General features: G+C 32.1%; 1 protein-coding gene across 1 annotated transcript; it reads left to right on the forward strand.

The window, feature by feature from the left end:
• The first annotated feature begins 18,678 nt into the window (after positions 1–18,678).
• LOC119632824 (mucin-17) lies at positions 18,679–54,990 on the forward strand. The gene is made up of 5 exons (XM_038025941.1): positions 18,679–18,941; positions 51,278–51,593; positions 51,657–51,894; positions 51,956–52,118; positions 52,177–54,990. Exons 1-5 carry the CDS (start codon positions 18,846–18,848, stop codon positions 54,988–54,990), a joined length of 3,627 nt encoding a protein of 1,208 aa, XP_037881869.1. The 5' UTR covers positions 18,679–18,845.
• Positions 54,991–72,089: the final 17,099 nt, after the last annotated feature.

The raw sequence follows: 72,089 nt of genomic DNA on the forward strand, positions 1-72,089 counted from the left end.
ATTGAAGACGATTTTTCATTATGGATAAATATATATAATTCGATAATTTTAATCTCACAGCACTCTTACGAATTGTTCTTTGTCGGTTTGCATCACCTAATACTTTTATTTTGTCATCATGAGCTTCAATTGGCCTCTAGAACGTAGACCATCGTCAATATCAAAACTAATGGAACGAAAAGCAAGCCTTGCTATATTAACTATTTAAAATACATAATTAAAATATGTCTTAAGTGCCAACTTGGACGTGAATAATGTAATTAAATTAACTGTTGGCAAAAAAACGATGTGACTTTCCGAACAACCTAACTTGTAACATTTGGCTACAATAAAATAAAAACCTCATTAAGGAGACTCTTAACAATAAATCTTATCCTAACATTGCTATATAAAATACAACAAATATAAAAAGAATGTAAACAACAAAACCCATAAATAAATTAACAAGTAAGAGAAAAAACAGAGAAAGCATGTGTGCATCTCGCATAGAGGCACTGCTGGTATAGAAAGCGTAAACCGATGTAAGGAAACAAAAGCTTGGCAATTGATAATAGCGAACATATTTAGCTTAATTAGTGTGTCATGGAGATTAAAACTTAGTTTAGGCGCGACACCCGTATTAAGTGGCCCCAAATTCCTAAGAGCGAAAAGCACAAATTGTCTCTGAACTTTTATAATCAACAGGGAGGCGGCAGACTATATGACAGAGTGATCTTGTCAAACTCACGTATAACTTTTTATACGGATCGCTGAGCTGTCTACGTCGCCGTTTAATGAAACCTAGTGCTGACAAACTTTATTTGTGGCGTGTGTGCAGATTAAAATGTCTTTGTTCGAATAACTCTCTAAATCAGTTTAGGTGAAAGAATTTACATTCTCCGATTCAATGACACCTTCAGTAATAAATGCTTTCCTTCTTGCATCTTTGTAGGTTTAATGTTGTAAAATTATATGAGTATAGACTAACAAAATTCTCCAAATCAGATTGAAAGACGTAGAAGTGTGGTTCCAAGTTAAAGAAAGACAGTAGTTTAATATCATCTGTGTACAGCTTCACTTAATCAGCAAAAAGAGAAATATAAAGGATCCTAAGTCACGAAATTATTATAAAAACAATTATGTTGAAATTTGTTTAATATAATTTTTTATTACAAAAAAATCCTTTCACGCTTGTTGAAGTGGGGTTCAGGTTTTATTCAGACAATTTTGAATTATGTGCCCTTTAAAGACTGCCAAACGGTCTCTCCTTTACTTGTTTGTCATATGCACCACATTTAGTTAAGCACTTTGAGGGCTGAGGTTCGCGGGTATCGCGACTAAGGGGATTCAATGAAAAAGAGAGGAAGTAATGCTGGACTTGCGCGTTCCCTAGTTTTAAGTAAGCACTTCGGGCATTAAAAAAGTTAGGTTGATTTTCTTTACTCTATGTATATATTTTATGAAATCATTTATTTTATCCCTTTTACGACATAAGTCTTACTAGTTAGTATGTCCTAGAAAATATATGAACATTTTGGCAGAAAACCAACTGCACATTTACTCTATTTCGATTTGTCCTTTATTGCCTCGTAAATTGCACAAATGTTTTTATTGGCATCATAGCAAAAGATATTGGTGACGTAGACATGATATAGATGTTTCTCTTGAGAAATAGACAAAATGTTACGCAATTTCGATTAAAATTTCCTCAACACACAATGAGTGGATTATAACTTAATAATAAGAATGCAATTTATTTAAACAAATATTTTTCATCTTTTAGCAGATGTGAGAAGATATTAGGACAGTTTACGTTGTTTCAAAAGATTTCATGATGACAAGTTAACAATGACATTTGAGACACGACTTAAACAATTATTCCAAATAAATCGAGTGAATTTCAAACGCGACATATTTGCCGCTTTTTGTAGATATGATAATTGATTAGTCAGTTTTGAGGTTTTTGCTCGATTTTATGATCATCAGATAAATGCAGGACATACAATCAAAGCGAGGAAGATCTTCAAGATCAAAACTTATCAAAACCTAAAAACTTTATGTCAATGCTGCGCCCAACTATCGAAAGTTGTTAGTAATATTAGCGATAGTTATGTTCCCTTTTAAAAGTTCGTATTGGAATACAGTCTCAGGAAATCCAAACCATGAAATATTTCGTATGAACCCATAGACTTATAATTTCGACGTTACTATTTTGAGTAGGTCAACCTTGATTTGATTTGAGTTATCAATGTCTATTCATATTTCATCATCAGTCACAACATGATTAATTTCGGAGCAACTATTTGAACGTGAGATATGTTTCTTTTCTTTAAATGTTTCCCGCTTTCAATATATTTTTTCTTCTCATTGAATATGAAACACATTGCTTCCCCATCAAGTAAGATCTTCAATCCGTCATTCTTGAATCGTCTTAATAGCCGTTTTTCCTTGTCAAATTTATTATAGTCAAAATATAGGAACCAGATATTGTCATATACTTTTATGTAGGGTTTGCCATACCGGTTATTTTTCGAGACCAATTGATTGAACTGACTTTCAGCAGTACTTTCTTTCAATTTAAGGGAGAATAGAAATGCTTCGTGCAAATGGCGTTTTGGGGTAAAAACTCAACGCTTAAAAGGGTTATATTGCTTACAAATCGTCGAGATCACATAAGTGATATATGAAGCTGTATTTTCTAGAGAACGCATTTGTTTTTTTTTTTCGAACTTGCAATAAAGTAAAGCGAAATTTAGAAATATATAATGCCTTTTTTGCATTCAATCATTTTTACATAAGATTCATTGATGAATTGAAAGCATACGCTCGCAGTATAGAGACTGTGACGAATCGAAAAAAATATAAGGACCTCCCTGATAATAGTAAAAATACAACATTTGTTGAACAAATACAAAAAAATCATTCGAAGTCCGCCGGGTCTATTGCGATAGATTCTGCTGAATACATTATAATATAAAGAGAATGCTTTAGGTTAGAGAAGAATTTAATACGAAGTAGAATTAATTGCGCCTTATCTTGAATATTCGTCAAATTTAAAATTATTTGAAGAAAGCATGACGAAATCATTTTTTGAGGACAAATTTTCTTTCCTACGTAAATAAGTGTTATTAGGTGGAAGATTTCTCTTTGACGATCGAAAGACTATTTCATATGTATGATATTTTTGGCCATTACGTTATGTTTGGATTTTTTATTACGCTTTAATCATTTTGCTAATGCTATTGTTTCTTTAGGTTATTAAACTTCGTTAATGGTGATGAGTTCTGTTATATTGTTTATGTCTTTTATAGCTCATGTTTAAGTATTCGATAATTATTAATTCCATGAGGTATGCGTATGCATGCGTCTTTACTGTCACCTTTTCATGTTGGCAAATGATGGCTAATTTGTTAATTTGACATCCGCGCAAAGCCAAAGAAGGAAGTCGAGAATGTACGGAAAGTATGTCATACCAAAAATATTTTATATCGCATAAAATTCATTTAAAGTTAAATGTTAAAAAGAGAAATTTTTCATTGCTATAGGTTTCATAAGAATACAATTTACTTTTACTATAAATTTTAGAATTTATGCAGCTACGCGCAGAAATTTACTAACTTAAGCAATTATTGGCAATGCTTAAGCAATGGTTAGAAAATGATGATAATTTATTTTGAAAACAAGCAAAAATTTATCCTAAATAATATTATTAAAGAAGAGGTGGTTGCACAAAAATGATCAAAGAACCAAAGCATATTTGAAAATGAATCAATTGTCTAAATATTTAGATAAATATACTGATGGTTTCTTTTGTTCATCATTAAAGCAAAACAAAAAAAAAAAAAAAAAAATACTTGTGTGCTATGTAATTTTTAGAAAAGCAAAGCAAATGGTTGTTATATTTTTATAAACATCACCGAAGAATGGAAGGTATATTCAGCTTGTCAAAACGTTTGTAATGTCACGAAAGTAGTTTCAGAGACCTTACAAAGTATATACATTCTTGATCAGCATCAAATTCTGAATTAATTTAAGCATGTCCGTCTGTCCGTCTCTGTAACGTCTATTGTAAACAATCTGCTGGCCGAAAAAATGAAGCTATCGACTTCAGGTTTGGCAGGAACATTGAAAGTTCTTGAACGCTAATCGCCCAAATTTGCCGGAGGACATACCTACAGTACCACGCAAATTGAGAATACCTCTGCTTTTCAAAAGCAGTAAAAAATCAGCTTTTCGTTCATTACATGTAAACACTGTACCTGCAAGATCTACAAAACCTACCCGTGTAAATCTACAAACATTTGGAACTATATTCTATCATCGATGCTGTAGTATCTGTACAAAAATTGAAAAAATTTGCCACGCCTATCCAATATTATACTGTATCGAAATTTAATTTTCCTTTTACAACACGCAGAAGTAAGCTTCAAAACCCCGCAAAGTATGTAAATTCTTGGCCGTTTCAAATTTGGAGTGCACCTGAGTATGTTTGTCTGTTCGTCGGTTCGTCTGTCGCACTGCCCAATTGTGTAGTATATATGGTAAGAATTCTCTCGTTCGCAAAAATGAAGATAACGCGTACAAATTTGCAAAAAAAATTTGAAAATCACCTAAGCCGCTCAAAGGACACGTCCAAAACGCCGACGCGGCTATGCAGAAAAACGGCGAATATCTTTGCTTTCTATGTTTGTTTGCTTGTTACGCATACAACACATCCGCAAAACAAATTTGTATATATAAATAATATCAGATTCACCAACCAAATGAAAATTTAGTTCTTTTCCTTTTGTCTAGTCGGCGATGGGTATAAAAAATTCGATCATAACCGAATATAATTTTCTTACTTGTTTGGTTTAGTGCTGATATCTTTACGCTCATAAAACACATAGAAATGTGGGTCGACGTGCTCTCAGTTTTTGTACGCAGCTCTGGAAGGGAAATAGGTTAAGAAATGCATTATTTCACTTACAATACTAAAACTTTTGATAGCATTTTCGAGTTGTGATATTAAAGTTTATTAGTAGTAAATTAAATAAAAGAATATTCGTATAGTTTTTACTTATTTGTTTTTTTATAAAAAAATTCATTTCGTGTTAGTATAAAAAAACGCAAATTTGTTTTGATCTAAGTAACGGAAATATGAAAAAATTCTCTGAAAGCGAGAAATATTTATATAATTAATAGTTACCGTCTTTAAACATTTCGCCTCAGTTTCCATTTAGTATAGTTGTTTATAGTTGTTTCAGCTAACCCATTTTACGCCTTTATGCATATTCGAAAAGTAAAATAAAAAAGATTCTAAAAATTGAAAATAAAGAAACAGACTACAAATCAAAGAATCACAATGTGAGCTGTTGTTCATATTTAAGACATTATATACAAGTTTAAGTACAAATCAAATAGAAAATGTAATGAGTTCATCGCACTTCCAAGCAAGAATTCTAGATATTATCTTTTGAAATCTGTTGTGATATTAATACCGTCATTGCATTCTTAATAAACCCAAGAGACTCCAAATACCTAAAGATGCTGGATTTGATGCCGGTTTCTCAAGGTCTTAAAAAATGCAAAGAGAAAACTACAGATTGCTACACATATGCTTATATCGATTACAAATAGATTGCAAATAGGAGTCCATCAATTTTCTCGCATTATTGTCAGGTCGCTACGTCGGCGGTCGTTCAACTGAAATTTTATTTATAACGGTAATAATTATTCTAACCTATCCATTGACTTGACTACAATTATTTTTCGTCCTAAAGCTATGCACATAACAAGAACATGTTATATAATGAAAACATTACAGTAGGATACGGCCCAGAATTGTATACTCTACGCGACTGGGCTTAATACAGTTATTCACATAGGAACTTTTCAAAATAAAGTGTGATATGGGAAACGATCAGAAAAGTGGTCCAACCCGAACCATTTTCAATAGCGTGCATCTCTAGGCCAAAAGTTGTCGGTGTACCAAATCTGAAAATATTTCGAAGAATTTGAAAAATTGCGACCTGCAGATTGAGTACAAGAAAACTAGTCACAAGAAAAGAAGAAAAAAGGCAGATAAGCTTAGATCGGTTCTGAAAGTGATTTTTAATCTAAATTATAAAGTATAACAAGATGTGGAGTTAACTCAAGTCCTTCTAGGTGTTGCATATACTCACACAAACTTAATTTGCTTATGATTTTTTAATCTTTACAAGTGGTGTGGGGTATGAAAATGAATGTGGCTTGTACATGTGTGATTTTAAAGCAACGGCGTCATTCATTCCGTACTTTTATAATGGCTTTAGTTTCTATTCAATCGTAGCCAAACATCAATGAAAAGCGATGAAATTTTCACGAAAAGAACTGGGTACCCTTTTTATAAACACACAAACAAATATAAAACTGCAAAACGCCTTTGGGAAAGGTATTTTGAAAGATGAAAAGCTGCTCTTACCTCTGTCTTATATGCACACCCTTTGAAGAATATTTATGGGCATTACACTCTAACATATGCCTTACGATAAATGCAACAAATAAGTACTGGTTGTCAAAAGACGCTATCCTAGTCGAATATAAGCTTATTTTTGCTTTTTAATTTGGACTTGAAAAAAATTTCACATACAAACCTAATTACACACCAGCACATCTTTCAAGGGTTTGCTTTTACGCTTTGCAAAATTGTTGCTCTTTCTAAAGGCAGCTGAAAGAAAAGAAACAACAAAAAAAAAAAAGTAAAGAAAATTATCTGTCTAACTAACCACAAAGCTGTTGTTACTATTGCCCGTTCGAGTTTAACGGGTACTGGCACTATGATGACAATTGAGGTTGTTTAAAACCGTTATATTAATTTACATGCGATAGGCAAAAACGGCAAACATGCAGGGTAAGGTGGAGCCACAGACAGCCAATTGTTTACGATTTTGACAAGCAACCCATAAAAAAGTTTTGGTTTTTTTTTTTTTTTATGAAGAAAAAAAGCATACAATAAAAAGGTAGAAGAAAGAGAAAAAGTTGAAAAATTGTCAACTGCAGCTATATTAATTGAGGTCACCGTAATGTTTATGAAAGAAATTTCTATTTGAAAAAGTTTGCGTATTATAAAATGTCAGAATATTTTCATTACTATTTAGCGTAACTTAATTAACTAACTTCTTAATTTAGTAAATTGTTTTATGAAAAACTATGCATATTGCAAAGCTTGATTTTAATTGATTCCTCTAAATATGTTAATAAAGTTTTCAAATGCATTTTTAGTTGTGATTTTATTTGATTTATGCAAAGGAGCAAACGAAAATGGACAATCCTTACCGAAGATCATATTATTTCTCGAAAAATTTTTCGAAAGAAAAAATTAAATAGTGAAAATCATTCACACGCACAACATGGCATATAATTAACTTTCAACTATTTTTTTTTTTTTTTTTTTTTTTTTTTCGAAATATTCGCATATACAGGCGTCCGCCGTGTCATACGAAACTTTTTTTATTTATTTATTTAAACTATAGATATAATATAGAATAATGTAATTTAAGTTTAGACAGAATATAAATGAAGGCAATCTGCGCCGTGTTGTGTCGAAATCAAGTCTTTTAAGGTGTTAAGTTTTACGATAGCGTAAAACTCGTTTCAAACATACATATAAAGGAAAAAGTGTATTAATATATGAAATTTAACATTGCGTAGAAATGGAAATATTAAAAATATATTCACACATAAACGCACTATAGTGAGTCACGGTCGAACATTAAATACCCAACACCAACAATACAGTTACTTCTACAATGAGTTCTCAAAATAAAACATACTAGGCGAAGACCAATAGTTTAGGTTTCCTGAGCCAAATCACGCCCATAAACCAAATTTGATCGAAATATATCATTAATTACGCCCGGCAGGTTGAACACAAGAATACATGCACAGACATTAGCCTGGCAGGGAAACGGAGAAGTTTAAAGCGATTCAGAAAATGATTCTGAATCGATCGGCATAATAACAAAAGTCGCATCTATTTCAAGTCCTTCTGGGTACCACCTACGTTCGTATAAAATTAATATGATCCTGTGCTACAACTGGAGTAGGGTACAAAAATTAATTAGAGAAAAATTAAAATGGAAAAAATATATAAGAAAAATTCAATTTAAAAAAAAACATTTGATTTTTTGAAACCGTGTGATATCAAAACAAACTTTGTAGCTTTTTGTATCGGAACGGTATTCGAAAAGTGAAGCATGACAAGAAAAACGGATGTAACACTGAAAGCAATCGATTGTAATAAACCAACGTAGATATAGATTATCAAATAAGGAGAACGTAACGCCAGTTACGCAGAACTGCAATTCATAAGACAATGGTAGTTCGAGCTCTACATCAAATTTAAACCACATGGCTATACTTTTTGGACCCCATTCCATGTAAGATTTCTTATTACTAATGAGCCGTCCAAAAAAAGATTAAATTCTTAATACTAAAGTAAAAGAACAACAACAAATATAACAAAGTAGGAAGTTTGGATTATATAGATCTACTTTTTAGACAGTAACATATACACGAGTTATTATGAAAAGCAATCAAGAGAAAGTCTAATTTCTAATGTTTTTGTGAGGAAAACTGAAAAACAACAAAATTTTTCGCAAGTTTGCCAAGCCATGTGATACTTCGAACACCCTGCTTTATGCGGGATTTCATGAAAAGTACACTCTTGTATGAAAATAATGTGTAACTGCTGGTGTAGTATCACAAAAGCGAGTGAATAACCGTACTAGGCGAAGTTGTATAAGGGATCTTACCCGTTATTGTATTTCTACTCGTTTTTAGTTTATCTGTTTATATTATTTATGATATTCGGTATGGTTTCGCATTGTGGAGACACCATCAACAAGAATTCTATGCAGTTTGCTATTCAGAAGAGAAAGTCTTTAAATTTGAAATTTGAATTTTTTTTATGTCTGCTATGAACGCAAATCTACCTTTTTCATACAATGCTTAGAAAAGTTTATCAAATTTTATGAGTGTGCATACAATAATAACTCTGAAGCGACGGCTTTTAAAAAAGTTTATTGATTTTCCTTTTGACAACAATGAAAACTATTATAAAATATTATATTCGCCTATGATCGAAACTTTTGTATTCATCATCTCTTTATCTTTAAAAAAAGGGCGCAGAAAATGGAGTCTCTGTAATACTGAGTGGACGGCGCCTGCATTCCCACTTTATTTTATCCTGTTCAATAAGTTGTGTATTGTTGCGCTTGCCGAAGTTTATAAGTAAGTAAGTAAGAAATCCAATCTGATTGTTTTCGGAAATAGGGGTTTGTTCTCAGTTATGCAATACTTTCAATGGAATTGCCAAATTGAAAGCCTCGTTCTGTTTTGTGATTGATAAGAGGATTGGTCCTGAACAATCTGGATCTGAACAAACCGAAGAATAATATTCAAATCGACAAGACTTCGTAATTTACAGGAGTATGTCAAAAACAAGAACCAACGCAGGACAAATTTAGCAAAACTAATTTTCTTTTAATATGTAATATTTAATAGTAGCAAAAATTTGTATTTACAGTTATGAAGAAAATATTCGAATTTGATTTATTATAATGGCTTGCCTTCTTGCGGCAAAAAAATAAAAAAAATGAATTGAAAGTACAAATTACTTACCGATTGTTTGAAAGACATTGAAATTTCTATTTTTTCTTCATACGATGATTTTTTCAAACAAAGGCGTTACATGAGAAGTGAGCGTAAAACTGAATATCAGAATATCAGTGTAGTGTATCTTAAAAATTTTTGACATGTAGATTGAAAACGAAAATCTGTGGAGAGATATTAGATGGATAGGCAGACAAATGAACGGGTAGACGGATAGACGGATAGACACGCTAAAGGACAAACAGACAAACATATAAGCTTAAAACGCTTCAAGAATTGGTTCTGTTTTTAAGGATTTTTTTTTAGCCGATAGCAATGGCTGTATTGCTTACCCATAATGTCGATATGGCTGGTTAAACTCAATTTCATCTCTTATTTAATTTCAATGCTTTTATTTACTCCTCTACTACAGGTTAATCCTCTATTATGAAACTTGTTATAAGTTGGTTGCTATAAATGTGTTAATATATCGTAAATTATCAACTGTGTCGCCGGGTATTTTTTCACTAAATTGTCAGATTAGTTTGTTATGATGTTATAAGAGATCGTTATACATCTTTGTCTTTATTGCTGTACTCTCGGCATGCATATAAGAACGTATGGTCTCGGCAGCATCTTTCATCAGAAGCAGAAGACATGACATTGCAACATCAATTTCATCAATTTTGCCGTTAAACAGTCTCGCAACCGCGCACCCACAGCATACATTATGCAATCAATTTTGAGCAAACGTGAAATTGCGTCAGGTATAAGCTTTATATGCGACGGTTATTTTTTGCCAGCAATTCCTTATCATAAGATATAAAGTTTCATTGTTTAGATGCAAGAAGGAAAAGTCTCTCTTATAAAAAAAAGAAAAGTTTTTCTCCCTTTTCACCAATTTTATTATTGATTATCACCTGAAGGATTTCCTAAGAAAAGAAAAAAAAAAAAAAAAAAATAAGAAACTGTGAAAAAAATTTTGACTCTCAAGTGTACGTTTAGATGCTTTCTAAAGTAGTTAGAATGTAGTGACAGGTTACTACATAGCCCTTTACGTGCCAAGTCATATAATGCCTGTAAATGTGAGCGTTTTGTGTTCAGTATAAAATTAATGTTCTTTTTTCAAAATTTTAAATTCAAATAATTTGTCAAATTCGTGGTTATTTCATTTTTTATTTAATTTTTTTTTTTTTTTTTTTTTATTCAGCTCGATGCACAATTTTTCATTATTTGCCAGAGGAATTTTGCTTTCTATAAAAGTCTATTGATATGAAATCGAATGCAATCGAAACCAAATGGAAATCAATTAATTTTCCATATGGTTGAATGCAAACTGCTTATGTTGTTCTTGTACGGCTTAACATCAGCAATAAAATGTAGAGAATGAAGATGAAAAACAAAAAATGCTATAAAAAAAAAAAAAAAAAAAAAAAAATTTATAAAAAAAAAAAAAAAAAAAAAATGTTATACACACAGTTGAACATAGAATTCAATATATATCAAATTAAATATCCTGTCAAGTCATTCTATTGTTAAACTGTCATTCACTTTAAAATAAATTTCAAAAGCGTCAAACTCTTTTTTCTTTTATGTCGACTATTTTCACTTTAACCGCAGAAAGTGAATTTTCTTATTTTTTTTTTTGTTTTTTGAATTTTCGGGGTTAAATAAACATTATTATTATTATTGTTGCTCTACTTTCCGCATTTTGTATATTTGCGTATTCAAGAAATTGAATAAAAATTTCCGGTCTTGATTTTACTTAGAATGCGATTTGTTGTTTCTTTTTGCTCTTTGTTTAAATAAAAATGCGGTCAACGTCACGATCTTTCGTTAAAAGGAAATATATAAAATTTTTCTGTACATTTATTCAATTTTTTTTTCTTTTATTTTTTTTATTTACTTTATTTTTTTTATTTTTTTTTTTTTTGCAATTTGGTTAAAAACAAAACAAACTGCTCTTAACGCCTTCACTAACCAGACCGGATTGAAATGAGAGTGAAATGGTCTTTTGTTTGTGTAAAAGAAAAATATTTTGTATTAAGCTGAGATTTTTAATTGTAGGTCAATGAAGAAAATATAGCTATCGGTTAAGAGATAAAACTTTTACTTTTCTGCAATAAAGAAAATCCATTTGATTTTTTTTTTTTTTCGCTATTTTTGTATCTGAAAATATACATTATAGAGGTCGACCAAGTAGATGCATTTTATGCAAAAAGTAACGAAAGTTTATAGGGAAAAAAAAATGTACAAGTTAGTGTTAAGTTAGATCTCATCGGTTGCAATACAAATAAGTCAAAGCTTGGCTTAGTTATTTATGCAGTTCCCTTCACCGCTTGAAATAATATATAATTGCTTTTACAATGGACAAGAACGATATTAGCTTGTTCAGTCACATTAGTTGAAGTTTTGAGTTAAAATCAATCAATTTCCCGGCCTGATGATGATACAAGTCATTTCTAAGAAAAAGATCCATCATATAGTCCTAGTCATAAAGTCTCAGCCCTCGCACAATGACTATCTAAATTTCATATCATTTTGGCCGCCTGTTTAAGAGTTACACATGAGTATTTTATTGATGCTATTTTAGATACTTTTACAAGAAGGCAAAAGTCCGCATGGCCGGTGTTGATTAAACACAGTCTTTTGCTGGAAACATCGTTCAAACTTAGCACGAGTAAGAAAAGTGTTACGTCAACTCCTCTCTACCGAAAATAAGAATTTGTCGATGGTTTGCTGATTTTAGACGACGTCATAGGCGCATCGTCTATCCTGACTTTTAATAGTCGCCCGAAAACATCTGAAACAAAACATCTTAAAAGTTGCTCACCTTAATTGAAAAGGATAATCATATAACAACTGAGTACGATCATAAATGTCGCAGCGGAACACATGTATTTTAAAATAAGGTGACGGTTACAGGTAGCAAAATTGCATTAATTGAAGATGCAATTTTTAGCCCACTTTCAATATTCCCCTTATTGGAATTCAGCAACTACTATCTACGAGCAAAGCACAAGGGAGTGTTCCAACGCAATAAACTAGTGTCCAATGTTGAAGTGATTGGCAAAATTGTAGAGTATTTTAACGGTCTTGATAAATCGTTCTATGAAGGACTAGAAGTTGAGTTTTATTGTATTTGAATGAATGAATGAATGATGATAAACAAATCTGAATTTTGCAATCACTTCTTTTTCTTATGTCGTCCCGAAAGTTGTTGATCGAAGTATTCATTAAAATATTTCGCAGGTTTGACAATAAGTCAGTATGGAACGCAAACAGTATCCTTGTGTGCTATGATGAGTGTTGACTACACCTTTTTGCGCTCGCAGATAAAAGAAAAATGTTAACCGAATTTTTCACAAGTTCTTAAATTGCTAGCGGGCCGATTGCTTTCGAAAGTATTCATGTATGTGTTTTTTTTATAGATTAAATTTGTAAAATTATATTCTATTGCTATCCTAATCTGAAAAATTCCACTTTTTTATTATTTATTGCCTATACTGTGTTTATGTGTGTGTGTGTGTGAGAGAAACAGAGAGAGAGAGAGAGAGAGAGAGAGAGAGAGAGAGAGAGAGAGGGAGGGAATACTTCATGTACTTCATGTTGGCTAAATGGGAGATAAATTTAAGTTCTTTAGAATTTCGCTCGCAAGTGACGACCTTGATATTTTGAATCTCTTGATTGCTCGTAGGAAATACGACGCATTATTTCGATTCTAAATTGCGTCATTTCGAAAGAATAAGATACTGCAAGTTTAAGATAAGGTGCTAATGGCATTTGGGCATATATGCTTAAATTTTGTGCTGATGGGCTCTGCACTGTTTCTTGGATATCTTTAATTTCTCCGTTTTTTCCGGGTTTTCCGTTATGTTGGGAAAGTAGTCTTCCTATTTAACTCGGTGGAAATGATAAGAGAACCTTAACAGAAGATTATGAAGAACTTGAACCTGTTCGGAAGCACTATCCGACATATAGCTTTCTTTGTCTATATTTCCGAAACAAGAAGCACTTCAGCAAGGCAGATGAAACATTATAAAGCTTTTAGAATTACCATATCAGGAATTCAAGTTGTTTTTCAGCTGTTCCCGGATGTCATAAACATTTCGTTCGGATAAACAACCGGTTGTTGATGTTTCAACAGCAATCGTATAGCTTCGCTTTAAGTGCTTCTTAGCTCTCATTTCTCTGAGTTTTCAATTACATAAGGTATGTTTTTATTCCGTCCATTAACAGTCTTTTGTCCATGATTAAGGAACGAATTGGAACACTGAGCGATCTTGTCTGCGCCTTACGGTAATATCGCTGGGACAGCTGTGGCAAAAGCAGAACAAAATATCAGTTTATTATGGACGTCTCGTTTGTACGATACCATTCTGATTTTAGATTTAATTTGTTTTTGGGTTTCCTAGTAAACAAATAGCCGAAAAGACGTAGTCTGTAAGACACTTTATTTACGACTGCTGCACTCTACTTGTTTATAAAAATATGTGCTGGACGATATACAATCTTATTCTGTGCGCTATCACTCACAGATCACAAACCGTATGCATTTGCCAAAGAGCTAAACAACTATTTTTGTCATCTTTTTATGCTTTTTTGGTATTCTGGCATGTAAGTATAAGCGAGGAGATTACAAAAACATGGCATTGTTTGCGATCCACTTTTTAGCAGATCCTAATATGTAAAGATAAAATATTTAAGAATTTAAAGAAATTATAAAAGAAAAGTGAGAGAAAATATAATCACAACATATTTGCGTGATTTTGTGGAAAAAAGGTAAAGGTGGGAGTACAAAAAAATACTTTCGTTTTATTAATTTATTTATGAATCAATTTTATTAGATTGCTGAAATAACTAACGATTAGATTGCTGCAAGAACGATCGGTTACTTCGTCGGCGTTCTCAGGTGCTTATTCAAAGGAAGACTGTTGCATTATAACTGTGAAAATGCATCATATATAATTTACACGTGCTGCATAATGCACAATATTTTCGCATTTTGGTTCACTATGATAAGCAAACACAAGCGTAACATGTTATGATAACAGAGCCGGAAGGCGGTTGATAATTGAATAGAAAGTTAGATTCTATACTAAACAGATTAAATCTTAAGCAAAACGTTTGGCTTTCGGGCGAAGAGAGAATTTTTTAAAACCGAATAAATGTCTTTAGCCTTAGGGTAATTAACTGTAAAATGGAAATGGCGATGGTTGCTATGCTGAAACTTTTTATATTATCCTTTACTTTATTGGAATTTTACGGCCATTTACTTAAATCACCTCAATTTATTCAAATTATTAATAAACATAATTATGCAAGAGAAAAATTAGAGAAATTAAAATCATATTTTCGTGTGTATATATTATACTTTTTTTAATATGTCATTATTATTAATTATTGCATAGTTAAGTCAATAAGGTTTTGCTAATTAATACATACATACGCACATGTATATATGTACATATATTAAACGAAATACTTGCGAACAGACAACTAGATAAAAATCGATTATTATGTTTATCTATACGAAATTTTAATAAAATGGTTAACTAAAACTGATTTTGACTTTTATTTATTTATTTATTAATTTTTTCTTTTCTTGTTTTTTTTGTCATCATTGTGCGTATACATAATTAATTCTTTTATTATTTGATTTTTATAATATTATTTTTAGCTAATTTTCATAAAAATTGACAAAAAATGTATTTAATTTAGTTGAGTGTAATTAAACACTCGGGCAATTTATTTTGCAAATTTTCAATATTATGATAAAATGAAAACAAAAAGAATAACGACTTATTAAATAGCTGTTAAAACTGAATGGCAATACTCTGAAAGGAAAAGCAAAAAAAAAAGAAAACAATTTCATTTGGCATGAGCCGAAATTATTAACACTCACCGTATAGGCTCTTAGTTGGCATGCGATTGCAAGGTAGAGTGAAAACTTATTTAATCGATATATATAATATGAACCTATATAATCGATATATATATATATCCTAAACCATATTTACAAACTTCTTCTTTTTCATATTTAGTTTTCTTTAGCCGATGGGGTGGATCAATCGAACTGCTCCTTGAAATTAATAGAACGGATCGGAAAATGTTAGGGAGATATCTGCTATCAAGTCGGTTGGAAATGTTTTGGACACATAATCATAGCAGGGAGATAGAGATATCGTAATCAATTCTACTGATGAAAAATATAGATTTCTCATGATTTACAAGCATTTGTACAAATCTAACATATTTGCTGCGTTGGGTAGAAAAAAAAAAAAAACATTTTCATATAATTATTTGAATTTTCAATAAACAATTTTTAATGCTTTTTGTTTCCTAAAATCTGCGCAATACAGTATTTTGTGTTTTGCTAATATTTTGATTGAAAATGTTTTAAAAACAAACCTTTAAAAAAGTCAGAAGTTGGTTGCGACCGACTGCGCGTACATATTTTGAAGCTTAATATTTATCTACGAAACGTAGATTCAAGTCCCTTAACTTCTTATACTTGAGTTTATTTACATTGGATTGCAACAATCATCATTGATCCAAGAATTTGAAGACAACTAAGCAAATAAAAGGTCTCAAGGCAAACCTTGAATAGAGAAGTCTGAATCCTTTCCTTACTAGATATGGACATGTCAACAAAATCCTTGTGGTATCCGTCATAAATTATTAAGATATATCGGATATATTAGATATTTAGTAATAGAGCCGATAGCCTGTGCTGCTAGTGCTCAATGTCTTTTTTTTAGTCTAAGATTTTATTTCATTATTCTAAAATTATAATAATAATAATAATAATAGGTTTAGTATTAGAAGTTGACTTAGTGTTCTATTTATTTAGAGCATCTTTCTGTCCCACTTTACAATCTTATACATTCTTAGTCTAGAACTAATGCCAAACGTTGGCTCTATAAGAGAATTGTAATTACTATAAACAGGTGGACTGATAGGTATTCATAGGTCCTGTCAAAATTTTAGATTGATGGAAATGTTTATATTTATTAAATTCTTTGCAAGAAGCCAACCAATCTGACTAAATTGGCTTAAAGTATCCAAGTAATTGAGGATCGAAGAAGAACAGAAAAAGATTGTCAATCATTCACCCTAAATAGACAATAAAATTTGAGATGAGTATTCAAATTTCATCCTGGGAGAAATATGTATACATATATTAATAAATGAATAGGAATATGAAAGCACAATATTATTATTTTTGTTTTTGAAGTCCATCGACTTGGGTTTCAGCTTAGGACGTTGCATATATCTTTGAGTTCGGAAAACAAGATGAAGTACAACTAACATGGATACGTGATTATTTGGGTATCGAAGGCAACGAGACGATTGACTGTTTAGCCGAGAGAAAAGACTGAAGAAAAATGACAGATTAAGGACATTTGTGTAGCGTACCAAGCCAGCATATCGAAATGCTGGGAAAATCAGGCAACTATTGGAAGAAAAATGCAGGTAAATGTCAAGCAGAAAAATCTGCAAAGTCTGTGCACACAAGTTGTTGAAGTTATGCAAATCCGTTCACCACTTTGTTATTACCTCGTACACGGGAGACAACTCCTTTAGGTATCATTTGAAAAATAGCAGTAACTCAGTTAATCATTTGGGCGGATTTTTGATAGGGGTTGGCTGATGTGTCCCCTAAAATACGACCTTTTACAAAATCAGATAATAGATAGTTAGCGAACAACTTGTAATTCCAGACAAATTGTAATGCTCCGACGCATAGAAAGTGTAATAATTCTCAAGAATGCTTCAGCCGTAAGAAACGCTCCCGAAGTAACATCATTAATAAATATATCTTTGAATTATTTGTAGTGTATTCATGTGTGTTATGTTCAACGCATTCAAACTAATATGATGATTGATCATAACAATCCTAAACTGTTAGGTTTAAATTTGGTTTGTGTATGTTATCATTATAAGTTGGCATTAATTTGCGTGTGTTTGCATAGATGTGTATTCGCTAGGGAAAATCTTTATCTTTAGTGATATCACGACCAGTTTTAATTTAATTTCATTTTCCGCAGAATTTTCCAGTTAACGTTTTTTATATGGTTTTGTACAAAAAGAGCTTAGAAAAAACGGGTTTTTCTTAATGAGACAAACAAAAAAAGAAAAAAAAAAAAAAAAAACATAAAGCATAAATGAAGAGCCAAAAGAGTAGCATTATAAGACAGGTTTTTTAATCAATGAAAAGTGAGATTTTTTCATATAGTTTTAAATTTTATCTGACTATTGCTACTAGAAGTGACACCGAAATATAAAGGTAGATTAAATTTTTTCCTCCTTTGGCAGAAGTTGAAAATGTCTATCAGAGATGGGTTAAAGCATTTAGTTTTATGACCATCATGAGATTCTAATTGATCTCGTGGTCTGTCTTGGCACTTGGATTGGCTAAGAATTGCGCGTTGTTAGGGCACTAAAAAGTTTTTGCAAAAATTGCCTCCAGTTGTATCGTAAGCATCAGCAGCTATGAACCGAACACGTTTCTTTATACAATTTGTAGGAATTTTAAAAATCGGATATTTCTGGGCGTTAAGTGTAAGTTTAAAAACGGTTGTAATGGGTCAACTATTGTACTGTACTGTACTAAAAATTTAACATTGATTACCTTCTTTGTATGTTGGCTTGATGTAGTGGGTATTAAATATTCACCATAAACCGAATACAATTTTTTTAATCATTCTTAGGATAGTCATTATGATTGTCAGATTTGGGTTTAGACAAATATGTAAAATAATTATTTTTTATTAATTTTTTGTTTTTTTTGTTTTTATACATTTCTCTTTACAGCTTTGTTTTTACATCTGCAGAGGAGAGAATTAATAAATTTTTTTAAAATAATCATGAAAAATGAGTGAACATTTAATAAACATTCTTTAACGATAATATAAAATAGTTAATTTTATATTTTAAAGCTTTTAGTTAATTAAATTTTTTTTATTATATAAAAAGAAAGTTGCTGCCAGTGAAGTGTTAAATAAAAGTTGATAACAAAAATGTTACATATCTTCATGAAAAGGTAAAACTAGAAAATTGATTGTTCTGCGGTCCCACAACTCTACCTCTCTAGTGTATATTTATGGACTGGAAAAAAGTTTCATTAAATAACATTTACCAGCAAAGCAGCTATCATTTCCTTACATTTAACTAAATATCAGAAACAGAAAAAAAAAAAAAAAAAGGGAAAACGGAACTGCCAAAAACAAACTGCAATACAACACATCGAAATGGATACTGTGTACGGTACTAAAAAATACTTTCAAAGTTTATCTGGCGCCAGTGATATTTATCGTAGTCCAACAGTAGCAGCTTGCCGAGCAGTGGTAAGTTTGTGAAAATTAAAATGAATAAACAATGAATAAAGCTAAACAATTCGAGTTATGCTTTTTAAGAGAATCCATCTTATTTATCATGTCAGAAAAGCTTACTATAAAGTATGTTGAACATAATTGCACGATTGACGTAAATTATTAGAATTTTTTTAAAAATGCTTTAGAAAGGATTGAAAATTATTTGTTTAGGATAAGCATCTATGGTCAACCATAAACTATCATACGGTAATAAAAATATTAACGATATATATGCACTTTAAGATCAATCACAAGTCTGACAAACAAAGTCCTATGTATCTTAGGTCTTCATCCATACGTACGAATAAAAAATATATAAATATAGAAATCTTGCTTTATAGTCCAGTCGTTACAAACGAAACGATTCATTTTATATTTCCGTCTCGACGTTGATCGATAAGCAAATGTTCTCAATAGAGATGAAAATCACCAAAAAAAAAAAAAAAAAAAAAAAAAAAAAACGATTTTAAAGTTTATGTTTTTACTTTATTTAAATTGATATGTCGGCTAAGGATTTTGTTTTTGTTATTGCAGTTATGGTTGATTTATAACAAAAATTTATTTTCATATTTTAATTTGATTAAAATGTTTTTTTTTTCCGCTCTACGTATGACATGGATAATGCGAGCTCCCGTTTTTCTCTCTCTCTCTGCTATTCGAAAACAAAAGTTTTAAACGTTTAAAAAACTTTATTAATTTATTAAGGAATTCAATGCGAAAATTCTGTTGTAACATTTTGTTAAGCTTTAGAAATTTATTGCAGTTATATAAAAAAAAAAAAAATTTTTTTTTTTTTTTTTTTTTACCTCTTCATGTAGTTCTCAGGGACATTATTGAAATTATATTATTTTATTGCATTGCTGGCACTTAAAAGGATTATCACCTCTTAAAAATTTGTCATAATCGTTTAATGAAATGAATTGAAAGGAAAAGAAAAGTGAATAGTTTTATTGGCGATGAAATGCATCTCTAAACCGAAATATTATGCAGATTATAACGATAAGAATATTAATATAATAATAGTCTTAATAATTGAATAGAGAATAAAATTCTTTTTTACAAAGTAAATTGAAGTGAAAATTTTACACTTTATTACTGTAAAAACACTCGAAGGGAGGAAAAAGGTTTATTATTCGGAAGACATATTTCAGCAATCTTATAATCTTTAGACCGTTATCCGGCTCCCTTTTCCATGCTTTTTTTGTTCTTCGACTTTGTAACGTTGCAAAAGTCGTCAGAGAAAGCTGAACTTTGCATTGACCCCTTCGAGTCTGAAAATATATCCGATTGTTTCATATTGTTCAAGGTAGATAAAAAATTAAAATCATTTAATAAAATTCCTAATAGTTGGAAGATGTTTCGATGAATGGCTTGTGATTTGTAACCCATAGAAGTTTAAAAGATTGTATAAGGGTCGAAAGCATTTCTTTTAGGGACCCTAGTTCCTCCAAGTTCGTCCTTCTGGCAAAGGCAAGGTCTATATAACATATAAAATATTTTACGACCCTGTGATCAGATCGGCAATGGAACTTGCAGGATGTCTCAACTCGATAGAAGAGAACCCGTTTCATGTTATGTCTTCATTGAAGCTGGCCTAGCCCAATGCGAAAGCTTCTTGTAAACTATTTTTTCGAAATGAAGCTGCACAGTTATTATTTTATAAAGCCTATTGGACTTTTGATTGTAGGTGGCTTCATTTCTAGTTAGTTTCGTTGTACAATGCCAGACAGGTTATCTTTATCTAACTTTTGCCATAGATTTTCAAATAATCAATTGATCTCTTAATATACTCTCCAGTTAAGCTACCACTTCTCTAATCCACATGCTTCAATTGTTGAGCAGAAGGGCCTTGTTTTAAAACCTTAGTTTAATACATTGCCTTGATAGCTTCAAAATGAAGCAACAATAAGTCTGTTCTTTGCTGTCAGAGTTCTCACGGCATTGAACAGTAAAACGCTAGCTTAATCTTAAAACGTTTATATTTTGATGCACTTTAACAATTGATTTAATTGTAAATAAATCTACACTGGATTTAAAGGCTATCGAATAACTTACTTCACATGCACGCCTGTATTGTAAATTTCACCGCATTTGTGTTTTGAGCTCCCGACCATTGAGTTGTTAGTTATTTATTTATTATTTTTTATCTCTATTTTGCCTTAATATTTAATGATAATTAATCTTCGACTACAAATATGTATTTTTTTTTTTTTTTTTGACACTAATCCCTTTTTGTTTTAAGTCAATAATTTTAATTGGCGTCTTAAAAGCTTACTTCCATGAAATTTATATTATATTAAACAGATGAATAAATAGAGGGGATCAAATAATTAAAGTTACTTTAAAAAAAAAAAAGTGAAAGCATTAAGTATCCCACTCCACCTCATCTATTATAAATCCGTATTTATTTTTGCGATGAAATATCAAAAATTATACATCTAATCCATGTGAAGGCAAACTTCCTATAGAAGCCCCCATATAGGAAAGAATCTAACAACATAATCAGACTTGCTACGAATTTAGCAAAATTAATTTTCTAACATCGTATTATCGTTCATGTACTTTCATCGCAAAGTAGTATAAGTTGAAAATTTTACTGCCTTACAAAGGTTTACCTTTCGTGAGAATCCTTAGAAGGAAGGGGAGTGCAGAAGAACTCATTTTCGTCATGATTCATGCTTGAGTGGAAAAACATCAGAATATCTCAACACTTGAACACGAAAATACATGTACAAACATGAGACGAATTGATTGACAAACAGACAAGTTTAGGTAGATTTGGAAAATAATTCTAAACGAATTGGTATAAGAAACGTTCAGTGTGCCTTTCTAGGAGCCTTTCTTCATCCGCACATGTTTAATATAAGATTTTATGTATGTGTTAGAAAAATTCGTTAATTCTTTAATTAAACATAATTTTTTATATATTCTAATTTCTGTATTTTTATATGATTTGGAATTCCATGGCAAAGGATATGTCTGTTTATGCTTAAAAATATACCGAAATCAGAAAATATGGATTGGGAATACATTCATATTTCGTTACCTGCACAGTTTGTGTCATTATTTTCTTTCATAAGAATGATTTCCAACCTTTTTTGCTTACTGTTCCTGTTATTTTATATACAAAACACAAAAGTATATAGGTATACCAGATCAGTCATATCGTTTGCAACATTCGTCCATAAAAATGATCTCGAACCGTCCACATATTGCTTGCAATTGGAACGCTTAAAGGCACACAGTAGTACAGCGTTGAACTGAAAATTGTCATCTATATTTTTAATGTACGGAATCACAATTGGCCATAGTCGCCATATGCCTACACATGCCCACTAAATAAACGATGTATATATATATATATATACATATGGATATTTCTAACATTTTGTTGGATGTCTCCGAAAAATCGGTTTTGCGAAAATGTTAATCAGAATTGTTTTGAAATTTTAAGTTAAATTAGCGCTAATCGGTCAATGGATACGCCTTTAATAAAGAATTATTTGAGAATAGCAAGCAATATTATGTATCAGCTTGGTATGACGCGTACACCAGATTCGCTCTGAACGGTTTTTAAATTTCATCTTTGCCTTTCTTTACTTCTCGGCTTGTCATGCAAACAAAAAAGATTATATTTGCTTTCGGTCCCTATGAGGCTGGGTATATTACCAGATACGTCTAATATGAATGCGTTGTGCACAGTCAATTGTGCGAAGTTGTTTTCAGATTTGTGAGATAGTTTTGTGAATGCGGCGTAAAAGCACAAATAGAATATGCCTTTAAATCTCGAATAAGATAAGGAGTTTCCATTAAAAAAAGAAAATTAACTTTTTATATAAAAATAATAACATTTTGTTAAAACAGATGGTAAATGTATAAAAAACAATATTTTGTGGAAACTGCATGACTGTATAAGTATCTCAAAAAAGTGAACATAAATACGTTAAAAGCTTACGTGGACAAGGCTGACCGGTAAATACCTTACGCTCTGCCCATTTAAAAGTGTTTTTTGCTTATTTTCATCATTAAACAGTAAAAATTATGCGCTACTGCCTTACCCCCAAACAATATCCATTTTCAATTGTCAAATAATCCTGGTCCAAAAAATTTCACCGCACCAGGTTCTATCAAAATATATCGATAATTGCGGCCCAAGAAAACAGGGACAGGCATAAAGCAGACAAGCATCGGACAAAAAATAAAAAAAATGGAATAAGATGGATAGGTTTATCTCATATTCTACTAGCAGTTGCATATTTGCGTACAAACTTAGTATGCCTCATCGCAAGTAGCTTTTTTTTTTGAAATTTTAATCTCGTATTTATTACACAACCATCCTGTTGCAAGCAATCGATTTATTACAAGCTACTACATTAACCAGTGCAATAAAGTACAGTAGGGACCAAGTGGAAAAAATTTCTGGAATATTGAACGTTGTATCTGCGTGTGCATAGGCGTTGGACAATCTAACCAGATTATGCACGTAGTTTTTGGTTTTCTAGAAACGAGAAAATTCAATCAAATTTGACACCTAACGTGACCTCAAATGTCACTGTAAAAAAAAAAACCTAGAAATGAACAGCACATTGAGCTGAAAACGTGCTTAAAGCACTACGTCGCTCACTCAAGCACAACACATATATCGCAAACCGCATGCTTACCTATGTAACATATGTGAAATAAATGATAAATGATAGTAACAAACTTTAAGTAGCGAAAACGCGAAGAAAAATAAAACCATAGGGAGAGAGAAAAAATTCCAAAAAGGAAAAGTGTGTGTTGGTCGGGTTCGATACCATCAGAAATATTTTTTAAATAATTAAGTACAGAATTATATATATATATATATAAATTTAGTGTTCGAGGGAAATGCCAACTGATGGATACATCAATGGAAGTATCAGCTAACCGGAGCATATTAAAATTTTTGGATTTACGCCTCCATTAGTGACTTAAGGCAAATTTCTGGATACTAGAAAATACAGAATTTGTTGAAACTGATTTGTTGCATTTAGATTTTTTCCATTTTTAACTTTCTACGTATAAATTGCGGAAAGTTGCTTCATGATTATTAATAACATGATGCCGTTAGATTGACGGCGTTGACCTCCGCGGTGACTTGCGGATGTCGTTTCTTTGGCGGCGTCAAACATAAATGTTTAAATGGTATTTAAATAGTTGATACGAAATATATATATATATATTCTTCGCCAAAGTAGACATCTGTTCCACAATTTCGAAAACCCTTCTCAACGCACCTGTTTATTTGTTACCTGAATACCATGTCCTGTCAATGCAATTTTACATCCAATAAACAGTTCGCTATTTTTAAGACATTATCCAATTTATTTTCATCCACACACGAACTTTATTGAAAATGTATTGGATAGATTCATTTTTGCGTCCACTCGTCATTTGGAAGAAATCGTGGTACGCATAACGTCGAATTCACAAAGTTTCTCGCCAGTTATCGTTAAGCAATAATACTTGAACATACCTGCACAAGTCGATGGGAATTTTGATTTGCATTGACTAGTTTTTTGAATCCTCTTTCTCTAGGCAAAAAAGCCTAGTAATTTGACATGAAAATTAATTCCATATTCGCTGGAACACGTAAACCGATTTTTTGGGCTGCACCGCTTATAACACTTCTCATGAAAACTGAAAATTTATAGGGAAACAAATTCGAATTTTCGCTATTTTATGAAAAAGATAAAATAAAACAAATTAAGGCAAGTGGTGCAGTGTATCGAACGTGTACTCTATCCTAATGCTTCTGATAAATAATTCCGTTCAATTTTGCGCCCATTCTCGTTTATTATTATTTTCGTTTAATAATTAGAAAATTGGAAATTTTTAGGTTCTCGTGGCGAACGTTCCTTTGAAATTTGGTCTTTTATCTAAAGGCATATCTGATAAGTTGGTGTATTCTATATGAATTTCTTCAAATTTCTGCAGGCATTTATATCTATCCAATTAAGATTCTGCTTAAAAAAGAACAACCAGTGTTTACTTTCTTTAGCTACAGCGAAAAGGTTTACGCGGCCTAAACACGCATAGTTCCAAGGCAAAAGTGGCCTTAAGCCGCATACATTACAGTTCGTGGCTACGCATCAAAGAGCACTGTAAAATTAAACAATATCTATACTTGCCGTCGTAAAATGTTTACTCGTACATCTTGTCCTTTCTAAAGCCAAATTAAAATTCGATCAAACACAGCTCCCGAAGAGGGAAGTAACACTTTCAGAATTATTTAAATTTGTTTCAAGCGATTGTCCAATCGGGATTCCTTGATTGCTGTGTCTACACTATAAGTGAAAACTTCGTGGTAATGTAAACCAATATTATTGCTTATCAAATGGCAAACTTGAAGCAGCTAATATCTACTTCACTGCTAGCTGCAGCATGAATAAAAATTGCATCACTTTTTCATTCGAATACTTTGTGTATTGTTTCGTTTAAAGTGATTTTTCAAAAAAAAAAAAAAAAAAAAAAAAACAAGAAGAAAATCTGACTTTAAGTGTTCAAAGCCATCATTTACAAAACACTCAATTAAAGCTAAATGTTGCTGCTCAACAAAGCAATGTCAGTAACATTAACAAACAGCAAACAAGTGACTTTTATATAAATACAACCTTTCTTTTCTTTTTTTTTTTTTGTTTTTAATTTAAAAGGAGATAAAAATAGAATACAAAACAATACATTTCCTATCCCGTTCCTCTTGCAGATGTTGGGAACAATGAAAAAATAACAGTAAGTTAAAAAAAAAAAAAAAAACAAAAGCCAACCTTTTCCGTTTTACGCAATTGACATGCAAGGATATCCGTTGTATTAAAACACAAAAAAAAAAAAAAAAAAATAAGAAAAAAACAAAAAAAGAAAAAACAATACTCGAAGAAAAATGCAACAGACAATGAAGGCAACAGTAGCAACGACAGTAACGACAGTAACGACAACAACTATAAACAAGCATAATAAATGATGTCTAGGTAGAAGTAAGAAAATGAACGAAAAGGAACGACAAAAGCAGCAAAAAAAGAAGAGTAAAATCAAAATCCTTAGCTCGAGTAAGTAGTACAGAGCCAAATAGCGATAAAATGAACTTGTAATAAGAGCATTATGCATACGTATAGAACGCAGATTTAATAAACATATGTTAGCAATGCCATCGTCATAAGAATATAAACAGAAGGAAGAGTTCTAGAGTTTTCATGTAATGAGTATTAGATAGCAGAAAGAATAAAAGAGAGAGAGAGGGAGAGAAAAAAAAAAAAAGAAAGGATTTTCATGCCATAAACTTGAACTTTTTCATTAATGAAATGAGAAAATATGAGACAGTAATTGAAAACTACTATAGGAAGCAAAATGATGAAAAACAAAACTTTGAGGGAAATTATTATTTGTTTAGTTCTGGCAAGCGTTCTTAGCCAAAAGGCCAGATCCATTTCTATTATAGCTTGCATAATTATTGATCAACATTTTTTGGAATGTGCATTTTTTGTAGATCGTCTCAGCTTTTAATGGCTTTGACGTGTTAATAGACAAATTTTAGCGTAGAAGTAAATTTGTGAAATCAACTTGAAAGATAACTGTAAACAAATGCTTTAACCTTCTACTTCGAATCATAAATAAACAAATTGCCGAATGAACAGGTGGCCACTGCCACCATGGTGTTTGAATTTTATCTTAACATGCCAACATGCCATTCACTGATAATATTGTGTGTTACGAAAAGAATGATAAAATTGGTATATATATAAATAAAGAACTTCCGAACGAAAGAACATGAATTGAGCTCTTGTTTGTTGCAAAGCAAATCATATGCATTTTGAAATGTGTTTATTTGCTTAATCAGATAATTTTAAAGAACATTCTTCTTTTCATAAAAGGCTAGAAAGTTTTCCATCACCTCAAAAAAAAAAAAAAAAAAAAAAAAAAAAGGAAACAAAAGATTTTATTTTGTACGTGTTTATCGATCGATCCCTAAGGTAGGAAAAGCATGAAGACAATATCACTTTTCATAGATAATGGGGCACAATTTAAAGGAAAAACCAACAACTATGTCAAATCTGAAGAAATGACAAGTCGATTAACCTTATTTAGGAAATAAAATTGTGTATACAAGATACCTAGCCTTTAACAATTTTTGTCTAAGGAAAAGTATATGGGTGTCTTGACACTTTATTTATTAAAGATTAAATTTAATGTAAGCGAGTGGTGTTTAACAGAGCGGGATGTGATGTGATAGCAATACTAACCGAGTGTATCGGAAAGATAGATAGCTGGAAGGAGAGAAACAGGAAGAGAGAAAGAAAGAAAGCAAGAAAGAAAGAAAGAAAGAAAGAGAGAGAGATAGAGAGAGAGAGAGAGAGAGAGAGAGAGTAGATCTGAAGAAGTTTTTCAAACGAAAGCTAACAAAATCGCTAGGAGTCTTAATAGCCGCCATTAAACTGTTTACCCTTTCATTTTCATCGTTGTCATCTTTTATTTTATATTAAGCAATTCCACATTCCCTATAATTCTCCTATTCCTCTTCCGTTGTAGAACATCTGTGGGTACCTCGATTGGCTGATAGTCGGCTGTACTTTTAAATGCGTTTTACAAGTCACAACTTAAGTATTTGGACTAGGGTGCGAGTTATTATTCCAAGGGAACGTTTTGTCAAAACTAGAAAGTACTTATATTCTTAATCAGCATTAAATTCTAAATCGATTTAATCATGTCTGTCTGTTCAGATGTCTGTCTCTGTGAATTCTGTTATAAACATTCCCCTGGCTTTCTCCAAACTTTGAAAATTTGTGCACGCATATCGGTATTGAGAATAGGCCAAATCGGTCGAAGGACACGCTTTCAGTGTCACCTAACCTGAGAACAAACCAGTTTTCAATAGGAATGAAAAATTGCTCACAAATTAAGGTAAATATATGTACAATAATTGGAACGCATATTCTATGGTCGACTATGGACTAGGCCTACTCGACATTGTAGTGAATCAAAATTTGATTACCTTTTCAATAGCTTTATACCGCGCATAGACAAGCTTCAAAAAGCCCGTTAAGTATGCAAATTCTTGATCAGTTTCAAATTCGTAATATCCGCTTGTTCGTCTGTCCATCTGTCAGATTGTGCAACATTGTAGAAAATTTCTCCCGTTAGCGATAATAAAGATATCGTCTACAAATTTACAAAAGAATGTGGAATTGACCTAAAATTTTCAAAGTCACGTCTACAATGCCCAGAAGCCTATGCCTTTTTATTGAAATACTTTTATTGGAATATAATTCTTTTGAAATAAATCAGCTGCGCCCATTCCATGAGCATGAAAATTTTGTTGTTTTATATCTTTTGTGTTTGTTAGGGTTACGGTGATGGATATAAAAGATTCGGTCCCAACCGAACTTGATTTTCTTACTTGTTGTGGTTGATAAGCAAGCCTGGTTTAACAATCATAGCATTCTATAAGGATTGAATTAATTACCACAATGAAAATAGGCCACCAATGTAGCTCACATTTCTTGGGAGTCGCGTCTTTACTAAAAATGGCCAATAAAATAGGTGTTAAAGTGTCAGGCATATGTACAGTATAAACACGAAAAGAACATAAGACATGACATAACACATGATTACTACAATTTTTTAATACGTCGTAAAACGTCCTAAAAATGATCGGAAGACCCTAGTTTCATTCGTGCCGTGTTCAGGATGCACTACGAAAATCTGCCTTCCATACGTATCCTATACATGTCTCCATAATTTTTTCCAACATGCTTTGCATATTGCATTTTCTGGTAAGCAGGAATGATAAATATTTCTTGAATTTTTCATAACGTAAAGAATTGTTCGTTTCGTTTTTTATTTATATTTATATTTTCTGTTTTTATTTTTGTTTAACTTTTTATGAGTAAAGTAAGTTTTTTTTGGAGTATTTATACCCTTAGCAAAAGCGAGAATCCAGTATCAGCATAGTCCATCTTTTAAAAAAGACAAAAATGAGAGCTACGCATGTTGCGCTCATTTCACACCAATAAGTAATTAAATATTGTTGTGAGTCCTGTACGCAAACAAGCCGCTTAATATAATTATTCATCTTCCTTCTGCTACAAAATGAATCATTGATATTAATTATCCCATATTTTATGAATAAGAAATATCACTTATTAAGTTTTGTTTTCATTAATTTATATAACGAATATACTCTGCATGTATTTACATATACATATACACATACATTTACATATATATGTATGTATCAAAAAGAAAAATGGATAAATTTTGATTTGAAATTAAATGTTTACTTCGTTAAGCTTGTCCACAAATGCAGCCCGCTTTGCGTTATTACTCTCAATAAAATATGAATAAAATAGTAAATATGAATAAAGGCTAAAGAGTATTCACCAACCATAGCCATGGTAGGGGCGGGGTGGTAGAGACTAGAATTGGGGTAAATTGACTTTTTGTAACTGCATGATGTCGTCGTTGCCGCTTAACGGGAAAAAGGATGAAAAGGACGTCAATTTTGCAGCTACATAACCATCAGACGTCTGTAAATGTGTAAAGATGAACGTCAAAGATTGAATATGTTTGAATATGTGCGATAATACGACATCAACGAGAACTAACTTTGCGTTCGTAAATCTTTTCATATGTTGCCAACATAATACTGCTTTAATATGTCGTCGTCATGACGCTCTTTTTTCATGAAAATCACAAAATAGTGTTTATACAGATAAACACACAACTGCAGATGTACATACACAGGGGCATATGTATATTTTTGGGATTAATCCTGAATAGGTGATGCGACCATCTTAGTATATAGGAGGTATATACTTTGAATAAAACTACTGGTGGAAAAAAAGACTCGGGGTTCTATATATATATATATATATATATGTAGTTGCACTTTATTAAGGTTTCTGAAAGAAAAGTGTTTTCTTTTTTTTTAAACAGTGTATGTAGCAAAGTGTTGGTTGTGAAAAGCTTGTTTTATTAAAGTTTAACAAAGAATCCCTAAATAAGAGATGTTTGCTCTCTTCATTTTTTTTTTAACTTTTCTGTGGTTGACTGCTTGTATGTTAATTTTGGTAAAATGTCATAATTCAGACCGTCATAATATTTAAGGCTTTCCGGATGTATGATAACTACGCAAGTTATGGTATATTAAGTCGTTTACGTTCATTCACAATTTAATATTTTTATCTTTTTTAGCACAAACTTTGTTATTTTTGCATTTATTCTTTATTCACCAACTTTGGGTCTTATGTCTGCAGAACAGTTATAAGTGCGTTAAGGATTTCTCCAATCGAATCATTATTATAATGGCGGTGGAGGAGTGGGGGAGGTCATGCCAAAAACGATAGGGTTGTTATCTATCACCAAAAAGACACAGAGCCTATCGTTTAGCAAATTACCATAACAAGCTCATGAACCGTGAGCAGTATTGAACTAGAATTTATTACCACTCTCCTCCGGTATTGAGCAGAGTCTACTTCTTTTGATTGCGAGTGATTTTGATCACTTACGAACAGAGCTGCAGAAAGATTAAGGCTTAAGTAGCAGGTCGATGATCGGCCACATAGATGGAGAGACAAATCTCTGAGATTTTGTTTCAACTACATTTGGCTTTTGTGAGCAAAGCTTACGTTAGATTAAAAGAACGGTAAAATAACTCTATTTCTGTCTTCTAAGAATAGGTACAACAACGTGTTTGCGAGAAAGGGTAAGAAAGGGTAAATGCATAGCATCCCAAACTTGGCAACATGCTCTGCTCCTTGTCGGCTAGCCGCGGACAATGCTTAGACATTAAAATTTTGGACCAATATCGGTTATATGTTGTGGATTGCAGTATTTTTTTCGATTATTAGTCAGTTCTTCGACGAGTTCGAGCCGCTCGAAGTGCATATGGACTGAATTTCAGAAACACAGGAGCGAGTAAAACTCGCGATTTGTGATAGCAGTTCAACAAATTTTTGCTAAATGAAATCTTTAGAAAAAGGTATTATGATGTACTTTAACTACATGAAAATTTTGCTTAGAAGTAATATCCAAGAGTTAGTAATTATCGTTTATTGATCGGGTTTGAAAGTATACCCAATTTTGTATCATATATGATGATACCTCTTAGTTTGCTAATTTAGGTAAAAAATTACAGTCTAGTTATGCTATGAGACGGTAGGTGTAGAAAAAAAACATTACTTTTGAAGAGATGGCGCTCGTCACCTTGTTCGTAAGACGTCCGAAAGAAAAGTTTTTATGTACTTTGAGGCGAATAATAAATTTACGACATTCGCCTTAATTGTAACTGAAAAACAATTTTCGATACTGCAGGTTTTGAGAACATTTGAATAATTCCTATATACTATATGGGGAGCATTGTTCGAACCGAATTCTTGCTATTGCCCATCATCTTCTTATCGTTTGCTCATAAATTATTTTAAATCTGAATTCGTTATGTACCCGCAGTTTTTCTGCTTCTTTTCGCTTTTGGCTTGTTAGCTGGTCTTTCTTCTCTAAATAGGAAGGCGTATATGTGTATATATGCATGGCATTTTTTTTTTTTTTTTATATTCATTGAAGCATATTTATATTTATAAGAAAATGACAAGCAATTTTGTTTAGCAGTTGTTTACCTAACTGCCAGAGAGCATACGACGTGTAAAGCAACAGCAAAGAATTTAGTTCATTCCGCTTAAAGTGCAAGCATGTACTCTTACGTTGTATAAAAAGGTTTCTTTTAGTTGTCGTTGTTGTTGTTGTTGCCGTTTTTTTGGCTAACCCAACTTTGTTAATATTTAAACTGAAAAAAAGGTGTTGCTGTCTCGGCTGCTAATGTGGGTGGCGTTTTCATTTTCCTCGTCATCATCATCAGTTCTTATTTTATGACTCTAAACATTTTTCACGTTTTCTTTTTTTTTTAACCAGAATGTACATAAGGCAAAAAAAAAAAAAAAAGGATGGAGAAAATGAAGAAACTTAGTTTTATTGGCACGTACTTGCTTTAATGCTTAAATGTGAAGTGCCTTACCACTGTTGCTGACACTTGCTATTTTTTTTTTTTTTCGCTTTTGTGAATTATTTTTGCAGTAACAAATATATATTGAAGTAAAAAACCCTTATAATCATCATCATCATCATCGGCTTGGTGTTGATTGCGTTAATGAGTTGTTACTGTTATTCTATACGAACATGTACACATTTGTGTGTTTCTGTGTGTGTGTGTGTGTGTGCGTTAAAAGGAAGTAGTGCAAATATAAGAAACACTTAAAGCTAATAATAAAAAAAAAAAAAAACAACAACAATAATAGCAATGCAATAAGGCTGTCATCCGTATGGAATGTAAAGAAAGTAACTTTAATCGTACAAAGAGAACGGAAACCGACTAAAATCAGCAGTCGTCATAAAAAAAAAGTAAAAAAAATTTTTAATTTTAATTTAAAAAGCAATCAAAAGAAAAGGAAAAACTTTATTTTTCCTGTTTTGTTGTTTATAAAAAGCCTGCACGCAAGATTGTTGTTTTTTTTTTTTCAAGTTTTCCGATACATACATAAAGCAATGCTCTGTTACTCTGTTACTGTTACAATAGAAAATCTTCTTGCTTGCCATAAGATACCCACAATAGTACAAAACATACTCCCAACAATAACAATAACAGTAACAGCAACAGTAACAGCAACAAGATAGAATAACAACATCCAATACAATAAACGCAAATTTTCAATAGCTCGTTAGCAGTTTTTTGTGGTTGTTTTCGAATTTTTTTGTTTCTCTTGCTTTCCTCCCTTCTACTTCTTTAAAAAGCATTCGCTTTTCGATTCCCCCTTGATCGGAGTGTAAAGTTTGTGCATGTATTGTTCATGTTTATCGCCTTCTCTTCTTTACCAGCAGCCCTCTGATTAAGGAGTCAGTAATTTTTGCTTCATTTTTTTCCTTTTCTGCACTTGTATATCATCATCGCCATCATCATATGCTTTCATAAGCATATTTAATGTTTTTTTTTTCTTCTTTTTTTGTCAATAGAAAAGTTCTTAAAGAAATTTTGTGGGTTTGCTTGAGCTTTAAAGTTGAGACCGGAAAGTAAAAATGTTACAAAGAATTTACTAACAAGACGAGACGCTATGTTGAGCCACCGTCACTCGGATTTATAGACAGCCAACAAGACAACGTCCGTTCAAGTCGAATCTAAAAATCGCTAAATTATATTTTGAAGAATAATAAACTCCTTAGGTAGGTTTTAGTTTGTTTCAGATTTTTAGATTATAGTGAAGCTAATGCTTAAAGAAGCTTAAATGTCAATAACAAGCGTGATGTTGATTAATAATATTTAAATATCATAAAATTGCGTTTTAGTGCTTGAAAAAGTAAGCAAAAGCATTGAACACAATGAACATTATCGTTACGGTAAATACAATCGATATTGAAAAAGTCTTCGGTCCTTAAATGCGTCTCACTATCATTTACCTTTTATCCGTGCGTTAGCGTCATGACACTTTTTTTTTTAAGTATTCGTTGGGTGCCCTTCCGTTTGATTTATGGTTATTCTCGAAAATCGAAAAACCATTCCGTGTTCAACGATAAACGTATCTGATTAATTGCTGAAAATATCGGCATGAAATTTAATAAAGATGTCAATTACAATGTTGTCCCTCCCAAAAATGATTACCTTTTCTTTTGGTTTTTGCAAGTTAGAGCGATTAGCATGAACAAGTCTTACCACATTTCGGGTACAAAGCGAGTCAACGAAACTTTTCTGGTTTTTTTCTTGAGCTTTTATGAAAGCTTCTTCAGAAATGTAGTAACGAATTCTATAAAAAAGAGACCGAAGAGAGAGAGAGAATAACTCTTAATGGCTTTATTTCTAATTTAAAAAGATAAACTGTGTCTGCGAGTGTAGGTCGAAGGTTTTAAAAAAATTTTAATTTGAATTTTTGCTTACAGCCCTATAAATCGCTTGCGGTAAAATCGTATCCTTGGTAAAATATTTTATAATAAAAAAAAAAAAAAAAAAAACTACCTGGAATAAGAGTGCAATTCGATTAAATCAATGCATTCGCCTCTGAGAAATCAAAGTCGCTGACCTCAAAAGTGAAGTTTGACTAAAAAGCGATAATAGTGTGATGTTATAGTAGGTAGGAACTTTCAAAGACCTCTCCGCTGTAGTTTCGCTACAACTTACTTGTCACTTTAGGATAAAGTTGTATCATTATCTAAATATACATATATATATATATATATATATAAATACAAAACGAAAAAATTCGAATATTTGGAATTTCTAAAACCATTGCGATCCAGTTTTTTTGCAAAAGTCCAAATCCCTTTATTGAACAGTTTAAGAAGTTGCCTGAACCGAACAGCAGATTTAGCAGATTGATTTAAAATTTAGATGAGAGACGGCAGCTGTTAACAGCGGCACTTTGATTATCCTTGTGCTAGGTTACGAAGTTTTTGAACGTCTAAATTTTCATTTTTACCAGATTTCTTGCGAGCATAGCTTTTATTTAGTTTCTTACTTCCATGTTGTTTATGATTTTGCTTTGAATAAACATAAGAGATATTGTGTATTAAGTGACAATATTTAAGTTTCGAATAAATGAAAAGCTCTCCTTAAGATAATTTCTGTCTTTTAAAGAAAATAGTAAATGATCATCTGATCTGCATTTATCGAACTCTAGCAGAAGCAATTGTTATTATATTGCAAATTAATTCAGTAAATTAATATAAGGGGCGTAGCCGGTAACAAATTTAATATGTTCTCGTTTGTGTTGTATAAATAAACCAACAGTTGTTTAAGTACTTTTCCAAACAATAATACAACATCAGCAACGAAAGTAACAGAAAGAACAGCAGCGACCATAATAATAATCGTACTTGAGAGTTAATATTTACCAAATACAAAACCACAAAATGCAATAACGTGTAGAACTAACTGTATTTTACATAGAAGTTATAAATATATAGAATGGAAGAAGATGGTGAATAAAGTAAAGATTATTTGAGAGGGAGAGAATTTATAAACTTTTCTCTCTATATACCCAGGATATCCTTTCCGACACAGATTGCTTGGGCATAATACAACAATCGGCAAATCCCCAAAAGACCTTTTTTTTATATATATATATATAGTGTAACCTTTCGTATGGAAAAAAAAATGTTATTTTTAGATAATAGAAAGATTTATCACTGCTGAAAAATAAATGAATAAATAAAGAAAAAAAAAACGGAAAAATATTTATCAAGTTCTTGCAAATGAATTCAGTAATAAAATAACTATAACTTTATGAAACAGATTTGAGAATAGTTTCGATTTAATGGATACATACAAGTATTTCAGAGTCTGAATCTGCTGAAGAACTATTTACTTTCAAATGAAATTAAACTATTTATGAATTTTGTAGTTTTAACATAGTTCGACTAATAACATTACTTTAAACTAAACGAGAAACGAAAAAAAAAATAAAAATAAATAAATAAAAATAATAATGAATAATATTAAAATGTAAAGCTAGAGAAGAGAAAATGCACAATAAAGTCTACGTTAAGAGCCAGTAAGTTGCAAACATTTACTAATGCAAAGATGTTAGGTTGTTTGTCGCATTTGCATGTTGCATGCATATTATTCTGTATACGGTTTATGTTGTAAATTGAATTATAATGTAATAAAAAAAAAAGTAAATCAGTGTAGATGTTCCATGTATTTCTTTCTCTTTTTCTTCTTTCCATTTCATTCACATTATTGCCTCTTTTTTCCCTTATTATACTTTAGAATAGCATCCAGTTTGAGAGGAACGAAAGAAGCATGTTAAGGCAGAAAAATGAAAGGAATAAAATGAAAAAAAAAAAAAATAATAAGTAAATAAATAAATAAAAATAAGGGAAAAAGAAAAGCTTAGCATGGAAACGAAGGGAATTTTTATCCATACTTAACAGACGCATTTTAAGTGTTAAACTTTTATGTTTACATGTATTTTATCCCATAGTAATACTCGTTCATTTTCAGTTATAAGTATGGCAGAAAAAAAATAAAAAGAAAATAAATAAATGAAAAAATAGAAATAAAGAAAACTCTAAGCAATAACAGTAATAGCAGAAACGACAACGACGTCAATAAGAACAATAATGTTAGCAAGCGTCTATAAACAGGAAGATGCTTGTATTCAGTATTTTGCAAGGAAAAAAATTCAAAAAAAAAAAAAAAAAAGGAAAAAAAAATTAAAAAAAAGTATAAAAGAATTTTAATGACTAAACAGCAACAAAAAGTACTTAAGCATTACATTAAGTATTACATATAAAGAGTAACTAATTGTTTATTTCATGCAAGTTGTAAAGGCTACGGTGATCTTCTTGGTTTACTTTCAATTTATTGTTAAAAAGACTAAAGTCGTGTCTTTAGCTTCTTTTCTTTTTTTTTTTTTTTCTTTATAAGCAGCCTTAAACTGGATAACAAAATGCTGCTAATTGTTCATTAGAAAAAGATATTTTCACATGGATAGTTAAAAAAGCCATACAGTGTTCATAATGATGAATACTTTAAAGTTTACTTTTGCAAGACTTGGGTATATCTATAAAGATCAGTGCTTACAGGATGACTATATATAAAAGGTTTGCAGGAAAGTTTTCTTTTTGTTTATCTATTCGTAACTATAAGAGCAAAGGCCAATCTATATAGTTTGCAAAAGGTGCAAATAAAAGAAGGATTCCAAGAAAGTTCTCACTGTGCTTTAAACTTGAGTTCGGGGAATAGTCGCCAGTTGCCAATATCGGAAAAAGCCCAATTTTCTTTTAAATGCATAAGTGGAGTCGTTAAAAGATTTCAAAACTTGTGGTGACATCTTCCACTATTAAGCTGTGCGAACTGTAAATTGTCACTCGGCCGGAGAGTTTGCTATACGCTACATTAATATCAAAGCGATCCTATATGATCTTGAAAACTATAGTCGTAATGTAAGGTAAAGATGGCTTAAGGATCTAAATTTCGAAAAGCCGTTGAAAGACAATTAAAAAAAAAAAGGATAAACGATGGAAGAGATGGAAACTCTCAGTTGGGGAGTACAAATAAAATCGCATGTAATGCTGGCACTAGCAATGTACCTAAGGCTATCCCAGTGATAAAACTGGCAGCCAGAAATATATTCAATAGTTGACACACAAGATGAAAAAACAATGCTGTATAGTGCTAACAAAGTAATGTTAATTTGTTTTTACAATGCATTACTTTATCTTTTTAAAACAGTCTCATCGCTTTCATAATACTCAACTAATATGTTCTAGTAACGCATTGGCTTGGCGCAAGAAATTCATAATGTACAACAGTGCGATAGCGGCAAGAAACTGTCAATGCGATCCTAATTTTTGAACGACTTTGTAGGCATTTTTTGTTTACATTTTGTACAATGTTCCCACGATAGGTCATTTGTTCCTGGATCATATCCATTGGTCGTACGGTGTTGTGTGTCATAGTGAAATTCGCAAAATTTACTTACCTATGTTTGGCAGAACCCATTCAATACTGCATACGAATAATAGTTTCATCATTTCATAGCAACCGTGATTTATTTATTATTTCTTCGTCACGGTATTGAATTCAACTCTTAGATGCAATTACAAATACAGCTTTTGTAAGTTTTGTAGTGCAACGCATGCTTTTGGATATATTAGTTTCAGTCAGTTTACGCGAATTTTCGTGTAGTTTTTCTAACTTTGGTTTAATAGTTCGGACGCATTCTCTAAACGAATGAAGAGAAAATTTCTCTACTTATTTGGAAGAAATATTCCGTAATATTCGCTTTAATTATTTAAAGTGTTATATTGGGAAGCGATTTGAAGATCAAGTTTGCAGGGAGATGCTCATCGGAATCCGGACCACTTGGTTGTGTGGATAGAAGGAATTACTTTATAAAAAAACATGCCTTTAATCTATGGCCAGTAACGCGGCGCGTTTACATCTACTTTAGATGCAGGAATATGGAACTGATTTTGTAATATGTGTTAGAATGGGTAAAGCCTGGCGCCAAGCCTTTCAATTCTGAAACTGAGCGTGATGTGCAAGTTTTTAATGCCACCACCAGATATGTAAGATTATCAAAAGTCAAGTCTTCGAAATCTTGTCAACTTTGCAACACGACGAAAAATTAAGCATACTGCAGCCTTAATCTGTTCACCATCTAGTTCGGCCGTCTGCTGCTGCGGCGACGAGACTCCGATCGGTGATTCTTGGCAAAGTTTTACAACCACAAGCAATCAACGTTTGGAAATTCTTTATCTTTTGGCCGATTTGAAGGAAATAACTCATTGCAGTTTCTGTCTGGATCATCACGGTACAACGGCTGGTATGAAGACCGTTCCAATTAAAGAACTCCAATTAAAGTTTGTAAGGGAATTACATTTGTATAGGTGACTTTACAAATACAGCAAGTTAAAGAACATTACTTCCAAGGTCAAGTTTAAATTTGCAATCGAAGATTACTCCAGGAAAATTCAATCATATCAGTAAAATTAATAAAATTACTGGGTCTGGCGTTGAAGGCATTGGTTTGAGGAACCATAGGCCTTGGTATTCATTGAGTTGGTACGTAGTTTATTATCGAAGGTCCAGGTGTTAATAGGGGCTGGAGATTTTCATAACTTTAAAGCAGAAAAACAAAAAAATCATCGATTTAATTAAACAAAAGCAATCGTTATCAACAGACTCGATATATCATTGATGGGGACTTCATCTCTCATTTGGATTGCACATTTATAGTATAAGGCATGCCTGACTTAATACGAGTAAGCAATTATAGCGATAGGGAAACTTTAGGTCGTCGTCAATGCTTTGGCTTCGAATGAGTGGAAACAGGGGTAGCAAAGCCAAACACCCAAGATTAGATATCGAACGAAGCGAGCTTTTCTAATCTCGGGTTCCTGTTATGAACTCTACGATAGTGTACAGGCGTGCGTTTGCGACTGGGTCCCTCCACGTCTTACAAATAATATATAGACCTTGCAAAGTGCGTAAGTCAATGAAAATCTATTGTCAACAAATGATTTAAGATGACTGAACAGATGGGAGGTAAGGGCACCTGGCATTAAATAAAAAGAAAGTCATAAATTTAAGATATGTCGATTCACGCATAAACACATTGCGTAAAAACATTAAATAAAAATTTATGGTACAAATCATTAAATTGCGCATTGAATTTCAGCCGTAGGAATCTAAAATCAATAATATTAACTAAGGAAATAAATTCATTGCACTAATGTATAATAAATAACAATTCCAAATAATAAAAAGAAATAATTTCAAAATTTAAAAAGTGAAGAATGAATAAATAATAATATAAAAAAAAAAAAATGAATACATATCGAGAAGGACGTTAAAGAAATGGACAAAAGAAAATGTAGCCAAATAATTGTCTTGTGAAGACACAGAAAGAGAAAAAGCAAGAAAGGATTTATATAATTAATTGAAAAGATTAATATTAATATTTATTCGAATTATAAAAGGACTCAAAATTTCCGCATAAAAAATATTTAATAGAAGATATTATAATTTCTTAATAAAATTTATTTAATAGAAATTATTCTTCTAATAAAAGGAATTTCTTTTGCTCAACTGCATTCTCAAAACAAAATCCTTTGCTTACAATATGAGAGGACCCGGGATTTTTTGGATAACATTCAACTGCTTCCATAAATCTTCTTTTAGGCTTTTAATTGATCTAATCATCTCCTTTGAGGTTGTGGCGGCGGGTTAACTTCGGAAATACGAATACGACAAGGAGGACTGCATCAGATGAACTACGCTTATGTTTGTTTATTCTATAGTGTATATAAAACATTTAATTAAACATTTGAGCTAACTCATTAAGATTGAGACAATGTCGATGTTTTTGGTTCCCATAGCACTCCAAAGGCGATCAGATGAGATTGCTATCCGCTGTATAATAGACAATTGTCCCTTATTTTTTCATTGCTCGGTATAAACATGTGCAATGATAATCAAATATATTTTTTCATTGTGATACTTTGGAATAAATTCGGTTTTATATTAATCGGTATCATACAAGTTCAATTCTTAGTTTAGTTTTTAATCCATATTTACTTAGGCAAAGTGATGTCGCTGGCGCAATAGTGATCAAGACAAAGAACTAACAAGAAAGAGAGATAAAGCAAGTGTTTATTATTTTAGCGGTGCCTTTAGCTTCGTCTGTACGAGTTTACATCTTACAATACATTACGCTCTTACATAAGAAGTAGTATACACAACGTGCTTTCGAAATGTGGAGAATTCTTGATTTGCTTATTTCAACTTTGTAATGCTGAAGGTGGCGGATTTCATCCAGTAGATTAAGTTTAAAACATAGAGGACTTTATGCTATTCACATGCATAGATGCATGTAAAAATACAATTTCCAGGAATCAAACTATTTTATAAGACTTAACTCCTTTAACGTTTCAACAATTACATTGATTGACGGCTGCACTTGGTACACCGTTGTGATATTTATAATTAAACGTTCGTTTCCCGTAGGTTCTTCAAGTTTCATATGTGCGAGCTTATTGGAAATTTATATATACTTTTATCGACATTTGTTAGGAATGAAAAAATTCAATTCAATTTTGATTCTTATCGTTTATTAAGATTTTATCACTACCAGCACATGTGACAGGAAAAAAAGGGGTTTAGTGTATGTGAAATAAAGAATAACCAGTGTGTTCAATTAAGGCAAATGAAAATAGCAAAAAAAGAACAGGATTATTTTCCAAAAGGAATTAAATTCGTAATGCTCTTATCAATGGCGACTCTTGACACACGCACACACGTTAATTTTGCATTGAAAAAGGAGAGAAAAAATTTTTGTTTGAATAATTTCGCTAGTTTTTCTGAAAAGAAGTAATGCTCTACACAAAAACAAACAAAAAAATGGGCTCAGGAATATTGTGGGAAAGTAAATTAGAGATAACCATGATATTTGGTCGTTCAACAATCGTTGCCTGTCGATATTGATGAAATGAAGGTTTTAATCAACTAAAGAGATCAAATATAAGCTTCGTCTACATTAACTAAAACTTTTAAAATATGTCGTTGTTAAAGTCGACCCAATTTTCTCTATCGGTCTTACATATGAAATCATTTGCAAGCATTTAAGTAAGCAAGGTCTGGTTGACATATGCCAGTTTAAAAATAAACTTAAATTTTGAATTTAAAAATTCGAATACAATTAATTTTGTTAGTATTATTATATTCATAAATTATTTATGCCTATCGAAGCTAAATTTGTTCTTAATATTTAGCAAAATTGAAATTAAATAATGTTTGATTGTTTGTTAATCAAGTATGAAAACCCTTATTGATATCTGCCATGGGTAAAGTAACAATTTAACAAATAATATTAACCTTTCAATGATTTTGTATTTGCATCTGCGTTGGTATAACCAAATGCAATTCTATTCGAAGAGTTGACTTTGCAATCTAGATACAAAAACATACTTAAATATATATATATATATACAATATTTTATTGTTGTCATATTGATGTCAAGCATAGACAGTTTTATATGTATGCGAACAAACACAAAGTTTATATTAGACAGAACTGAACACACCTGAAGAGACATTTGGAAAATAGGTACAAATGTAAGAATAAACATATATCCGTGTATATGCATATACAAATATATATATATATATATATATACAACCAATATGTTGCTTCTATGACACAAAGCAAACGTTTGACAATATAACTGTCACAATGACACATGTATGATACATGTTATTTGTAGATGAAGTCATAAATATGTATAGGTATAAATATGTATGTATGTACACTAGCACGTAGCTCAATTTCATATTTCAAAATGTGTTGCAGACATAGTTAGTTACCTGTTGTAAAATACATAGATATATAAGTGCATATATTGCATATAATACAATATATAAAAATTTGTAGTACGTCTCGGGTTCTGACACAAGCTTAGTTTCGTAAACTAATTTTGCGTATCTGTGCAACTTTAAGAAGAGAAAAACTTAATTGTAACTCAATTTATAAATGGAAATAATAATTTTATTAACTTTTTAGACACTTTATTTTTGTTTTACCAATACGAGCAGACAAAAGGTGAATCAGTTTATCAAGAATGTAAAAGTCTTAACATGAAACATAAGTCATATAATACAATATTCGTATTAGGAGAAAGGCATCTTTTTTATGGTACTCTTGAAGAAGTTTTTGAGTTTCTAATGCAGATAAATTTCTTAAATTTCTTTTCACTTTCCTTTTCTTTAATTTAAAAAAATTAAACATTCGATTTACCAAAGTTCATTTCATTGGTCTCTATACGTATTTCTGCCGAATTTCTTCAATGTGTCGGGTACATTTCGTGTATTGTCATTGTAGCAAAACTAAAGACAGACAAATATTCTTTGATCAATTAGATATATATATTTTTAAAAAATTGACGTAAACCGTTTACATACTCGCCTGCAATGTAGAAAAAATTGAAACTTCGGAAAACGCAGACAATTTTTACATCATTTTTAATTACGCCCATTTTTTAACAATATATCTTTAATCGATCATAGAAATTGTCTGCCAAATTCCAGCTTCCTATCATTATTTTTGCAATCGTGACGGTTCTTAACAATTTCCCGTCAAATTGATGGACTTCGGTAAAAACGGGCATGCGACATATAGCAATAGCAAACTGGGTATGCCCTATATTTGTTGCATTAAATCATTACAAATCAATACATAATATCTGAAGATATTTACTTTCCTTGGCAGAATTTTTAAAATTAGGAACATATCCACTTGCACGGTGCGGTGAATTTATTGTTAAATAAGCGATATTAAGAAACGTTTGCCAGAAGATAAAAATTATAACAACAATTTCTTCCAATAAGTTGACTTTATCGCATAAGGCATGACATATTATATCATTTTGTTGAAACCACATATTGTTCAAATCAAGATCATTTAGGTTTTGCCACAAAAAATCTGTTGTCATATTCGTCTAAGCATTCTCCATTGACGGAGTGTAAAATGCAACTTTCACGTTCAAAACTGACATTTTCAGCCCACAAATCACACGCAAAATAATTTTTGTATCCAGTCTTGCTCGCCACTGTATGAATATGAATAAAAATGGCGATGTGAATGAATGGATTTTATCGGTTCGTGCGGTTTGTTTTTGTATTTTTAATGGAACGTTTGTAGGGTCATCACAATTTTTGCGGTCTCACACAATTTTCGCTATACATTAATGCTATAAAACGTTTGATCTTATATATATATATATATATATATATATATATGTGCATCAAACACGTAAAAGGATGTGCTTCGCATCCAAATCCACTCTTCATTAGAGTTAATGACGTATAGGAAAGTATTTAGGCATTCGATATTTACAAAAGGTATGCAAAATTTAATGGACTTCGGGAGAGTCCTTCGCATATTTCATAGCTTCACGACATCCTACTTAACTGAAGCGTTACATCCAGCTTACATTTCTATAAACAAATTGTAAAAATTTCTATAAATCATTACTAAATTATTTGCTATTTGATCTCACAGGAATTGGTAGCTGTAAGCTTTGTTAGAAACTTTTTTGCTCTTTGACTGTCTGAAGTCTTTCACTCGCGACAGCTACAATTGGTTTTGTTTATTTCAAAAAAGTTGGAAAGCTCATAGTTTTTGATTCTCATATTTATAAGTTAATAGGGCTCTAGCGCTTTGCTCGGTCTTACACCCCAATTTACCTGGTTAGGTATTAAGCCGTATCTTTTGCAAACTACTAATAATTTTATTTAATGGAAACATCTGCAGCCTTCTGATAGCTTTTATTGCGGCATTATAAAGACTTTGTGCCTATCATAAATATAATAACAGATTTAATAAGACTCTGTTATTACATGATGTGTATAAAAATATCTACGACGTTTTTCAAATCGCTGACAACCTGAACCTTTTCGTTAGTGAAGAAAAAGCGATAGAAATTTTTATCATAAAATATTTTTATTATTAAAATGTTCATCTTTTTTTCAAATCTGATAAATTCAATATAAAACTACTACCTTATTTTCGATATCAAGCTATTGTATTAAAACATGAAAATAACAAAAATCTAAGCACGTACCAATCAAACAATACAAACTGACTAAGAGAGCAGATAGACTAAAAGCAATAGAAAAACTAGATATGGAAAATAAGTGAAAACAATACTATGAAGTTGAGATATAAACTGGAATGAGAAACTACGAATAAAGGTGCGTTTACGATGTCAAGACAGTCGAAGTATTGATATTACAGTTGTGGTTTTTTTTAGTACAATAGAAAGGAAAGAAGAGACAAATGTCAAAAAAAAAGAAAGAAGAAAAACAAAAAAGAATATAAAAACAAGTAAGAAAGTTATATTTAGCTGAGACCGAATTTTGTAAACCCATCACCCGCCATCAAACTATTTAGCGCCACAAGCTGATTATGAAACCTGAATGGGATCAAATTTGGCATCCATGTTAATGGAATGGGGTAAATCTTATATATCAGTGAGAAAAAATTAATCAACCATGTAATGACTTCCATCATAATTTAGACTTAACGTACTTACCTTACCACATTCTGTTCCCCAAGACTTTTCATTTGATTACCCATTTGTGAGTAATCAGAAAAAACTCGCAGTTTGTGCTTAGCAAAACGGAGTTGCGTTCAGTTCACGTTTTACAGCGGGCGTGTGCCCTATTGGCCCATTTGGCTCACCTATTTGGCCCATTTTCAGTGCCAACAGTTGCGTCCAGAAACTTTCAATGTTTGCATCTAATTTAAAGTCGACATCGTCATTTTGCGACCAGGAAAGTGTCAATAATACACACCACACAAACACACAGATGGATAGACATGGCTTAATTAAATAAGAGGTTCACGCTGACTTAATAGCGTCTCTAAAGCCTCCTTTTCGGTGTTGCAAACATTATGAGAAATCGAGTATATCCCCACCCTTCGGTAGTGGGTATAATAAAAATGAAACCAGTTCACCTCTTACATACAATTCCCTTTTACATGATTTCTGTTAGACTTGATGTTTATTTAACAAAAGTCAGCAGGCATCTAAATAATATGTAAAAAATTGAGAAAAAAAAAAAAAAGATAGGAAAAGCTCATACCTAATTGGTTAAGAAGTGAAATAAGAAGAGAAAATGACTTTGGGAAATAATTTAACCGAGATATGTAGAAAGGCATTCAAATAAAGATAATCCTGTATATATATAGAAAGATGTAATTGTAAATGTGTCGTATCGGTTGACGTTGTCTTCGTAAATTTAATAAGGATTTTGAAGTGACAGACTAAGCACAATAATGATGATAGAATGTTTGAATAAGGAGAAAATCAGACATGTGAGCTAATGTGACAAATGCAGGTATAAAAGTAGAGAAATATGCATATTTACGTGTATTATTACCCAGCACACAATTTCTGAGTATATGCTTAAAAGGTAGAAAGACCAGATTTGTTTTGGAACGAAACATTGCTCATGTGACGACCAATGAGTATACGAGACTAAATTGACTAAAAATCTTACACGAAAATCTCATATTTTTTGAATTAATTCAACAAGTTGAGGTAGTTTTGTAAATGGGAACAATTCCCGTTTCATTCTATATCCACAAGTGTATATAATTATAAGCGATAGAGAGGTTGTTAAAATTGCTTATGTTAGATGACGTAAACAAGTACATAAGGAAATGGAAAGCGTTCGTTATCCGTTCTTACGGGACACTAATTTTCGGCTTATGTTGACTTAAGTAGTGTAAGGAATATAAAAAATTTTTGCCGGACTTAGACGAGTAAGTGAGCCATACAAAAAGTGATAGGTTTGTAAACCGGATCAGTCTTCGCAAAAATGACCCAACGATTTATGACTTTTTTATAACAATTTATGATTTTTTGTAAATGTATATATAAGTGATTATAAATTTTGAAATATCTTTTATAGCGAGGCTGAGTTCAGCAATTTCGTCAAATGATTTTGCTTCAATTTGATCGTGCATTCAAATTAATAAGCGGCTAATTTCAACAAAAGCTATGGTTACATAAGCTTACTTATAAGCCTATGAGTGATTAATGAAAAATGAATAAATACAACTGGAAAATGAAAAAGAAAAAAATTATTGACGATCTAAGGAACAAGTAATTTTTGCCACTGCTTACCTGGACAATTTCAACTGAAAAATATATTATATGTTCCACGTGTGGAACAATCACTTTTCCTGCTCTAGGGGCGAACTATTTGTTCTTTTTTTTCTTCGTTTTTATTTTTTTGTAAGTAAGCAAACGAACGAACATGTAGCAACGCTGCACTCTCGACCACAAAAGAATGAGGTTAACTCTGCTTTCTAATCTCAGTGATCTTACGATATCTTCATGGTTTCTTTTGATATTTTACGTATGACGAAGGCATAACTTTTCACTTGATTTCCGTTGCATTTGTGGGATATTAAGGCATTGTAAAGGTATATAAAAACAATATTGTGTTGCTTTTGAAAACAAATAATAATTAATTATCATTGAGCAAGTGAAATGGTCATCATGTACGAACACGAAGGAAGTGATGTCGCTTATTAAGTGTCCATTATCAAGTCACGAATTTGATGGTATATTCGCTGTGTGTACCTGGCAATTATAGATTTAGTAATATATGCCATAAGATAGCCACCTAAAATCTACATAATAACAGTTGGAATAAATTAAATACAAATATTTAAGTTTGTTTCATTTGTTTGCTGGGTACGCGTATGGCTGCTTAATATGACACTATGTGGTACATAAGAATGAGCATCCATTTGAGAGAGAAGAAGATATAAAATCAACCAACAGATACTTGAATAAGAAAAAACAAATAATAATAATTCGAATAGGAAACCAAAGAAAAAAAAAAGAAAAAAAAAGGACAGACAACCAAATAAACAAACAGTTACAGACAGATAATAAAATAGAATGAATATTGAGACAAAATGCTGAGATAAATGTTTATTCTCTGTGAAAACTCTCTGGCCAATGTAATAGTGCTCTTCGTGTAAGTAACACATGTCAGTATAGATATTTGTAGATATGTAGGTTTAGCTGCGTTTTAAACAAGTCTAGAAGTTCATTGAACTAAGAAGAATAGCTCAGTAAGCACAGGCTACATGCATATCTGTGCACTGGCACACCAAAACCAACGAACCATCCTATACCATCTCAACAATTTTATTCAACTAGTATGCAAGCAATGTAAATAATGATTCTAAGCATATTTAACAACAACATATGTCTGTTATATGTAAGTAAAAATTCACTTGAACAGTAAAAGTAATAAGAGTGTTGTTTAAATTGCGTAGAAAAAACCAGTCAGTTTTAAGATGAACCGGAGAATATTGCAGAGATATTAAATTACAACATCTCGTAGAATGGCAAATGTATTCAATCTAATCTAAATTGCGCTTCAAGCGCACTTCTCGGTTATAAAATGCTTCGTAGTCCTTGTTTTTTCTCATACTATTTCTAAACATTTTATCTAAACAGTGAAAATACAATATTCCCTCGCTGAATAGTGTGTACTTAGTTAAGTACAGATAGAGAGTAAATGTGCTGCAAATTTCTGTATTGAAGATAGATGTTGGCTTTTGTGTGTTTATGGCTTTGTTAACAGTACAATTAAGTAATATTTTGATATTCTTTTGTTTTATTATCCCTTTGCTAAGAACTATAAATTATATAAACAATATAAGATAAGTGTGAAAGAAGCCGCGTGGCACACGACATTTAAACATTAATAGGCATTTGCATACGAACAAGTCCGAACTAATATAGAATTTAAAGAAAATTTGTAAAAAAAATATTTTTTTTTGAAAGTAGAATGTGCTTGAAAAAGACAACTTACATTAAAGAGTTCTTCTAGTTATTACGTAATTTGATAAAACCTGTTTTTGTAGCAGTTGGTCAGTAATAAAAAAAAAAAAAAAAAAAAAAGGAATGAATTCTTCTTAACTCTTTCTCCTGTCCGGTAGTCAACAATCGTCTAAGTATATATTGTGAATGCAAGTTGAATTGTCGATAAGCGTATAGTTATATAATCGGAATTTGTTTCCTTTTCTTTCCATGAAATTTATGATTTACTCGTCCATGTGCGTTGATCAAACATAAATTATGTTATTATGTTTAATGATATCTTCCGAACAGAAATATGGAACTTGAAAGTAGTTTTCTATCAAATGGTGTACGTGTGTACTCGAGCATAGCACCAAGTTTTATATTTATAGCAATTTCTTTGCAAGGTAATAAAAAAAAGAGACTCGTAGAGAATGTTCACTGGATAATTACATGCGTGCATAATTTATGTAATAACATAAAACTGGTTGAGAAGTTAAGAGAAAAAGTCATATAAAACTGAAAAAAGAAGAAATTATTATAAGTATTAAGATCATGATATAGAATTTCGTGGCAGGTACACTAACTCCACTATCGTGCTTGCGAGGAGAATAATTTTATGATAAAATTTTCCAGATAGGTATAGTACGGCAAGTAAAACTTACGTATATACTTACGTATATATATATGTATATATATATATTATAAGGAATAATGTAAGTTGTGGTCCTTTTTATCAGTTTGCTATAGATTTTTCTTCCGCTTATAATGAAAATATAATAATCGATACTAAGATGTTTATTGATGTGATATAAATGACTGTAAACGATGATCGTTTAAACGATTGTCTCAATATATATTATGAACTTTATCAATGATTTTCCGCAGATAGAAACTGCTCTGATGGGAATGTTGGCTAATGACTTTCTCAGCCACACTTAAGAGTGAGTGCTGGTTCTGAATTTACCAACAAAGCGCAATGAAAGGAATTCAAAACAATTTTACGCTTAGAAAATAGATGCAAATGTTCGCTAGCGAAGTATATATCTCTACACAAATTTAGAGAAAAATAGAGATAAGCAGGTTCGAAATTCGATTTCATAAAAATGTTGGAAAGCAAGTGGTGTTGACATATTTGACATGGTATTAGATCATTTCGCATAAGTAGCCGAGTAAGCAGCGGTGAGGATCGCGACTACAGAGTCAGTGTTCGCGGATTCAAAACTTATTGCGGCAGACTTTATCTTTGTCATGGTTATTGTGAGTGCTCAATCGATTGGATGCCGCCACTTCTTCCTCCTTCCTTCCTTCCTTCTTTCTGACCATCATCGCGTTATGTGAATAGGGAACATCCCTGAGTGATTGGTAATTTTAAAAAAACGCTTCATAGCTTACAAATAATGGGTTCTTCTTCCTCTGGTGGTTACGTTGCGTTACTTTAGCTCCATGACGGAAATTGACTTTATATTGTATGAAAGATACATTAAGTCATTTTAAAGGAAAACACATTGATATCATGAAATGGGGAAAGAAAATTGAATAATTGCAGTTAGCGATTGCCCATAGAATTTTATAATTATATTGAAAAATCTTTAAAAGACAAAAAAGGTTGCGAAGAAAAAATGTTGCAACACATTAAATTATGTGTTGAACAAACCATTAAAATTGAGAGTGAGGCCAAAAATTGTGCCGATTGGTTTTTTGAAATTTTGATAGCAAGACACCTTTATAAATATTGTCTTATAATGTACTTGCATATATCGTCTATATTTTAAATCATATTTTTCTTACAAATCGTATTTACTTACATCGTTTTATTTATAGATGTTTGTATTAATGAAAACTGAAATTTGCACTCCCCTAAATGAAATCTTTAGAGATTATTATCTCGGAATAAGCGAAAATTATCTTTATTAACCTTAGACCAATGATAAGATCAACTAGGAACTAAGTCCTCTTTTTTCCACGAATTATTCAAATTGAAATTATGTGTTGAAAAGACAGACAGTTGTACAAGTGACTACATCGATTTCGCTGTCACGTTAATTAAATAGAGAGCGTCCCAAAATTCACGCAAAATTTGAATGATTCGCGCAGTAATGGAATTGTATTTCGTCTTGATACAGCCAAAAGTTTTTCATATTCGTATCTTTCTGATTAAGTGACGATGGGATTTGATTTAATAAGTCACATTTTCGAACACAAATGGTCCGATAATCTCCCAGCCCGAACGGCTCACGAAACAGTGATAATTTCGTTAAAGGCGATAGTTTTGTATATTAATTAGATCATCAGAGTGAAAATTACCTTCATCGTTGAAGATATCTTTGTTTGGAAAATTAGCGTGAACTTCTTGCGACTCACTATGCATTTACAAACTGTACAAATTGTAGTGACTGTGTTAATAACCCTTAACTGTCAATAGCAGCCACATGGGTCCCATTTTCCGTTGGCAAGGATTTTCAAGATTTTCTAAATAAATTTCCACATTCTAGAATATGGGCTGGGCCTGGATGATTTTTTCCATTTTCGTAGAATAAAAGGGAAATTTATACTGTGTATCTAAGACAGACATGTCCATTGCTGCGACTGTGAATGCTATTATGACCGCAACTAACAGACACATGGACAACCACGTCTAGAACGGTTTACATTTGATACCTAATCAATAGTAGGACCCCATTTTAATAGCAATCGGGATGAAAGAAATTCCAATGCAGCAGATAGCTTCCTTTTTGCGATCAGGAGAATGTTTACCTTAGATATTGCCCAAACAGACGGACATGTTTACATGCGTTTAGAATTTGAAGATGATCGCCAATATATATACTTTATAGGTTCCATAAAACTTCGTTCTGGTTGTTGCGAGTGTTTTGATAAAATTAATATACCTGTCATCGTTGGCTGATGGATAAAAAAAAAAAAAAATTTCTGCTCAACTCACCCTGGCAATATTATAGTATTCGCAAGAAACAAACAATGTTGATATATTTACAAAATGTAAAGGAAGCAATTGTTTAGTTACGTTATTCTCTTCAAACTGGATTTACAAAACTCATTTCAAAGCAAAGATTTAAAATTTAAGATAAGAAGAAATACGGCATTAGACTTTGGACGGTATGGTTATATCGAAAACTTACGTTTGTAATTTACAAACTGTGTAAAGGAAAGGAGGTGGGAAAGGAGTATATAATAAAAAGAACAAGTATGTTTTCTCCATTTTCCATTTTTATAAATGAGAACATGTAACGTTAACATGATGAAGCAAAAGAGCAACAAAGTCAATGGTTATGAAAAATAGCTTAAGGAAATGCACTTTAATGCTTCTCTTTATCTTTCTTTATCGATTTTGTTTTCTTTTTCCTTTAGTTGATGCAGCGCCTCCTATACAAGATTTTTTAACTTTAATTTCTTTTTTTCAGTCCAATGACTTCACTTATCAGAATACACTCGGACGCCGCTCCACATTGGGTGCCTATTATCACATGAATAAACAGCCTTCATATACCAATGATCACAGTTTAAATAGTCAATATGGTTATAATACTTGGGGTATATGGCGTGAAGCTCGAAATTTGGCGCCATCAACATATTCGGCAAAAGCTTATCCTAACTATCAAAAAACCAAATCATTTTCCATCATCTTAACTACCGCCGCATTTATAGTACTATTAGCTGTCATAACCATAGCGGCATTGGCATTTTACTTCAGTTCCGTCAAAGCAGGCCTAGATGAACGTAAGTTAAATCCTCGTCATTTTTACAGCCTTTTTTATTTCCTCCTCTTGACTTCTCTTCTAGCTATTATGGGTTTTGAAGGTTCATTTCGTGTAGCAAAAGGTGATTTATTCTCAACGGGTTTAAAATTTAATCACACTTCATCGTACAAACAGAAGGCTGAATTTTACAAACGTTTTGTAGAAAGAGCGTTAGTAGATAATGGCTTGCAGCCTTTAAGAACAGATATATGGGGTTTCGGCGATGGACCTTTAATTAAAGTGAATTTCCGCATTTTTCTGGATGTAAGAAAATTACCACAGTAAGTTTTTCTATTCCATCCATTCAATGGTCATGTTTCTACTATGACGAAAAATTTTTAGAAGCATACAGAGCGTAGAGGAATACATCAAAGAATCCTTCTTTTTGGAAACTACTTCATTTAAGTCTCTCTACCGATCATTGCGGATTGATTCTGAATCGGTTGATATTAAACGCATACTCGACGAGCAAACAATTAAACATGCAACCATGCTTAAAGAATTGGTAAGAAAGTTACTTTTGTTCTGAAATAAACAGACTGATGATTTAATGTTACTTGTAGCCTCCCGTGCCCACCAGTCAGACGCAGCTCGAGAAACGCTTAATGACGAAAGCAAATAATAACCACTCTGGATTACTCTCGAAGGTTCCTCTTTTAAAGAACAAATCTCGTTCACCGTCTAGACCCCATTCAGCTGACGAAGAACCCGACGTAGATGTGGAAAATGCCCCTGTGATACAGGGCTCGTTTGAGGGGTCATTTGAAATTACCAAAACTGATGCGGATATAGCGCGTAGGAAGACCACTCCCACCAGACCACAAACAAGCGCTAGTAGTTTGCTGCCAAAGACAATAACGCCGTATTCGCTAAGAGTTAAACCGCGCAAACCGGGTATAGAAAAGTTGACTACCATTATACCGCAGTCCCACAGTAGCGCAAAATCTACTAAAGTTACTACCACGGAAAAAATGTCTACTACTACGACAAAGATGACGACCACACCTAAAACTACCGCTACTACGACTAAAACTGTAAGAACAACTACCACTACAACTCCGAAGCCTCTCGCTTTTACCACAACCACCAGCACCAGTAGTACAACGAGTAGTACAACTAGTAGTACAACTAGTAGTACGCCTAGTAGTACAAGTACTGCCGCAGCCCCTACTTCAGTTCCCGTCGCTATTACGGAAATTGTTTCTACTGCTGAGTATATAACTTATCCTTCTCCGATAACTTCTTCCACAACTGTGACGGTGCCAAAATTAGATGCAAACTTATTTGCTTCTATCCCTGTACTCGATACTCAGCCATGGAAACCAATACATCGTGAAGTACCAGAATTTTTACCAGGGCCTCCGCCCACTTTTCCCACCAAGTCCTTAATTTCTACCACAAAAGATATACCGCCACAAAGACGATTAGACGAGATGGAATTACCGTATTTGCCAGATGAGCCGACACCACCTAAGCCTGAATTTTTCGATACTTACTCCTCTAGCTATTTTGGATCATCGTTGAGAAAACCAAGTCCTAGTAATAAGGACACAACTTCAGCTCCGGATGTAATGTTCTATAACAGTTTTAGCAATCCGGCTTTTATGTCTGGATCCGAAAACATAGAACGTTTAGGTGTAGGAGCTTCTATACAACCTCATCCTTTACCGGTGCCTTTAATAGATGAAGTCGTCATACCCCCATTTAAGCCGTTACACCCTGAATTGGAAGCACGGGATAAACTACGCTTTGATATTGATGTTAGCGATGAAAAATTCGAGCACTTGGGTGGTGGGGTTATAGCAAAGAAACAGGAATTACTTAATTCGACTTTCGCTACCAAAGGCAATATGTTAAAAGCTAAAGAAACCGAAAGAGAGACCATAACAATTCCTAGCTCTACTAGTAAAGTGCTGACATCAACGATAGCCTTACAATTGAAGATATCAGAAGCTACCACTACCGCAAAACCTAAGACGGAGACGCAAAAAACGCCTACTGCGTCGTCTGAATTGGCCGATAGTCTAGGAGAATTTTTCATGGGTTTATTGAATTTAACGAAAGAAGATGGAGAAAAAAGTAATGGTAATAAAACAATGAATCGCATAGTGGCTTTGAATATAGAAACTGAACAACCAGATGAAGAACCAAAAGACATTCTGGAAATTGTGACTCTAAAAAATACGAAATCTAATACAAAGGATAGTCAGGAAAATGTTGGAAAGAGCCCTACTCTTAATAAACCGAATTTTTTGAATATCAAAGAGTTGATCTTAAAGAGAAATCAAATAAATTTGGAAAGGCAACAAAATCAGACTAAAAGTATAATCGCAACTACTAGTACTGCAGAGCCGAGTGAAAGCCTTACACAGATTATTTTACAAACTACATCAAAACCTTTTACTAGTACAAGCGTGAGTACATTAAAAAGCACTACTAAGCGCATACGGATTAAACCAGGTTACGCAAATAATAAGCCGCCCACGATTTTAGACGATTCTGTCCTTTTCCCTTCGCATTCAAAATGGGAGTTCGTAAACAGTTCCTCTAATTCAAATTTCGGTCATACTGGGAATATGCGTAAAATATTTAATCAAACTTTGCAAGCCTGGGTCTCCTTGGACGTAGATAGGAGCGAAAACTTAACTTTAAATGATATTAAAAGCAAAATCAATAATGCCACTAATATTCAGGATATTTCATTAATATTTGATACGTTGGCATCGAAGCTGGGAATAACACCCAGCATACCTAACAAGGTGCCACCTTTTTCGCATAACAAGTTGAAGCAGACATTGAAAAATGACACACGTTTAAAAGCGAACACAACGACAACAAGAATAACAATAGCAGCGAATAAAACGCCTACGTTAACGACTACAACAAGCCCGACAATTACAACTACCACCTCTAGAACCACGACACCGATCTTTACTACTCCTAGTACTTCAACGTTACGTTACGAAGAAGTATTTTATAACGAAAAACGCGAACCTGATTATGTTAAACCTTTATTGGTGGAAGACACATCAGCTGAAGTTATCGGGGCTGCTATTCCCGTAGTAGGAGAAGCAGAAGTCGAGGTTATCGATCCTAACAAATATGAAGAGATGTTACGTTCATCACAGTTTGCTGACGTTTCTACAACCGAAATTTTGCCTAAACTAGTAACTCTATTACCCGTACGTTCAAATTCGGGCATCAGAACATACAGGCCAACATTAGAAGACACAGCACGCAATTCTGTTGGTCTAAGCATTAATAATAAAGGGGTTAATTCTACAAGTAGCAGAAGCAGCAATAGAAAAACCCACAATTCTCGAAAACCGCCCTCTGAGACTGTCATTAGAGGAGGCTTAAAAGTTAAGATTAAGTAATCGCTGAGGAAGAAAGGAAAGCACGGACAAAATTGTCGATGAACCGACTAACAAATGGAGATTTAAAGTTTATTAAATATTATGTATCAAAATTGTGCTGATGTTGTCCTGATGAGGGCAATCTCAGAATGACTTTGATGTTGTGTATGAAATTTTGCAAAGGAATTTATATAATTTTAGCTTAATTTTATTACGAATTATTTTTACTAATACGAACTTCTAAGATTTTGGTTTATATAAATTTTTCTATGAAAAAATTCTCTTTTAAAGCTTAAGATAAAAGAAAAAAAAACGTGAAAAAATTTATTTACAATTTTTTTTAGAAGAAGCAGAAAAATTGAGTCCACGATTTTTTGATTTTAATTCAACTAAATGTTAATATTCAAACACAAAATCACCGACCGCCCTATTTCAAGTAAGTCGAGCTTCAACGTAAGTATTTTTACTGGGAAATTAAAACAAATCGTTGGTAGGTAAGTTATCACTGGAGATATGAAACCCATAATATAGAAAGTCAAAATTTTTATGTTGACACAATCATATTCGATTGCCGGTCCAACCGTCTATCTGAAAGTTTTATGCATCTTCAAGGCAGCCAGCATTGATGCAAGAATCTGAAAATATTACATCTCGAACCTATTCGACATATTATGAATGCGGTCTTTATAATGGCACGGTAAGTGACCACTGAAAGAACTTTGAAGAAAAAAGGCAGGAATGCAAAATAGAAACATTTGTAAATTTTAATTGACCGATCATCATGAATTTGTGCACAAGAGTGCGAACTGTTTCGATCTAAACCCATCTTGCGCAGACTTGCGGTCGGCTTGCGACGACCTGTATCGATTTGTGCGTCTTAATTACAATTGTAATTGGCGAACTAGAAGATAAGCGAATTAATTGTAATATAGAGCCTAGACTCTAGGGTTTGGCACGGATATGAATTTCGTGTGAGCTGGTCTGAATGGCCGTCAAGGCTTTGATTGATCGGCTGGCACATCCGTTACCTAAAAAGCTTTCAGTTTCTCGGATTTATCACAGGTAACTGTTTACTTCCTTGTTTACTTCCTTCCTTCTGTTTCGAAAATTTGAATAAGCATTAAAGAATAAAACAGGAAGAAGCGATTCTCTCTGATACAACAAGTCTTCCTACGTAAAAAAGTTGATGCCTTTAACAAGAAACGTTAAGAAAAATCAGCAATCCAATGGTTTTTAAAAGTATTTGTAAAACAATTTTAAAAAAAGCTTTATGTTGAGTAGTTTTCGGAGCGACTCATTAGCCGAATTGTAATTGAAGGAATTAATTCGACTGATTTATATTGGTTTGAATAATAGAAGTAGCACCAGCCACCTTTACATGGGAGTATGTGTGTATACAAATCGACTGAATGATATCAATAGGAACAGATGTCAATCTCTGTAGGGCTTTTTCAATATAACAAAAACTAAATTTTATTAACAAAAAAAGAAAAGATTTGGAGAAAAAGCTTAAAGCCATTTAAAACTATTTTTTGTGAGATGTCCTGGCGGATCTGAGATCAAGCCTACCATACACCGGTCTTATTTTAAGGAAATGAATGATATTCCTATCTCTTCATGGCCCGAGCGCACGCGTCACGTTTAAAACCATGAAACCATTTGCGGATTCTAAAGTGATAGTGAGATAAAAATTTCTTAACAATTGAAGCTCGAAACTTTACCTGTGCTTTTTTCGATACCATAGGTTTGAAGCTGAGCCGTACCGCAGGTCACATAAGTTTCCGTCCGATTGCCTTATAATTTTAATTCTAACTAAAGTTCACTCCACAAAGCTCGCTAAGTCAATTATCAGAGACTTTTTAGTTTACTATTTTGCAGAGGAAATTTTGAGACGTACAGTGGCACCGCAAATTTGTTTGAGCCTTGTGTTTTCATAGAATGGAATATTAAAAGACATTTATTAGCATTTTCTTAAATAAGTTTTTAGTGAACAATAGCTTAAAAGGAAACTCTATTGTTTATTAAATGCTTTTTCTCCTCTTTATTTTGTGAAACCTAAGCTAGAATTAATTTTGAATAAAATTATTCAATATGTCAATTCACAAGTGCCGATTAAATTTCAATATTACTTCCCAGTCCAAGACTAACAATTAGCCTTTCCAGAGTGTGTAATAAACGATTATAAACTCTATAGTTTTCCAAAGTGATATGTGTTCTTGTTCTTTTCGCTTTTATATTAAGATTTTTTTCTTTCGCATTTAATTTATTGATCCTTAAACCGCATTCTCTTTTAATGTTTAATAAGTCAAGAAGTCAAGCTATTCAGCTATTCAAACAAGAGTGTAAATGTTATATGGAATTTTGTCAACATTGGTGATGCTTACAAAACTAGCATACTCTAGATTTCTTGTTCTATTATGCAAAATCTAGCTAATTAGTATGCTAATACAAAATGCATAGACACCAGCAGCCATAGCAACGGCAAACAGCAAACAGTGGAGGTGCAAGTTTTCTGGGAAATTTCAAGTGTAAGTTAAGCATAAATTTTTGACACACAAAAGTTGAAACAAAGGAAAATATGATATCATTAAATAAGAAAGTCGGAAGGAGATAAAACAGAACACATATATATATATATATATATATATATGTATATATATATACATGCACGCAGCACACCAAATGTCACCATTTTATCCTTACCCTTATAGTGAATACACTTGCTTACCTAAAAAAAAAAAAAAAAGGAACAAAAAAAACCTGATTGTCTTTGGGGCCCTCCGAAAAACGGGTAAGCAAGTGCGGGAATTCTAATGAAAATCTCGGCATTGATGTTGAATTCTGTTCTATTGCTTTCAACCTCATGCTCTTTGCCTTTTTCAGTTCGTTTGTTTCGCTTGATTGTCTGTCTCTCTTTTGTTTGTTTGCCTCCCCTTTTATACTTTCGTACACCGTATTGCTAATTAAGTGTAAATGCTTACATGCAAATATCTTACAAGTTTTCCTTTGCTACTAAGAAGAATAAATAAAGAAAAAGACGGATAAAGTTTCTTGCAAAAGGAGCGAATAGTTTTTTATTCTAAGTTAGATTTTTACTATGACAACCAAATGAACATAATGAGACAAAACCATAAATGGCTGATAGTGTTTGGGTTGCTAAAAATAATTTAAATATTAAGACCTAGAAAGAAGAAAGAATTGTTACGGAAGAAAATGCTTTATTATAGCAAAGAAGAAGCTTAACAAGAAGATGTTTAAAGAAGAAGAACTATTATTATGAATGTGTTAAACTTTTTATAGTAACTTTCATACGTTAAGAGTTTAATTTAAAAATTTAATAACGAAAGAAGTAATCTTGCTAGCTTTTCGTATAAAGCCAATCAATGTATGCGTAAAATTTACCCTCGGTTTCGTATATGCATTTTAATTTTCTTGCAAGAGACCGGGAGACCTTGGTAGGTTCGGATATTTTCTATGGTGAACCAAGAAGCCACATTAATAGGTTGGTAGCGCAACACAAATGAAACCATTTGAAGCGAAACGCAAGACGACGGCAACTGAAGAGATTTATAAAATCTTCCGGTACAGAAAATAAACTTTACTCGCGTATCACTTGAAAAACGTGAGAGCCTTTGATACCGATTCATGAAAATTGTGTCAAGGAGTGAGCAAAACATCCCAACGTATCCTACCCGAACGCGAGGCTATATGTACACACCGGCGCACTATCGAACACTCATACCAGATACGGTATAGTGTTCCAAATCAAAAAATGTGCTGTTATTCACAAGAATTCTAAAACTGGATTGTTAGGACCATGGGTGAGTACAATAAACATTTTAGGTGTCGGTATGGATCGTCCACACGCTACATATATAATAAAAAAAGTATATGAAATTTGTTTTAAGTGCAAAGAACAATACTTAGCTCAAAGCGCTACTTCAGAGCAACGAGAAAAGTGTTCTACAATCCAGACATTGCTGATGAACACACTTTGAAATATCTGACTATTTTCAAAATGGGTTGAAATTGTATTGATTTCAAATTTTAAGGTGAAGATAAGAAGGTTTTGAATGAATTTCAAATCGTAAGCTACTTAGTATGAAAAAAGTCGTGACTAAGCTAATGATTTGATTTTTTCTTGATTTTTGTGAGAGCCTCATATACACCGGCAAAATTTTAATATCCAAAACGTAAGGATTATGCAAAGGCAGTATTCTCACTTCGTTTTTTATATAAAAGAACGCGCATCACAGGGTCTGAATAATTTGTTTACCTATTTAACGAGCGAACTTTATCCTTGTCCGTCTGTCCTCATTGTCAATGGTTTTTTCTCGAAATACTTACAGATTGTCATTAAAAACGGGTCACAACGCCCACGAAAACGTAAGGCGTAAAACAGAGTTTGATCCATACACTACAGAAGAGCTTAATATTATGAAATATTTATTATTATTTCGAAACTCTCAAGCTTGGCACATTGATTTTCTGAAACCCTTCAGTTAGTTTAGTCTACAGATAGAATTTAAAGATGAAAACATACTAAGAAATATGAATAATGTTTAAACTTTAACTCACATACTGAAACCAACAACAAAGTAAGATTTAAAGCAAAATTTTATGGTGATCGCTTGAAAGTTTGGTGGAAAATTGTTGCATCTGGCACGTTCGCAATTAATTATTCATTTACTAAAAAAGAATCTTTCGATTTTTTTTTTAGTTTTTGCGCTTGTTGTTTTAGGCAAAATTCAAAATTTTCTTTTAACTCACATACAAGTTTTAGTCTTACTATGGAAAGGTATTAGTTACGTCTAACTCTTGTTAAAATCTAATTGTAAACAAATATGTTGACTTTCCATAAATTCAGTTGCTTAACTATTGCAATTAATCTCTGGCCAATCGTTGAACATAAATTTCAAATTTTTGTTCTTTTTCGTGCTACTACTCATAATTTTTTTTGGACATATTATATTAGTATTTGAGATAATATTACAATTATTGCACACACAAATATATTTCGTTATCAGTATTGACCGAATTCTTAAGGGCAACTCAAGTTTACAATTTGATTTCTATTTAAATGTCTTTTAAGTTTCTTTTCTATTTTCGAACTTTTATAAAATACTAAAAATATTTTGGCTCATGCCTTCTGTCCTGTTCTATTGCGAGCGAGCAATTGCTAAAGTTTTTATGTAACAATTATCTTTTAAATAATTCAGCGATTATTGCCTTAAAGGAAAAAGCAGAAGCTTCAAATAGAAAATAGCTAAGAAGGAGTTTTTCCCATTGCCACACGCACCGTCATATAGATAACGCAATGAAACTAAGACAAATGCTTCTTCTGTGAGGCAGATATTTTTTCCAACAGAGATAAGATTTTAAATTTTATGATGAGTAAGCGCAACTGCTTGAATTAAGTTTTCATTTTACCTCATTGTAAAGGCACATTGCTTTAAGCTATTGCAGCATATGTTTTTAAAAATTTCTTAAATTTGGCCTTACTTTGCCAACTGTCAATCTAAACACTGTTGAAATGAATGCATATGTCACTTACCACAGGCACTAATTACAATCACTTGCTGAAGCTTACTTGAGTGGCTGATTAAGCCATATCTTTGCTACAAATAGCTTAACAGCATTACTTCACACCCCCAACTGACAAACTTGCAGTTAGTTAATACAATGTAAAGATATCAAAGTTACTTGTGTGTGCGTTCATACAAGAAATTTTGGCGGTTTAAGTGAGACTTTAGTGGTCTCGTAATACAAGACAGTACGGAGGCAAACAACCAAAGTGCAAAACCGCACAAAGACCTCATATGTAACCTCCTCGTGCTTAGCAACGTCATGTAATTGTTTTCAAAGTAGTAAAGAGAAATTCTACGTATATATAATAGCATAGTTTGGCAGCAAGAGAAAATGAATTGATTAAAAGTATTTTATATAAGTATAGTTTCTCTTTTATGGTTAAGTAAAAATTGGAAAAATTTAAATTTCAAAAAAAAAAAAAATCCAAGAAAAACATTTTAGACGGCAAAGGTCGATCATTCATTTCGTCTTCATTTATTTTTGTGACAGCGTACGAGACATTATATCTTATTTCCACGTAAGGCCACATTTTTTTGGGGGGGGGGACCTTATATGGGAAGAGCAAAAAATGTGAAGTGAAATGATCCAAGTTTCTTATTCTTTATCACACAATGAGACTTTGGTGCCATATAAGCATTTACTTTTCATGAGAATCCGTAAATATGCAATAGAAATGAAATAATAGACCCATCCATCTATTCCGTAGTTAATGTCTGGCACAGTTAATTCTTATGTCAAATTACTATTACGCAACGATTTTTATCATAAAAAAGTATTTAAGTTTAGACGTTTTTACCACGTGAAAGTTTATTCTTGCTATGAGAACCCCCATGTGGGGTGATGTTTAAAGAGTATGCGTACTCGGTTTATTGTTAAATATTCGTAAAGAAGTAACGAAGGTTTACTTTTCTTAGGAAAGCATATATGAAAGTGATTTTAGAAAATTTGACTGATCCATATAAAGTTTTTCACATAAATTTGGTGCTATAGTATTAGCTAAATCTAATTAGTTTTGCAAATTTTGTCGAGAAATTTTGAAAATTTTTATTATTTAACTTGACATTATCATCAGATTATATCAGATTTCATTTAAATAATCCAAAAATTGCGACGCATTGCTTGAACATGAAAGTACGCAACATTACAGACTTGAGATAGAAAGGCAGACTGACAGATAAGCTTGAATCGATTAAGAAAATAATTTTGTATTTATCATTATAAGAAGAGAAAAGATCTATCTTAAGTTCTTCTGAATGCTATGCAAACTTACAGCCATACTGTGAGTGACATCATTGAGACGTGACAAGTTGCAAAATATTTTTTTGTTTATGGTTTTTGCGATTTAAGAATCTTGCCTCATAATAAAATTACTAGTGTGAATATTCTCTCAAAATATCGCAAAGTAAGCACCAATCCAAAAAAAGCAAGAAAAAAGATTGTTTCTTTTTATGATTAGTGCCTCTTCTCACAAACCCAGAACACATCTTTTTATGAAAAAAAATAAAGAAGAAAAGGAAAAAAGAAAAAACATTTTCCTTCTTTAACTGTGATTCGTTTTCGTTGAATGCATTAGCCTGCAGGCACATACAGCTATTTATTACACCTGACACTTGAGGTGGTCCTTGTGCTAACTAGCTATCAATGTTCAAATGAAGTCTACAGCAGTCAAACGCACATTCCACGATCATCGTTCTTTTTATTACTACCATTAGCAATGAATGCCTGATTGTCAAGTAATTGCACTTAATTCAAGATAATATCAATAAGAACACCAGTGGTCTTAGTTGAAAGTTCACGTTATAAAACGAAAGAAACATTTCTATTCTATGAAGGACATCAAAAGTGAATTATTTTAAATTAAGAAAATATTCGTAGTGCGTAAAATGTGTTTTATGCTAACTAATTACAGTTTTTTGCAACGTCTAGTATCATTAATTGGTCTACGAACGCTAATTTTAGGGGATAATTCTAATAAAAAATTCAGTTTAGTCGTGCAAACGATTTCTGCTATTTACGTGGCAATGTTTTTATTTGTGAAGATTACGAAAGTTATGGGTAGTTATGAAAAGATTAAGAATCTGGGTGAGATTTGTCACTTTACTTATATAGCATCCATCAAAATAAGGTGGAAATCTGATGCAATATATATCATATAGCCAACATGTTTGTCTCCTATGTCTCTGCTGCATAATACATCTTTTCATAAATGAATGAATCCGTGATATTATAAGAGAAACTCAAGCTTTCTGTCTATTATAAGAGAAACTCAAACTTTCTGTCTATTATAAGAGAAACTCGAGCGTTCACTTTAAAGTGAAGATTACGAAAAGTATTTACGATATGGAAAAAATAATTGTTTTTATTCAATATTTATATCCTTCAGAATTTATAGATTGATTGACTTTTGGCAATTACTTTCAATAATTGATGCTGAGAAAAAATTCAATCGCAAGAGCTGCTTGATGAACTGATAAATCGTATATGCTATGGAAAACTCTCGAGCGTAAAGATTTCTTTTAAAGGTTTCATTCATTTCGCTTGCGTTCATTCCAATACAGATTTCAACCGATATTTAACAGTGTCTTCTGTTACGCGATATTTTGATTGCGTAACATATTCGTCATCATTTATGTTCTCCCGACTATTCCTAAATTGTGTCTATTACACAACTATGGAATAAAGATTCATATCCATAACCTTGCTTAGCTGGCTAGCTAAGCTCCTCCATTAAAGTGTTTCGATTGAAAGTTTTCAACCTTGACTTTTTATACGACATATATTTTTGCACTGAGTCAACGTTTACACACCTGATTGCTATGCGTGTTTGGCAGAACTTCAGTAAAGGATGTAGCAATCCGACCTGCACGGCTGACGATCAGTGGCGCAAACAGACAAAGTTTTTCTTAATGTAAAAGGCGCCGTGTGCTTTCACTCCCATTCCAAAACCTTGCAGTCCGATTTGCAACTAAAAGTGGAACATTGACCACTCGAAATATTTAAAACTTGGATCCATCTACAATTATCTTTTTTTATAATTTTTGAATGTTTTATAAAATTTGAAACAATGCGAAGTAAAGAAATCGCAAAAAGGTGTTTTACTCCTTAAGTCCTGGTCTTAAATTAAAGCTCATTGCCTTTATGCAGCCTGAAAATAGGCTAATATGGCGGAGTAGTTTTCTGATATGGAGAAAATTTATTAGAAGATAATTATTTATATTCTCAGCAAAGTGAAGTGCTCGAGCTGTACGCATCAAATACTCTTGGTAAAATGCATTAGACCAGCACAGGATGCCTTAGTTATATTACCCTTTTCACCAGCTCGGCCAGACGGTTGTTACTTGAATCTAATAAATTGCATACTTGACAAGCTAAGCATTTATTTCCATAGTTTCCTTTTTTATTGTCTTCTTAAGTTATTGAAGAATAATTGTCAAAGTTCAGTTTTGTGTTCTTATTAATCTTAAGGTCATGAGTTTTTGCAATGTCCATGAATTTTTTTCTCATGAATGATAAAATTAAGATAGCTGTAGAACAATAACAATGAAGACAAAAATTTTGCTGACATATACATATAAACTTATTTTGTTTGCCTGACGTTTACTGGAGATCCGCACAGTACAGTAGAGATTTCCTTTGGTAAATATATTTGCTGATGCTCTTTCAATCTAAAAAGAATGTAAGGAAATTGCATACAAAATTAGTCTACGGCTTAGAAAAATCTTTGTCTCTTTTTTTATATATGACAAGTGAAAAGAAAAGAAAGAAAAAAATGTTGCATCAATTTATGCAATTTTAATATAGACATTTAAAGAGTAGTTTTTTCAAAAAAAAAAAAAAAAATATATATATATATATACATAGATATATCTATGTATTTAGATATACATATAAACATAATGTAGATAGAAAAAATATACTTCTTTGGCAATTTGCAATTAAAAATTTAAATTTTTTTTTCTCTTTACGTTTATATCTATTCCTCTTTTATACATTGTTCTAAACTAACTATATATATATATATATATATATAACCATATCTATATATTGAATTGAATTGGAATGTAAGTTTCCTGGAATTTCAAATAAGCAAGAAAAAGACCTGCAGACTATACATGATATGCTTATAATAGCAAATGTTGCTGATATTGGCACTTGCATGTTTTTGTATTAATTGATTCATCAATGAATAGTCAAACAAACTGGATATATACGTATGTATATGTTTAGATGATCCACAGATATGGGTTCGTATTGTTATACGTGCTGATACATCTGGCGGGCAAAATATTATCGTCTCGTTTAGTATGTACGTGATATATGAGCTAGTGAAGGTAGAAATACATTTTCATTATTGTCTGTTAACGCTCGAAAAAATTTTTCAATTAATTTTATTGCACTGTCAGGAGGATGGAAAAAAATGTTCAAGGGAACGAGAGGGAAAAACGAGTAATTTACAACTAAAAAGGAGAGTGGGAATGTAATAGAATATAAATATATATATTGGTCAATAATTCCCATATCCCTATCAACGGCAATCCTCGGACGGCGCCTGTCGAAATTTCATGCTATTGTGATCACTTGTCTGCAAGTTATATGCGTTCGGGTTGCAATGATTTTTGTAAGGCCACTTTTGTTATTTTGAAAACAATGGAAAAGCTAGAATTTCTTGTGCTGATTAAACAATGCTCTTGACGCAAAAATTACCGAATTTCGCGTTTTTTTCAATACATTTATTTTTTTTTTTTCTGATCAGAAAAAATATCTGTGAAATTTTACGTTGGCCTGAAAAATATTGTGGCATCTCTTCGTCGCTGATTTCCTAATTTTAAAAGAGTTTGCGGGGCCATCGTTGATACCGGGAGCCGTGGAGTGATTGGATTTTAAGGATAGTTCAGTTACTCCAGAAAACGGAAAAGTAAAAAAGATTCGAATAATTATTGTTGTAAAAGATATTTGACATCATAAAGATATAAATAGGCAATGTATTCAGTATTTTGGATGATCGCGTTAATGAGAAAGTTGTTTTCCAAATGGGTGCAGTCTTGGCAGTAGTGCGAGTGCTTGAATTGCAATTCAAATTGCTGATTTATCTACTGTATTCCCTAGATAAAGCTCCAAATGGCTATTACGTGCTGGCAGATTCGGGCCGAACGTTCTACGAAAATGATTTGGATCAATTGATCATGTCATTGCACGAACTAAAGCGTATTTTGAGAGTTTTAAAATATCGTCTAAAAACAAAATACCGAACTGGTAGAAAAGCAGAAATGTCTTTTTTCCTTTTTTATTTAGACCATATTATGTTTACTAATTTCCATGCGTTGACTAACTTTTGGTAATAAGGTTTTCTCTTGAACAATGGTATAAAAAATGATCAGCAATACTACAATATGTCTGCCCACTGATGACATTGTTAAATAATCACCTCAACATAGGTGTTCCTGATACTGACTCATCCAGATTCTGCCAACAGATGAGTAAAACGTGCATTAATATCCAATGTGAATATGAGGTCATCAGTAGTATTAGACACCAGCGATATAACAACTACGTTTGGTGCTTTGAACCAAAGAAGTTGACGTGATTATTAATAATCTTAAAACTAGAGGTCTAGAGGATGGGCGAATACAATAACTCTTTCAGGTCGCGGCAATGCAACAATGCAATGCAATACCATACAACTGCTCTCCTATGGCTTCTATGCCCAGATTTATCTTTCTTTGTCTTTGCGGACAAACCATACCTCCAGTCAGTCATTATCACAATCGGAACAGGTGCATTTAACCAAAAATATGACCCATCTACACTGTAAGTCCAAAAACCCCATCTAATTGTCAGCCGACGCATCGGCAACGTTTTGTTACAATTTCTCTTGATTTCTTGGTGCAAAACAGATGCAACAACACTATTCAGCTAAACCAGAAACCAATCTTATTGTTGAGAATAATTTTCTTTAAAATAATCATGGTCTCGTTTTTGGATTCAATTTCCTAGTTTTCAATTTTCGCATGCCGTAGCAGTTATAGTTATGCGTTGACTGTTCAAAAATTAAGTGAAATCTAAAATGACAGTTTTTTGTCGAAAAACCCTATATACAAAATAATAAATACAATTATTTTTTTTAAAACTACTCCTATGTCATCTATATCTGTGAGATCTTCACAAAGTTCTATTAATCCAAGATTCCAGTATTTTTTTATCTCCTTTTACTGTGTTTCTGAATTTCACAAACGGAATGTCAAAATCGATTCCGCTATGAAAAGCCCAAAGAGAAATGCATTGTTTTTTTGTAATCATAGTTTTTTTTTTGCGACGTGGGGGTATATCAAATACCGGAAGCATTCATGCACTTCTAAATGATAAAACGCAATAAAATATCAAGCATGATGAGATACATGTGCACGTCGAAACATCAATCTATAGCTGAGCAAAAGGCAGAAACTATCTCTCCTATATGTTTACTTGTGATTGCTTAGCTTTTAAATGTTTTACTTGATCCAAAACTTTGAGTCTGCGGAACCTGTAACGAATGCAAAGGCACTAAAGAAGAAAATTACATGTATATAGTATGTTGAAAATTCGCATTGGTAACCTCGAACATTTCTCTAAATGCACTGCAATATAACCTCTGCTTTTACTTAAAACACTGGTACAAAAATGCATTCCGATTTGTACTCACATTACGTTCATACCTATAAATTCTAGAGTTATATGAGTTAACGCAACTAACTCTTAGACTGTGTAGCATACAAATGAATAGCAAAAAAAAAAAAGAGAAGTGGCAAAAAAAAAGGTACTCGAAAATAAAAAATATGACCAGAGCGAGAGTTTTTATGTTCGTTAGAAAGTACAACAACAGCAATAAAAATAGTGTGGATAAAAAAAAACTAGTTACAACCGTCAGGAAAGTCGTTTCTGTCTATATTGCTACAGGGATTTAGAGGTAGATCGTAAAATAAATACAATAATAATAACAACAATAGCAACAACAACAACAACAATATTGAAAGCAAGGATTTACAAAAACAAACATATGAGAAAACCTACAACACATGGAATCAATTCTCTAATAAATGTTTTCATGAATATGGGTTTTGGGCCGCCTTTACTTAGACACACAATCGCACAGATACTCTTTCACACTTTTTAGCGGGGGAAAAAAAAAAAACCAGAAGCAATCCATGAAAAAACTTCAATTTGTATTGAAATTGCCACAAAATCCCTCAGCTTTTACCGCTACACATCTGTGCTTGTTTCGAGTTTTAAGACCGTCCGTTAAAGGCGAAAAAAATTGTAAAAAAAAAAAACAAAAAAAAATATTGTTGTCGTCAATATAGTTCAAAATTGGAAATGGAAACAGATTTTGTTGCTGTTACTTAGTGACTGTGTAATTCATTCGGGCGGATTTCTATTTTTTTTTTTTTTTTTGCTAACCTGTTGTTGTTGGTATTGTTATTACGTTTGAAGTATAATATAGACGATAAGCGTATAAAAGTGTTAGAGTGAGTAGTGAATGACCACACTCTCTGCAGCTTTTGCCTATTGCTGGCAAGGGAGATAGATTCATCGAACAGAAAAATCACCTCTGTTGCTAATATTGTTTTCTTTTTTTTTTTGCCCTCAAATGGAAAGCTTTCGATTTAATAAAATATTTTTCTTCAGTAAAAAAATAGTTGGATTAAAAGAATTGAAACACGAAAGTGTTTGTGGTTTTAATTACAAGTTTTTTTTTTTTTTTGTTTTTATTTTCATTTGAAAAATCTGTTCGAGAGCATCTGGGTATCTTAATTGTTATTCTGTTTTACAGTTAAAAGCGTTGCCTGACACAATTTTCGCTTAATATTTTGTTTTTTTAATATATCGATAATAAATTTTTCAATAATAAATTTACACAAAAGCTTAATAATGAAGTTTTCAGAGACAACAAAAAAAAAAAATAAAAATAATAATCAGAAACACATAGCTTAAAACGAATCTTTGATACCCATCGATAATAACACCTTAGATACCAATCATAAAAGTAATAATTGAAATAATATCCGTTGAATCGGATTTGCTGCATTGAACATAGACTTAAGAGCTAGTTGTGTTAAAATATTCTACCGTTCACTTTCGTTTCATTTAAAAAGCTGTTTCAAAAGATATATCGGATCGATTGATTACAACAGATAAGCTTCAAGAATAATTTCAATTTTTTTTAATTAAATCTCAAAGTCTACAATAATAGGGACGATGAATGCGCTTGAGTTCATTAGGCAAAAAGTGAATGAATGAGTTGTACATAGAGTTTATCAAGTTTAAAAATCGTACTTCTATAGATCAAATATAATAAGCTATGGCCAGCACACGTCCTGCGGTGTTGGACGTAAAGTACAAAGAAATGTGAAGCACATCTGTAAGTTTAAACGACCACAAATACAGTAATTACCATTGTATGTTTAAAGGCATACAATTAAAAAATACAATTGTTCGCTGCTACTGCCGCTGCAGTCTCCTGTTTAAAAGATAAGAAGGACATATGCCATGAGTTGCTTCAATCCAGTGTATAACTGTCTGCAAAGGACATTTTATGATGAATTGTATAATAAAACAAAAAATTATATGTTGTGTGGGTGAAGGGTTATTCTTGTTGTTGTTTTTCTTTTCTGTTTCTTCTTCTTTTTTTTTTTTCTTTTGAAACAAAGGAAAGCAGCAAAGCAGAGTAAATTATTTATAAAAATACATATTTAATTACAAGAAATCGCTTAAATTGGAATTTTAACACGTGCTTAAGCTGTTTTCAATATTTAATTAAAAACTAAAAAGAGAAAATTACATTCGTCCTGTGTGAGAAGTCATCTCAAATCAATCCTTTCAATTTGTTAAGTATTTTGATAATTGAGAGTGAAGCAGTCGGACAAACAATTGAGAAATTGGAACTGGTAGACAAGAAAAATAATAAGGAATTTACAATCGCTACAGAGGAATCTTCTTAAATCAATATACACAACTTTGTAAGCATTTTAAAATTTGTGAGCGAGTTAGTTAAGCCTGTAAAATAACAACAATTTAAAACAATATATGCCATAGATTATAGATTGAAGCTTTTTCTTCTTGTGGTTCGATTTGTGGTTGGATTATTTTCAAATGTGGTTTCCGCTAATTAATTTTAATTAATTAATAGTTTAACTTTAGCCAGTTTAATTAAAATCTTATAAAAAGAAGACAAGTAAGAAAATTATATTCGGTTACGACCGAATTTTTTAGTCTCCGTCACCATTATCCTATCCAAGATTGCAAAAAAGGAAAAATAAAAATTTGCAATTGTATCACATTAGCTGGGCGTGGCTGATTTTTGGTATTTTTGTATAGTAACTTTGTACAGATTCATATCATGTATCTATTGTAGTTTATGAGCAACGGATGTTCTCAATTTTGGTTGTATAGACGTGTGGGCTTTGCAGACGTGTTATTTGACCTGTTCGAACTATTTTCAAACTCTTTTGCATAGTTGTAAGCGATGTATTCGTTTTTACGAACAAGGGTAAATGTGTTACAGATACTGCATAGTTTGTTGGACGGAAAAATGAACGGTTATGCTTAGATACGTCTCGAATTTGAAATTGGCCAGAAAGTTATATACCTTATATGGTTATTGAAGCTTGCTTTCGGGCGTTATAAAGGTATTAAAAAAAAAAAATTAAATTTTGATACATTATAAGATTGGGTAAATAACGCTAATTTTCCCCATTTTGGTACAGGCCGATCCCAACCCACCCAACATCGCCCATAGAATATACTTTCAAATTGTTGTTGCACATATCTGCTATAATTGACGAGCAATGAACCAATTTTTATTCCTTTTGAAAATCAGAGCTATTCTCAGTTTACATGGTGCTGTGGGTATGCCCTTTAACCGATTTTTCCCATTTTTATTGCCAGCCTGCATGCAAGATTTTCGCTGTTTCTGCGAAATTTGAAGTCGATAGCTTCATTTTTTGCGGGCCAGAGGAATGTTTAAAACAGACATTACACCGACGAACAGAATTTGATCAAGCATCGAATTGTAGACTGTCTGAGGCTTCCGTCGCTGAACTAAAGAATGATTTTAACTCATGCGGTTGGGTTTTGAGCTTTCAACCAAGGTGTTCAACAAAGAATCGTAGGAAAGGCGCAGGCTGAAGTCGCAAACAAGAGTTAAATCAAAGCGCGTTATTTGCAACAAAAAGGGAAAGAATCGCTGTTGGTCAATCTATTTTATAAAAGTGAGGCCTCGAAGGGAAAAATACTAAACTTTAGTAGCTCTACAATCAGTCATAATTTCATAATAGATCCGCGCGTACCAAAGTGACATTGAAATACACTGCGACTCCTATATGAGGGATGAATAGGTCACCAGACTCGTTCTGGTGGAGCACAAAGTAGGCGGTACAAAATTAAATATAATAAAGAAAAAAAAATAAATTGTTCTCCTTGGGCACAACACGCGCATTTGATAATAAATTTCAAAGTTGGAAGAAAAATCCAATTTCAAAACTTCCCTACGTAGTGCTATCCGGAATATTAACTTAAAGAGATTGTAAAAAATTCGAATGAAACCAATCGAAATTATAAAAGTTTTTTTAACGGTCGTTTTGAAAAAATGTGTTTGAACTTTTGATATCTTTTATGGACGTGTATATTTGCCACAAAAAATTTTTTCATTGTGTATTTTTATTTTTTTTTTTTGGCTGTAATCGACGGCTCCTTCCACGTCAAAACATTTCTCCAACCATTCTCTGTCCTCGAAAACTTTTTGTTTGAAAGGGATTCTTTTTTTGCCATTCATGTCAAAGGCAGCTCGAGGTGTTTTACACATTACGGTAAAAAAAAAGTGTATAATTCGGTAGCCGCCTTTATAATCAACACGAAAAACCTCATACCTAACTTTTCATTCCTTTTCAAAAACATGGATTATATAAACAGGTCGATTAATTGCAAGTAGTGTTGTAAGTAGTGCAGTTGAAAACTTGAAGAAAGGATAAAAAGAAAATTCAATTAGCAACAGTAAAAAATAAATTAAAACGCAAACCTACATCAAAAGATGGGACTTAACCTAATTTGCACCCCTTTACTTAATCTATAACCGGTTATTGAATTAAAGTTTTTAAGAGGTAAATGCCTTTATTCCTAAAGCGGATCTAGTAAAGATTTATGGAATTTCTTAAAAGTAGGCAATTATTGAACTTTGTTTATAGGGGGTTTTTTTTTGTTTTTTTTTTTTTTTGTGTCTTCAAGGTTACCTGTTATCTCTGCAGGGCATTTACTTTAAGTGTTTTTGTTAACTTTAATTTTCAATTTGTAATTTTTTTTTTTAATCTATGTGCTTCTATGTATTTTCAATTTTTTTTTTTTTTTTTGTTTTTTTGCAAAAATGTAACAAATTATTTCATAAATTCAATAACAGTTTTTTTTAAGTTTCATCAGGTTTTTTGGCAGCAACACTAACGAGCATAGCAAACAAACAAACTAACCATCCAACCATGCAGCTTAAATAGTTTTGTGTTTCCAAT

This window comes from Glossina fuscipes, unplaced genomic scaffold, assembly GCF_014805625.2.
Source record: "Glossina fuscipes isolate IAEA_lab_2018 unplaced genomic scaffold, Yale_Gfus_2 2, whole genome shotgun sequence".
Lineage (NCBI taxonomy): Eukaryota > Metazoa > Arthropoda > Insecta > Diptera > Glossinidae > Glossina > Glossina fuscipes.

Bases quoted from the DNA above. Each gene is read 5' to 3' on its own strand.
- LOC119632824 (XM_038025941.1), top strand. From the start codon at position 18,846: ATGGATACTGTGTACGGTACTAAAAAATACTTTCAAAGTTTATCTGGC. The intron at 51,594-51,656 runs GTAAGTTAAATC...CTTCTCTTCTAG, and splicing joins CAAAGCAGGCCTAGATGAAC to CTATTATGGGTTTTGAAGGT. The intron at 52,119-52,176 runs GTAAGAAAGTTA...TGTTACTTGTAG, and splicing joins CAACCATGCTTAAAGAATTG to CCTCCCGTGCCCACCAGTCA.